We start from the raw sequence: 72,089 nt of genomic DNA, 5'->3' as shown, positions 1-72,089 counted from the left end.
CCCCTATGATTATTGCAATAATGCCTTTTTTCTTCAAGTCTTTTCTATCTCCTGATTTTTTGCCTTCTCCGCATCCCTGACTACTGCTAAGAGGCCTGTGTACAACCCCCATCTGGGTCTTCTTTCCTTTGCAGTTCCTCAACTCCACCCACTGAGATTCCATGTCTTCTGACACTATATGACTTCTGAGCTTCATAGATTCATACAATGTAGCCCTTCGGCTCATTGAATCTGCACCAACACAACTACCACTAAAGGCACGAATCCCAATTTCCTCACTTGTCCCATATCCTTGGATGTTGCGATATTTGAAGCACTCATCCAAATGTCTATTAAAGGTTGTAAGTTTTCTAGCCTCCACTCCCTTCCCAGGTAGTGCGTTCCAGATTTCCACCACTCTCTGTGTGAAAAAGTTTTTGTTTCCCCCAATCTCCTCTGAGTTTCCTGCCACTTCCCCTAAATCTTTACCCTTTTTGTGATTGATCCCTCAAGAAAGGAGAACTGCTGCTCTCTATTCACCCAGTCCATAGCTCTCATCATCTTATGGACCTCAGTCATGTCCCACCTTAGTCTTCTCTGTTCTAAAGAAAACAATCCAAGCTTATCTAATCTCTCCTTATGGTTCAAATTTCTCCCTCCCAGTCAACATCCTGGTGAAGCTCCTCTGTACACCCTCTAGTACTATCACATCCTTCCTGTAGTGAGGTGACCAGAACTGCACACAGCACTCTAGCTGTGGCCTGACTAATGCTCTAAACAATCCCAACACTATCTCCTTGCTCTTATACTCTGTGCCACATCTGATGAAAGTAGTTGTCCCATATGCCTTCTTAACTAACTAATCTGCCCACTTCAGGGATCTGTGAATGATTACCCCAAGATCCCTCTGTTCCTCTGAGCTACCCTGTGTCCTGCCATTTATTAAATATTCCCTCATCTTGTTTCTTCTTCCACAGTGTATCACCTCGCACTGACCAGTGTTAAATATCATCTGCCACTGGTCAGCCTATCTGGCCAACTCATCTATATCTTCCTGTAACCTACAACCATCTTCTTTACTCTTAACCACTGTACCCATCTTGATGTCATATGCAAATTTGTTAAACATTGACCCCATATTTGTATCGATAACATTTATGTATATAACCAACAATAAGGGTCCAAGTATTGATCCTTGTAATACACCGGCCTCCAGTCACTAGAACAGCCCTATACCACCACCCTTTGTGCCCTATTACTCAGGCAGTTTCTGATCCACCAAATGTCCCACAATTCCATGTGCTTTAACCTTCTCAATCAGTCTTCCATGTGGGACCTTGTCAAAAGCTTCGCTAAAATCCATAGAAATTACATCAACTGAACATCCCTCATCCACACAATTGAGCACATTTTCAAAACATTCTTAACTGATCAAAGTCGGAAAAACATTTTGGGGAGTTCTAACTTTCATATAGTTGCAAGCCTTTCTCTTTGTTCATTATATTACTTTGCTTAAATAAATTTATTATAGCAATATACAATACCCTAGTATCATGCTGATTAAATCATATTTTCTTTGCTAATTATGGAAGTATGAAAAAGAAATTCCAACTTTAACTCAACAAACTTTACTGCTATTATTGTAAACTTGCTGGATATTGCTGTGAGTAATGGCGTATTCATTAATTGTTCTAAATATAATTAAAGACAGATATAGTAAGTTGATTAATTAGAAATAACACAATTCCTTCCACTCAGAAAAGCAATAACTTCAATGCTGTAAGACTTATATTACTAGCTGTCACTTGTTGTTCTTCATGTGATTGAAGAGGACAATTCTCGAACCACACATATCTTTAGACACGTGGTGAATGTCCCACAAGACAGTAGAATTTAAACCAGAGGAGTTGATTGTTTTTAAAAAATTCTTAACTTAGGGAATCCAATAGCATAGAATATAATGAAGGTTTATATAATTAATACACATTTAGATAAAAATATTGCAGAATGATTGAAGTATTTCAGCTTGCAAACATAAACGCACTATCAGTCCAAGTCACTCTACTCCTCCTTGTAAAGCTCAATAATAAGGATCCCACAGTTCGACTTGGGGAACAGGGGCATGTATTACCAGTTTCTTGGTTAACATTCTTCCCTCTACCACAAAGTAATTCACACTAATCGGCTCTGCATCCACTTTAAGCCTGATCTATTCCCTTGAGCTTTAGAGCAAAATTTTAGAATGTCATTGCAAACATTTTGCCTAATTGACTTCTTCTGAACAGGTGGGACATGAACTCAGGCCTTCTGGATTTGAAAGTAGGGAAGCTTTCGTTGTGTTACCAGAACCTTGGAGTCATTTCTGCATCAATGGAGGTCAAGTATATCCAGATAAAGCGTTGCAGTTGGATTGAGCCTTAATGGCAGGCCAATTTCTGTGGCTGTTGGGCACCAGACAGCTGGAGAGCAATCAAACTGGAATTGTAAATTTTGTTTTGTCGCATTTTCTTGAAGGGTTAACTTCCCTTAAATTAATTAAGAATCACATGATACCAGGTTATCGACAACAGGTGAAGTCACCTCACGAAGCAGCGGGGCTCCGAAAGCTTGTGATTTCAAATCAACCTGTTGGACTATAACCTGGTGTCATGTGCCTTCTGACTTTGTCCACCACAGTCCAACATTGGCACCTCTGCATCTTAATAAGTTTAGGTTTAGTTTAACATTATGGGTTTTAATAAAGCAGAAAGTGAGTTAAGTATTGCATACAGTTGAAAGTTAAGGCAGTTCTTGGACTGACACTCTGCCTGTTATTTTTGCCACTCTACAAGTCCATGCACCATTATAGATTGTTTGTGTTTGGTTAATATCTTTTTGAACTATTTGAGGGAGCTGCTATGTAATTTTTTTCACAATGCAACTTTAAGAGATTGTTAACTGGCTAATTGGTTATCTTCTACCCCTCCCCACCCCAACCAGTGTGTAATGAAGGAGAGGACCTGGATTCCTGCATGTGTACGATCGTGAGGGAGTACATGGGTGCAGTTTACCCAATGTTCTGGTGTCAGCAAACAATACCAAAACAAAATCTGGATCTTTAAAAAAAATGTGGTAGCCATCAAATAACCACTCTGAGTTGGTGCAAAAAATCAACTGTCCTCCAGGGAAGGAAATCCGCCTTCCTTACCTGGTCTGGCCTACAAGTGACTCCAGGCCCAAACCAATGTGGATGACTCTTAACTGCCTGCTGGGCAATTAGGGTTGGGCAAGAAATGAACCAGCCAGCAATGTCCCCATTCCATGAACAAATATGAAAATATCTATGCTACTGGAGTATTCTTTTAAGTCTAGACTCCCCTACAGTATGGAAACAGGCCATTCGGCCCAACAACCTTCCAAGGAGTAACCCACCCAGACCCATTTCCCTCTGACTAATGCAATTTAACACCTCTTTAGACTGTGAGAGGAAACCAGAGCACCTGCTGGAAACCCATGCAGACACAGGTAGAATGTGCTAGCTCCACACAGACAGTTGCCTGAGGCTAGAATCGAACCTGGGTCCCTGGCACTGTGAGGCAACTGTGCTAATCATTGAGTGACTGTGCCACCCCATTTATAGTTGGTTATGTAGACCACATTGGCAGGCTTGTAGTGTCCACTATGGCACTACTGCCTGTGGGTGAGGAAAGTTGTGATTTCAGGACCCACTTGAGAATCTAGAAGCTTCAATGCCTACCTTGCGGGATGCTGCAATGTCGGAGAGATTGACTTTCAAAAGTGAGATTAAACTGTGGCCCCACTATATTACATGTGATTAATAGCCATGGTTAGATTATATCATCAGTAATGTCAGACACTGCCATGGAACTGGGGCCTGGGTGAAGATAATTCAAGTGAAGTCCATACCTCATTTGTGGTATGAATAGTCAATAAATGCTCGTCGCTTTGCAGCAGTGTGGTGCGTATTCTCATCTGTCAAAAATGTTCAGAACCCAGTTGTGATATTAGTGCCCCCATCCACTCTGCAAGGTAGATGCAGAAAATTCCACGACATTATTTTTAAAAATGGCAGAGGAATTATCATTGCTGATATATTCCCTGAACCATATTAAAACTGCTCACCTGGACAGTATTATGCTGCTCTGTGTGGGACCTCTTTGTGTACAGATTGGCTGCTAAGCTACTCACTTCTTTTAATAGTGATTACACTTCAAATAATATGCATTGATTCAGCATGGTTGGGGCATTCTGATCTTGTGAACGCAACTTTATACATGACAGTTTTACTATTTTCCTTTTAATCTGTAAAGTGATATTGTTTATGTGTGAGAGACAAGATAAGTCTCAGAGTAAATGTATGTCTTTGGCCACGAATTTGGAACATCACTTTGTAATCTCTCGGATGAACAAAAGGAATAATATCTGTTGGACAAGACAATGTGTTTCAATGATTTTCATTCCGCTGAATAAGGCAGGGCACAAAATTCATTAATCCCAGGCGAATTAACCTTGTAACAATTAATTTATTAAATGGGGCACTGCTGCGTGATTGCATAATTGTAACATCTGTCATGGTGCATCTCTCTCTCTCTCCTGGAGCTTAATGTTTTCTTTCTATATGTGGAACACGACATAGAAAATGAAGCTTTCAATCAGCCAGTTATTCAATCCTTATTACTAAAGCAAGAGGCACAAAAGTAAGTGTGGGCTATAATTAAAGTGAACTTCATGAGGGAACAATATCTTATAATAGCAGCTATATAAACAGTTAGTTGGCCTCCCTTTTAAATAGCTGCAATTTTTATTCTGACTGCCTGGATATTAATGTGGCCTCTCTCTCTATTCTGCCTCATGGCCCCCCCACACACCCCCCGACCCCCTCCACTTCAAATTGGGTTGAAGATTAGGCTAGTCCGATCCCTCGCACCAGACCACGGTTTAGACAGTGAAAGTGAAACTTAACCTCTCTCTTTTCCCTCGACAATCAGTCCTGCCCAACCTCATTCCAATTCTTCAAAGGCAACATATAAAAGACATTGGATGGGTACATGAATAGGAAGGGTTTAGAGGATACATGCCAAATGCTGGCCAGATGAAACTAGACCAAGTTATGATAGCTGGTCGGCATGGACAAGTTGGTCAGAAAGGTTTGTTTCTGTGCTGTACAATTCCAATACCCTATGACTCTAAGGTGTTGAGTTTAGATCAGAGTGGTGCTGGACAAGCACAGCAGGTCAGGCAGCATCTGAGGAGCAGGAATATTCACATTTCAGGCAAAAGCCCTTAATCAGGAATGCTCTATTCCTGATGAAGGGCTTTTACCCGAAACGTTGATTTTCCTGTTCCTCGGATGCTGCTTGACCTGCTGTGCTTTTCTAGCCCCACTCTGATCTAAACTCTGGTTTCCAGCATCTGCAGTTCTCACTTTTGCCTCTAAGGTGTTGAGTTAAGTCTTCTTGTTCAAATTGGTGTAAACCTCCACACCACAACAAAACTACATGGTCATTCACCGCATTCTGTTTTGGACAGCTTGCTATGTGTAACTTAGATGCCATGATTCCTTATATCATGGTGTTTACACGAGAGGTTTAAGGAGCTCCAAAATTGCAAGTTCACTTTTTCCCTTAAAACCTTTGGTTCCTTCTCTGAAGCTACCTCGATTGGTGATTACCTTGAGTTGGAATTTGAAAAACACCAAAACAAGACCCAAAACATTTTGGGTCACCAATCTGGTATGGGGGACAGTAGCACCATGGTAATGTCACTGCTGTAATTTCAGGAAATGAGTTCAACTCCCAACATATTACTGGGCTGTTCAAACATTCAGTTGAATAAAATGCTAATCTCAATAACGAGGACCGAAGCCAAGACCGATCTGGTTAAAGGAGTTACATCTTCTGGTTTATCCTGGATGTGACTCTAAATCCATAGCAATGTGGTTTATACTGAACTGCCCTCTGAAATTGCCAATCATTTGTATTGTTTTTTTTAACAGGATAGCAATCAAGCCATCCGGTGTTGAGCTGGGAAAAAGAAAAATATACCCAGTTAACATTGCAAAGTCTTCCTGACTGATATACAGGTACTAGAGTCAAAGTCGGGCAGCAGTCCTGCAAACAAGGCAAGAAAACACCAGAAATGGTTATCATCACCATTGATGAATCATACCTATACAAGCATTATCCTTGACTCCTCTGTCATCAGCCCTTGATACATTCCATTGGCTGCACAAAGCCAGTAGAGGTGGTGGGATGGTCTTGACCTGGGAGTCCCCAACATTAACTCTGTACAATAGGAAGACCCATGGCATCAGGTCAAACAGGAAACTGCCTTCTGATAGTCACATACCACTGCTGTCAGGTGTTGGTATTGCAGAAACAGTAAAGATGGCAATGGCACAGATGTTAGTCTGGGTGAGAGGATTCTATCTCGACCACCAAGAGTAACTTGGTAGGACCATTACTAACCTATGCGATGACAAGGTAGAAAGAAATCACTACCAAGGTATATAGAAATCACTATTTCCTTTGGAAATAAAGTCCCATCTTCGCAACATGTGAACTGGGAGCAGGGAGAGGCAATTTATTGATTAGTACAATCACAGAGGATCTCATCTCGGCCCCACCTCCACCTTCTGCCTGATCTCCATAACCTTTCAGCTTATTGCTAATTAAATATCTGTCTATCCTCTCCTTAAAATTCTTCAATGTCCCAGCATCCATTGCACTCTGGTTTGGTCTTCCACAGATTCACAACACTTTGAGAGAAGTAATTTCTCTTCTTCTCTACGTTAATTCTGTTCCCCATTACCTTAAACTATGACCTCTCAACAGCAATAATATCTTCCACTGTGTTGTGTGGCAATGTCACTGGACTAGATGAGATAAATCTGACTATCGAAATAATATTATGGGCTATCAACAGCAGTAGAAATGTATTCAACTGCAATCTATATAACCTTGTGGCCTAGAATGCCTCCTCGCTCTGCTTCACTATTATCATTAAAACAGGTGATTAACCCTCGTTCAATGATGAAAGTAGGAGCTAGGAACAGCAAGAGGAAAATCAAATAATAAAGCACCAACATGGAAAAACATATTACAAAGGCCTATGGGAAGAGGGAAGCAAAGCGCTGGTGGTCTAGCAATCAGAACCCAAAGCTTCTTAGGATGTAGGTTCAAATCAGGCCATGGCAGGAGATGAAAATTGAATTCAATAAAAAAGCTAGTCTAATGGTGACCGTGTAACACTATCAATTTTTGTAAAAAAATCAATCAGATTCACAAATCTCCTTTAAGGAAGGAAACTGCTTTCTTTTCACCTGGTCTGACCTACATATGACTGCAGACCCACAGCAATGGAGTTGATTCCTAACTACTCTCTCGGCAATAAAAGTGATGAAGAGGCCATGTGAATGAGTTTTTAAAGCTGTCAAGCAGCAGAAGCAATATGCTAAGGCACAGCTAATTTTTATTTTAATTCATTCATGAGAGATGGGCTTTGCTAACTGGGGAAGCATGATTGCCTGTCCCTAGTTGTCCTTGAGAAGGTGGTGATGAGCTGCCTTCTTGAACTGCTGCAGTTCACCTGCTGTAGTTGACCCACAATGCCTCCAGGGAACCAATTCTAGAATTTTGTCCCGTTGACACCGAAAGAAGATGATACAGTTCCAAGTCAGGCTACGGAGTGCATACCACATTATTAATGAGGTAAAAACAATGACTGCAGATGCTGGAAACCAGATTCTGGATTAGTGGTGCTGGAAGAGCACAGCAGTTCAGGCAGCATCTAAGGAACAGCGAAATCGACGTTTCGGGCAAAAACCCTTCATCAGGAATGATCACAGTTGTGATCTGTAATGAGTTGATCTCAGTGGTTGAAAGGATAGATACGGATCAGTTATATTATCCTGTGGGGAAAACAAAGTGAATTTTGTAATCTTTGTATCTTTGATTCAAGGCTTACCAAACAGGCATGAAATCATGAAGCATTTCTTTCCACATAAGGGTAGTAGACACCTAACGTTTTCTTCTCAAAAGGTTGTGGATGCTAGAATAGAAACATAGAAAATAAGTGAAGGGAAAAACCATTCAGCCCTACGAACCTGCAATTCAATAGGATCATGGCCGATCTTCTAACTCAGTACCTTGTTCTCACTTTCTTCCCATACCCTTTGACCCTCTTTCACCATATGAACTACTTCTAACTCCTTCTTGAAAACATTCAACATGATGGCCTCTACTTATTTCTGTGACAGAGAGTTCCACAGGCTCACCACTCTGGGCAAAGAAAGGAATAATTGGAACTTTTAGGACAGACATGGATTGATCTTTGCAATGTCACGTTTTCACAGACTGTTGCAGTAAAGCCGTGAAGTTACATTAAGATGTCAATCAGCCATAATTTAATAGAATCGCATTACAACCCAAAGGAGTGAATGGCCAAACTCCTGCTCCTATATTCCAGTGGTGTTCAATTGCTTTCATAAGCAAGAGATATTCTATCAGTTTGGGTGTTCCAATTATCAGTGAAGAAAAGACCATCATTACCATCCCAACTAGTGCTGTCAACCCTCCAGGATTTCCCTAACATTTCAAGGAATTAAATACTTAGCTCTGAAAAATCACAGTGATATTAAATTAATTGTCTTTTTCCATTTTCTTCAAACTTTTGATTATTAGTTATAAAACTATTGGACTTAGGGACAAAAGGACATTTGATTGACAATGAAGAATCATCTAACTAGATCGAGAAAAGTGTTTATTTTTGGATTGAATGTGGGAAGTTTGCGCATTGCAAAGGTGGCTGTGTCAACTGAACAATAGTTGAGCATAGAGGTCTTGACTCTTAATCCTGACAATATGGTCAACCACGCTTTTGTCCCAGTGACACTGAAGGAACTGTTATATATTTTCAAGTCAGGTTGATGAGTGATTTGGAGGGAAACTTGCAGATAGGTATGTTCTTACGTATATGATGCCTTTGACCTTGAAGATGAAAGTGGCCATAGCTTTGGAAGGTGCTGTCTTTGGAGCCATGGTGATTTTCTTCAGTGCATCTTGTAGTAGTGTTCACTGCTGCTACTGAGTCGCTGGGGGAGGGAGTGAATGCTTGCGGATGTGGTGTTAGTCAAGTGGGCTGCTTCATTCTGGATGGCATCAATTTTCTTGAATGTTGCTAGAGCTGCACCCATCCAAGCAAGTGGGGAATATTATGTCACACCCCTAACTTGTGCCTTGTAGACTGGGGACGCGCTTTGAACAAAGAGAACAAAGAACAAAGAAAATTTACAGCCCAGGAACAGGCCCTCCAGGGCTGAACTGATCCAAATCTACTGTCTAAACCTGTCACCCAATTCCTAGGCATCTGTATCCCTCTGCTCCCCACCTACTCATGCATCTGTCCAGACGCATCTTAAAACTTAATCAGGTCCCCCCTCAATCTCCTTTTTTCTAATGAAAACAATCCTAACCTACTCACCCTCTCTTCATAGCTAGCACCTTCCATACCAGGCAACATCCTCATAAACCTTCTCTGCACCCTTTCCAAAGCATCCACATCCTTTTGGTAATGTGGCGACCAGAGCTGTACACAGTATTCTAAATGCGGCCGAACCAATGTCATGTACAATTTTAGCATGACTTGCCAGCTCTTATACTCAATACCCTGACTAATGAAGGCAAGCATACCATATGCCTTCTTGACCACTCTATCCACCTGGACAGCAACCTTCAGGGTACAATGGACCTACACTCCCAGATCTCCCTGCTCATCAACTTTTCCCAAGGCTCTCCCATTCATTGTATAATTCGCTCAAGAATTAGACTTGTCTAAATTCTTCACCTCACATTTGTCTGGACTGAACTCCATCTGCCACTTTTTCCCCCAACTCTCCAGTCTATCTATGTTTTCTTATATTCTTTAATAGTCCCTTATGCTTTCTGCTACTCCACCAATCTGCGTGTCATCTGCAAACTTGCTGATCATGCCCTCTCCCAGATCATTTGTGTAAATCACAACTAATAGCGACCCAGGCACTGATCCCTGTGGAACACCACTGGTCATCTTTCTCCATTTTGAGAAATTCCCTTCAACTACTACTCTCTGTCTCCTGTTGCTCAACCAGTTCTTTATCCACCTAGCGAGAACACCCTGCACACCATGTCACTTCACTTTAGAACATAGAACATAGAACAATACAGTGCAAAACAGGCCCTTTGGCCCTCGAAGTTGTGCCGACCTGTGAACTATTCTCAGCTCGTCCCCCTACGTGATCCCAAAATCATCCATGTGCTTATCTAAGGATTGTTTAAATCTCCCTAATGTGGCTGAGTTGACTACATTGGCAGGTAGGGCCTTCCATGCCCTTACCACTCTCTGAGTAAAGAACTTGCCTCTGACATCTATCTTAAACCTATCACCCCTCAATTTGTAGTTATGCCCCCTTATAAAAGTTGGCATCATCATCCTAGCAACAAGACTTTCAGTGTCTGCCATATCCAATCCCTGATCATCTTGTATGTCTCTTTCAAATCCCCACTTAGCCTTCTTCTTTCCAATGACAACATGCCCAAATCTCTCAGCCTTTCCTCATAAGACCTTCCCTACAGACCAGGCAACATTCTGGTAAATCTCCTCTGCACCTTTTCCAATGTTCCACATCCTTCCTGAAATATGGGGACCAGAACTGTGCATAATATTCTAAGTGTGGCCGCACCAGCAATTTGTATAGTTGCAGTATGATATTGCGGCTCTGGAACTCAATCCCTCTACGAATGAAACCTAACATGCCTTCTTAACAGCACTATCCATCCTTTCTCTATTAGTTTACCAAACTGAACCTTATCGAACACCTTATTAAAGTCCATGTATATGACGTCAACAGCCCTTCTTTCATCTATCGACTTGGTCACTTCCTCAAAGAACTCTATTACATTGGTAAGGCACGATCTCCCCCGCACAAAACCATGTTGCCCATCACTGATAATCTCATTCTTTTTTAAATATAAATAGATCCTATCTTTCAGTACCCTCTCCGGCAACTTCCCCAAAGCCAGTCAGGCTCACAGGTCTGTAGTTACCCGGAATATCCCTACTACCCTTCTTGTACAGGGGGATAACATGAGCAACTTTCCAATCCTCCGATACCTCACCTGTATTTAAGGATGCCACAAGCCAGCTATTTCCTCTCTTGCCTCTCTTGCCTCCCTCAACAACCTGGGCCAGATCCCATCCGGTCCTGGGGATTTGTCCACCTTAATAACCTCTAGCATACCTAACACATCTTCCCTACTTATGCCAACGTGATCCAGACAAGTCAAACGTCTATTTCTAATCTCAACATTCATCATGTTCCTCTCCTCAGTGAACACTGATGCAAAGTATTCATTCAGAATCTCACCCATTCTCTCAGGTTCGGCACTCAGCCTTCCTTCATTATCCTTTAGTGGACCAATCCTTTCTCTAGTTACCTATTTGCTTCTTATCTAAGAGTAAAATTCTTTGTGATTCTCCTTAATTCTACTTGCTAAAGCTATTTTATGACCCCTTTTAGCCAGCTTGGTTCCTCGTTTAAGACTGGTCCTACTTTTTCGATATTCCTCCAGTGCCCGTTCTGTTCTTCGCTGCTTGGACCTTATGTACGCTTCCCTTTTCCTCTTGGCTAATCGTACAATTTCTCCTGTCATCCACGGTTCATGAATCTTGCCCTTCCTATCCTTTGCTTTCAATGGGACATGCCTATCCTTTAACCTATCTTTGAAAGCCTCCCACATATCAAATGTGGACTTACACATTTCCGAGCTCCTGCCTAATTTTGATATGATTGGCCTTGGCCCAGTTTAGTACACTTCCCTTAGGACCACTCTCATCTTTGTCTATGAGTATTCTAAAACTTACTGAATCGTGATCACTGTTCCCAAAGAAGTCCCCCACCACAACTTCTACCATTGGTCTGGCTCATTCCCCAATACTAGGTCCAATATGGCCCCTTCCCTTGTCAGACTATTGACATACTGCTCTAGAAAACTCTCCCGGATCCTTCTTACAAATTCTACCCCATCCAGACCTCCGATGCTAAGTGTATCCCAGTCAATGTTGGGAAAATTAAAATCTCCCATCACCACTACCCTATTGCCTCTTCCTCTTTCCATAACCTGTTTACCTATTTTGGGGAGTTAGGGTTGAGTTACTTGCTTTAGGAAACTTAGTGTCATCAGTTCTTACAGCCATTGTATAATGTCCATTATCTGATCAACAATAACTCCCAGAATGTGGATACTGGGGAATTCAGTGAAGATAATGCCACTGAAACATCTATAGGTGAGACAGGATTTCTGGATTTCTGGTCGAGTGACATAATCCACAAGCCAGTGACATATCCCCAGACTGCAGGATAAAAAGTAAGAGAGCTATTGGAATGTGGAAATAATGTTAGTGCGAAAGCCTCAAGGTACAACTAAAAGATTGATATTCACTTAAATAAGTAAAGTGTTGCTCAGTTTTCTTATTCTCTTTGGCATGAACTATTTTCTTTTGCAACTAATCCTTCAAATTTTAGTCTCTGCTGATCCCAAGAATTCCAGAATAACAACTCTGTTTTGAGCAAGTGTAGAGCTGCCATATGCCTTTGAGATGAAAGATGCAATGCCTCAGGGACGAGAAGATTTCTTTTCCCTCTCTCATTATTTGCACTCAGTGTTGTCAAGCATTGCCAGGTCAATTGTAACATGAAGCTGAGGTTGAAAGCCTCTCTGTTTTTGTGGTGATCTGTTAAGAATTGATCTGGTACACTTCATTATAAGTTCCGCTCATGATTATTTACTCTGGGCATTTCTAATAAAATTATAAAGACCTGTTTTAGGTTCTGGAAAACCAGTCAAAGTGTAAGTACGGGTGAAATCCCTTGATATTGGCTCTGCCAAAGTCCACACTGTCAAGGATTGGCTCCTAATTTAAGATGAGCAGGCAGACAATGGCTTGTCAAGAACAGCACCATGAATTCCAGCTTAATAAAGGAGATCCGGAATTCAGGAATAAAGAGATTGTTTCAACAGTATGTGGTGAATGTGACCAGAAATGTGAACAGATTGAGGCTTTCAGACACCTCTAACTACCTCAGAAGATGGTAAGGCATAGTTTTATTGGGCAACATCCGGCATTTTGTTTTGGCTAATTCTGACTTGTGTCTGGTTTCTAGGAGAGCAAATTGTCTCACCATATCTTATTAAATTTGTCTCATAAATTAGCTACGCCAGCCTATGCCATCTCTCATGCCTGATTCCAGCTCCATCTTAGCAGATGCTACTCTGATAGCAACTTGTCACTCAGCAGATACATGCCAACAGACTGGCATCACTTGCACCCACTCCATTTTTGAATGCCCGCTATGCACTCAGTTTTGCCACTCCAGCCACAAAATCACCCTGCCTACAACATGGAGCTGACTGGCTGACACCCCCTCACATTCTCTCAACATCTTCACAGTTTAACCACCACACCACACACTTACCTCTCCTTAGCTACGTTCTGTCTGAACACCCCTTGCTAAGGCAACATTAGACTAAGTCATCGCTACTGACTGTAGGCCAGAGCTGTCCTTGTCCACTAGGGGAACATCAAATGCAGTCAAGCAAATTGGACAAATCCAAGCAAGAGCTTTTCTATACCGAAAGCAAAAGGGAACATGAGCAAAATCAATAGGAGCTAAAGTTTAGCCCATCATTGCAAACCAGAATTCAGCATCATGACCAATGAATATTTTACAAACCTTGCGTGTCTGCTGCAGCCTGATTTCCTCTGCTGGAGCCAGGTGTCAACGAGGTTCTGCAGCAGCTAACACAACTAGGTTCTATCATTGACAATGACAGCTTCTTCCTCAATCTCCTTCCTTGGAAAACTGCTCCTGTTCCCCCAGTTCTTGATCATCTTTCAGCATCTGTCATTACTTGCTCCAATTGTGCCAAGCACAGCATGCCAGGATGACATGGCACATCTGTCAGGACATATCCTGGAGGGCACCTCTCCCTGGGCCAATCTAAGCAATGGAACCTCACTCTCAGTGGCTCCTAACACTGCCCCACCAAGGCCTTCGGGCAGCATTGTCTCGTCAGTCAGGGGATTGTGCAATGGTCCATGAGTCACGGTCACAGTGGACACAACCTCTAGTTACCCACCTTGTAAAGACCCTGGCTCCTCAAACATCATAGGGACTTGAGAATGCTGTGAGATGTAGGGGTTGCGGCATCTGCCAGGGTAGCAGGCATTCACCTCCAGGACATGTAACAGTGAACATTGATCAAATGGAATCCCTTGTATTGATGAACTCCGCAACGTTGTGATACGACCTTCTCAGTGCCACGTGTGTACAGTCAATGGCACCCCCTCCGTACCTAGAGTGACCCAGCCACATGCCCAGGTCCTACTGCCCGGGCGGCAGCACTGACCTGGTCATGGAGAAACAAAATGACCCAGTGTGATTGTTCACGAGCAGCAATAAGCACTGCCCTGATGCATTGGTGGGGACACAAAGGAGGGATCCCACACTAGCCACTCTGTTATTCCCTGGAAGGAATCTGTCATAGAGGTGTTTAGCACCGCAGTGACCTTCACAATCTCTGGGAGAGGATAAAGCCCGAAGGTCACATTCTGGTATCCAGCACACCTCTCTCACTGTGTCCTGAGACATATACAGCCTGTGCTGACACTGCGCTTCACTCACACCCAGGGAAAGGACTAGAAAACTCTGAGTGTCCTGCGCACCCTACACATCCCGAGGGGCCCTGCTGCTGTGAGGGTCCCTGAGCTGGGTGTTCCTCAATCTCCATTGGGCTCCTGGGTTACCATCATCCCTGCTCCCCACCCACCCCTGGATTCACCTCCATCTCCTTCTGAAAGCAACCACAGCAGCCAATATCCCCCAGGGACATGACACAGGGTTCTTGGTAGAATATGATTGAAATTGGACACAAAGGGAGCCAAAGAGGGTCTTCAATCTTCAGAACAGTCATCGGTGATCTATCCTGTGGATGAGGGCTTAGTGTACCTCACTAGACAATGAGACACGTTGAGTCATCCTGATGGTAGGTCCATCATCCATCCACATCCAGGCTCAGGCCTATGCAGCGACTTGGTGACAGACCCTCCAATGTCAGTGAGGAAGGGGTACTTGCAGTGCTCCTACACCTTTCATACCGCAGAGCTTCATTCAACACTGAACGTCTCACTGCTCTCAGTACAGACCATCCGTATACATGACAGATGATGATGATGCGATGTTACATGGATTGCAGAATATCCTTGTAAATTGGATGAATAATTGTTTCCTTCAGCAAGCACTGGCCTTTTGTAACATTACTGCTCATGAATTTACCGTTCTAGGGTCTATTTGCAAGCACCAGTGGCACATTGCTAATCACCTTTGATCGGTAGCTCACCTCTGAGCTTTTTCATTGCAAATGGGCATTGAATCCACCAGGTCTCTGCAAACAGTTGCTTCATGTGTTTGCTGCTACATTGTCACAGAGTCCAGCAAGCATGGATCCTGCACTGTCACCCATCAAACAGGCACTGACTGCACCCTACCCTGGGTGCAACTGCAGCTACTTCCCAGTACTTCTCGTCTAGAGACTGGTAAGTGATGGAATGGAGAACAGATCACAGTGGACGCCATAAAAACCAGGCTCCCTCTTGTTGTCAACTACCCTCTCTCTAACACCTCCTCCACCACAAGCCTCCATGCCCTTTTATAGCTTGCATTGCCCCAACAGCCATACTCCTCAAATGGAGACACATCATATCAAACCTTTCCTCCAATTGTCCTCTCTGTCCTTTGAACCCTGCCATTACACATTGAGGATCGTAACCCTTATTCATGAGGCTCTCTGTGTCACTGTCACTAACCATAGGCTACCATGCTCTCCAATTTGGTTCCCCAGTCACCTTGAACTTTCCCTGTCACTGTTCTTATCCTGCCCACTATCTCCAATTCATCTTTCTCTGAGTTTAGAACATGTCTAATTAAAAGGGTAGAGGATAGACTACTGATGAGTCCAAAGGGAAGAAGCACTTGCCTCATGTGACAAAGGTAGTCATTGCATGATATCAATGGGCACAGTCTACATTTACTTGCTAGGCATAATTACAAAGAACTCTCAGGACAGATGCAGAATAGTAGTGCATAAGATGTAGAATAAGGTGTTAATTGTGAACTACATCACCTCTGGCGGTGCTTATGCTTACTCATACTCATGGGTACTCACATGAATATTAACCTCCACATAACCATGAACTTATACAACATCTGCCTCAAAGAATTTTCCTCCATGATTTATTGCAATATCTCTCAACATTATCCTTGTCTTTTAGTTGATTGTTCTCTTTCAGATGACCTTGAACATAACCGCCAGAACAAGACATATCATATATAAGACTGAACACATGTATCACCAGTCCTGTGTAGTCTGTAGGTCCTTTCCCATTGACAGGATGGAACATTTCGTTTTTGGTCCACATCATGCTAATAATCTCACTATACTATTCTTTTTGCATTATGACATTCAGTTTAAAAAGGGTAATTAATTCCTCAACCAGCTGCTCCATGACTAGTTAGTCAATGATGGTTCATTTCTGAACTAGTTGTTCTCTTGAGTCTAGTTGAGCATTTGTTACAAATATGTTGAAGTCAAGAAATGGCTATGATCTCAAAAGTGAGGAGTGATAAATGTGAACAATATATTCATTTCCAATTCTCATATGCTGCTTGTTTTGCAGTGTTACGTGTAGCGTGTGTGATACATCTGAGGAGTTGCTCCACCTAGACCAGATGATTTATTCTTTGCAGACTGTAACCTCAGTTTCTTCAAGCATGGTACCTGTCCTGACATGATTGTGACAACCATTTCTATATCAAGCTTAAAATTAACACTCTGTCCACAAATATAAATAAGCTGTGTGAAAGTCAAATCAATTGCATCCCTTCCGTAGTACAGGAATTGAGGGTTACTGGAAAAAGGCACATTTTGTTCAAGCTTTTCATTGTCTATTCATCAAGTCAAATCATAAGAAACACCACAGTAAAGGTTTCCATGATATGAGAGGAGATTGCTGATTGGTTGCAAAGTGGAATCTGATGAGCAGTAGTGTTGGTATGAGGGTTGGCAGCAGATAATGCTGATTGACAGTTAACTCTCATGCTTTGTTTAAAACAGTCAGATTGACCTGGATTGGTCAAGGCATTGCCTTGAGAAATGAACCAGAAAATGTTTGTCACCTGCTTTGTTGAACTCAAATGGTTGCTGTGCTCTTTTCCATGTTCTGTCTATCTGCAAAGGACAGTGCCCTGAGTAAACTTGCACCCACATTCTCTCTGCATTAGAGCTGCTGCCCTCTTCCAGTTTTCAGTCAGCTTAATCACATGACTTTGACATCATTAATTTCTGCAAACCTGAGAACCAGTTTAAAAACTCAATTCAAAATTTACTTCCTTTGCCTGCAGGAATTCTGTCAAAGTTATAAAATCATCTCAATTTTAAGCATGCCTTTGCTGATTAGCAGAGAATATTCTTGGTACAGAACGACAGTGAGAGATTCATGATTTTTCTTCCTTTCTACTTCACTGTGAGTTTTCCTTTTACTTTCAGCCTTGGATGACTCTCTGAGTGAAGTTGGCACGCTCACCCTGTGTTGACGTGGGTGTCTTCTGGTTTGGTCCCACAGTCCAAAGATGTGTAGGTTAGGTGAATTGGCCATGGCCAATGTAGGGTTTTATGGTAGGTCCGGGTGGGATGGTCTTTGGATGGGATGGGCCAAATGACTTCTGTCTGCACTGTAAGGATTGTGATTTTATAACTCTTTGGGGTAATGGTTAGAAGTGGGATGGTAAAATGCTACCGATTTTGCTGTCTGTTTCATGCATCTTACTGGCCATATCCACTTATCATTTTAGACCCTTTCTGTACTCCTGATTTTTACTCAGGGTAGGTAGGGCTGCTCTGGGTGACCATTGTTGATAACTGCTGATCAGACAGTGTAGGGTTAGACTGTGACAGCTAATGTATTGCCATATCCATGTTAGCACTCTGTATAGATGTTATCTATGGGCTCACAAATGCATCTGCTGAACTGAGTTTGTGTCTTTTCAAAACAAAGTTGGATCAGCTTTGATGTTGCTCATGATTATCCTGAGCTGGGCTTCCATTTGCAGTGGGATCCTGTAGCTGAATATTTTACCAGCCGACACACTCCTCAATATTGATTTGTGGTTTGTTTTGCAGCAAAGTATAAGAATCCTCTTAGAGTAACCAGCTGAGACTGAATGGAGAGAAGTTACTGAAGAAAATTGAAGTAAATTGCCCATAGTGTCCAGGGATGTGTGGGCTAGGTGGATTAGCCAAGAGAAATGCAGGGTTACAGGGATAGGGTGGGTGAGCGGGGGGGTGAGCCTGGGTGGGATGTTCTTCAGAGGGTCAGGGTGAACTTGTTGGGCTGAATGGCCATTTCCACACTTTAGGGATTCTATTGAACAGCTTGGGAGGCCTTGGGTGTTTTTTAATATGGCCTGAATGTGTGTGACAGGTTTCACAGATCAAGGTTTCTGAGCACCAACACAAGTTATTGGGATCCCAACAGTGTTGGAAGCTTTAGTGAATGTCTCCTGGTTGCTCCTGTCTCTGCATTTTCTATTGATGTTTTTTCCTCCACGATTGGAGAACTGCATGTGAGAATCTATGTCTGAATTTGTCCTTTTTGCCAAGGGGTATGTTTGTGGGATGTTACTGTGCTGGACCAGTTCATTAGTAATTGTTACCATATCTATTATTCTGTCAGGTTTTCCAGTCAAGTTAAGTTGTTCTAAATTCCTCTTTCTTCGGTTGTATTTTTAACTGCAATGTTTGAAAAATAAATGTTCTTTGCTTCACGTTACATTGTTTGACCAGTCACATTATATCTGGTACAACAGGTTTATTCAGAAGCACTAGCTTTCAGAGCACCGCTTTCATCACGTGGTTGCAGAGGTTAAGATAACCTGATGAAGGAACAATGCTCTGAAAGCTAGACTGTCGGAATCTAACCTGGTGTTGGGTGTTTTTTATCTTTGTCCATCCCAATCCAACACCAGCATCTCCACATCATACATCAGGTTCAGACACCTCACATTTGCCTTGAAAAATAAAAGTTAAAGTCTAGGCTACCTTCTTAAAATACTTTGAGGGGATTTGGTGTGGTCCAAAACAACCTGGGGGCTCGTCCATGATCAATAACACTAATTCCAGGTTGGGTTAGGATTGTTGGACTCAAAGTTGGTGAGTGGTAGGTGTTTGTGTCCTTTCTTTTGGGTGTTGAATTCAGTTGATTTAGACAGGGTGCACTTTGTGAAGTATTATCTCTTTCAGTCTCTGAGAGTTGTCTGGGGGTAGAAGTGGTCACTGCAGAATTTTACAGAAAGTGAGCAAACCAAAATTGTTGGAATTGGCAGACCAGATGGAGTTGGAGTTGCCTTTGGCTGTACGATAAAAGGGAGTGTGGGTACAATGTTTTCCTCCTATTAGATCTGGCAGAGTTTAAATATTTTTTCCTTTTGCCCCACATTGTCAGTGTTCTAAACAAGCGTGTTATTTTACACTGACCCATTGGGGATTCAATGGCCTTGTGGCCACATTAGGAAGATTTAAAGAATCCTTAGACAAGCATATGGATGATTTTGGTATAGTGAAGGGGGATGAACTGAGAATAGTTCACAGGTCGGCGCAACATCAAGGGCTGATTGGTCTGTTCTGCGCTGTATTGTTCTATGTTCTATGTTCTATTATCCAGAGACCTAGGCAACATTCTGGGGACCTGGGTTCAAATCTCACCATGGCAGATGGTGGAATTTGAGTTCAATAAATGTCTGGCGTTAAGAGTTTAATGATGACCATGGCACCATTCTCAATTGTTAGGAGGAAAAGCCATCTGTTTCACTAATGCCCTTCAGGGAAATAAAACTGTCCTCCTTATCTGGTGTGGCGCACGTGTGACTCCATACGTACAACAATAGGTTTGACTTGCAACTTCTCTCTGGGCAATAAATGTTGGCCTTGCCAGTAATGCCCTCATCCTATCAATGACTTTTTAAAAAAAAATTCACGAAGGTGTGCACTTTAGGTGGATTGGCCATGGGGAATCCAGGGTTACAGGATATGGTTGAAGAATGTGGTTCTGGAAAAGCACAGCTGGTCAGGCAGCATCCAAGAGCAGGGGAGTTGAATTTTCGGGCATAAGTCCTTCATCAGGAATGGAGCTTATGGGCTAAGAGTATTGAGGGATAAATAAGATGGCCATGGGGCTGAGGGAAATAGGATATGATTGGGTTATGAGTCTGGGTGGGATGCTCTTTGAAGGATTGGTGGATCCGATGGGCTGAATGGTCTGTTTCCATCCCGTGGGGATCCTAGTATTCTACAACTACAGTGGCTTTGTGTGGCAAAGTGAATTGTCTCACTCGCCTTCCATGGTGCATCATTTTCCACTTGAATGGACACCCTATTCTACTTTCGAAACGTCCTTCCCCAACCAATCTGCATTGTTTTTCTCTAGCAGTTAAATCCTTTCTGGTTTGTGGAAAGTCTCATCTGATATAAAAAAAATGGCTGAGTCACAAAATTAGTTCTGCCTTTCTCTGTGCAATTTACTGTCAGCCGTTAAATGCAGTTTATGAATAAATCCAAGCTCTCGCTTGGTCTCTGTTTTCTTCTACTAAATTTTGCCCATGCCATAATTAAACTTCTCTGAACATTGAAATCACCATCAAAGACCCACAATGAATCATTCTTATTGATGCCCTGACTTGCTAATAAATCAAGTCTTTCCCCTCTCCCCTTAAACTGATACTCTTTAGTTTTGTGCTCCCCCGACCCAGGGAAAAGACTGTAGTCTTTCACTTCTCTATGCCCCATCCGTCAAATGGAGGAGTAGGTTTGAGGGACTGAATGGCCTACTCCTGTTCCTAAATTTGGTGCTGGTATGAAGATTAAATATACCAGCCTTGATACCAAGTAGCCTCCAATCAATTCACTTCACCCTGTTTTGCAAGTGAGGGTTTTAACTATGTTTGATGTAACATCCAGAATCTCAAGCGCATTCCCCGCTCCCACAAGATATGGGATGAGGGGCCATATATTCAGCTGGTCCCCTGCCTTAGTATCTGTTTGTGGACTCAGTGCCAAATGTTTCTGATTATCAACTCCTCTGAAAGGTCTTGGGGTACTCTTCAAAGCAAGATGTAGTTGGATGTGGAGGTTGACAGGGATCATTTCAATGCTGCACTGCCACAGAACAGAAACCTTTCCCTGTATCTGCAGTGTCGCTCCAAGGACGTTTTTTTCCGAAGCCCCTTTGTGAAGCCCCATGAATAAACACTGAATTGCCTTTAGCTGTAAGCTGATGCTGAATTCTGTCTGAATAGCTTAGCTTACGGCAGCTTGAAGCTCTTGCATCTGGTGCTCCTGATTCCTTCCCTTACATTGTTCTTCCTTAACTGCAATTTTTATGCACAGAGGGACTTAGTAAAAAGTTCTGTGTATATAAGGCCATAAATAAATTGATCATTTTGAGGCCCATAAACAGCCCTGCACTGCATTGTTTATTGCAGTGCTTGGGTCACTTTCAAGTTTGTGCCCATCTTGCCTTCTAATCGCAGCCCCTCCCCTCAAACAACAGTTGTTTGTTATATCCGGATTACCCTCTGGTGACTGAAAGGTAATTACAATGAATTATACCTCCTGTCATTTGGAAGTGCTTATTTTGCTCCTCATGTATATTTTATGACAGATTGACGAGGCAGACTTTGCATGTTAACATGCCAGTGTATCACACTCACTGAAAGCACCATTACACATGGGTGGTCCTCAGCAAATGAAGCACCAGTTTCAGGAGAGTGACAGTCTTGCAAATCTTGAGTTACACCACGGTCACTTCATGCCATTCAGAAAAAAGAGGGCCTAATCATCTTAAATCTGAGGTGATGGATGTTAATACTGACAACGTCTTAAAACATTGTTCAAAGATTGCAATTATGTGAGAGAAAAGAAAGATTGAGGGAGCATGAGAGTTCCCAATGCGGATGGTATTTATACTCTAGATAGGTGATATCTAAACATTGTATCAATGTACCAGATATCCAAACATTGTATCAATGAACAAAGGCCGCATACAGTTTGTGTAGCTGTCACATTTGGGGGCTGTGGGATCTCAGTCTGTGCTATTTTTATTTTTATTCACTCATGGTGTGTGGGTATCTCTGGCTGACCCAGCATTTATTGCCCATCCCTTGAGAAGGTCATGGTGAGATGTCTTCTTGCCTGCAGTCCATGTGCTGTAGGAAGCTCTTACAGAAGACATTCTAGGATCCTGATCTAGTGACACTGAGTCGAGAGTGTGTTGCTGGAAAAGCACAGCAGATCAGGCAACATCCGAGGAGCAGGAGAATCGACATTTTGGGCATGATCCTCAAGCCTGAAACGTCAATTCTCCTGTTCCTCAGATGCTGCCTGACCCGCTGTGCTTTCCCAGCTACACACTCTTGACTCTGATCTCCGGCATCTGCACTCCTCACTTTCTCTCAGTGACACTGAAGGAACGACAATATATTTCCAAATCAGGATGATGAGAGATTTGGAGGGTAACTTGCAGGTAGCAGTGATCCCATGATTCTGCTGTCCTATACCTTTTATAAGGAAGTGGTCATGGGTTTGGAAGGTGCTGTCTTAGGAGCTTTTGGTAAATTTCTGCAGTGCATTTGTACATGGCACACACTGCTGATGTTGATTGTTGGTGGAGGGTGTGGATGCTTGTGGATACTGTGCCAATCATGTGTGCTGCTTTATCCTGGATGGTCTTAAGCTTCTTGAATGTTATTGGTGCTGCACTCTTCCAAAAAAGTGGGGAGTCTTCCGGCACATTCCTGACTTGTGCCTTGTAGATGGTGGACAGGCTTTGGGGAGATAGGTGATAGGCTACTTGCCATAGTATTCATAGCCTCTGATCTGCTCTTGAAGTCACTGCATTTAAGTGGTGAGTCCAACTGACTTTCTGGTCAATGATAACCCCCAGGATATTAGTAGTGGTGGATTCAGTAATGGTAACATCATCGAATGTCAAGGTGATGATAATGGTCATTTGTGTGGCATGATCGTTACTTGCCACTTGTCACACCAAGCTTAGACACCAGGCCTTGCTGCATTTGGACATGGACTGCTTCCACATCTGAGGTGGCAGGAATGGTGCTAACACTGTGCTATCATCAACGAGCATCTGCACTTCTGACATTATGGAGGAAGGAAGGTCATTGATGAAGCAATTGAAGATATTTGGATCTAAGACATTACCCTGAAGAACTCCTGCAGAGGTACCCTGGAGCATAGATGACTGACTTCCAACAACCAGAATCATCTTCCTATGTGTCAGATGTGACTCTAACCCCAGTGAAGAGTTTCCCCTGATTCCTATTGATTCTGGGGTACTATGTTAAATAATATCTTACATCTGACTTTACCAAGAACAGAGATGCTACACAAGGTATGGTGACAGAGGAGGAAACCCTCATTTTGTAGAAGGGTTCAAAATTAATAATGAACAGGTCTTGGATAGACTTGGAGAGTTGGTAATTAAAGTTGACAAGGTCCTGAGACCAGATGAGATGCATCCAAGGATTTTGATGGAATTAAGGGCAGAAATTGCAGGGTCACTGGCCATAGGTTTTTGATCTTCTCTGGACTCAGGGGAAGTGCCTAAAGACTGGGGAATTGCAAACATTGAGTCATCTTCAAGGAAGTTTGTAAGGATATCCAAGCAATTACAGGCCAGTTGGTTTAACTTTCCAAAGGGGAAACTACTAGAAACAATTAATTAGGATATAATTAGTCATCACATTGTAAAAGGTGGGCTTATCAGGAAGAATCAGCACAAATTTCTAAATGGGGAATTTATGTTTAATTAACTTGCTTGAGAGTTTTTAAAAGAGGCAACAGAAAGACATGCATTTCCAGAAGACTTTTGATAAAGTGCCATACAACAGATTTTTGCAATATGTTATAGGTCATGATATAAACAGGACAGTAAAAATGTGTATAAAAATTGGTTGAGGGATAGGAAGCAGAGAGTATTGTACAATGAATTTTTTTCAGGCTGGACGAAGGTTTGTAGTGTAGTTCCCAATGACCTGGACCTTGATTTACAGGGGACAGTTTCAAAGTTTGCAGATGACCTGATAATTGGAAGTATTGTAAGCAATGAGGAGGACAGTGTACAGTTCTAAAAGGATATTGACAAGTTAGTGGAGTGTATGAATAGGTGGTAGATGAGATTTAATGCAGAGAAGTGTGAGTTGATACATTTTACTCAAAAGAACAATGAAAGACAATATAAGATAGGGGTACAAATCTAAAGTAAGTGCAGAACAGAGGGATCTGGATGTATATGTGCACAGATTATTGAAGTTGACAGGAGAGGAGAAGTGAGCAGTTAATGAAACATACATTATTATCAGTGTTATTAATAGAAACACAGAGTACAAGAGCAGGGAGGTGATTTTGAACTTGTACAAGACACTTGGTTGACCTCAGCTGGTCAGTATTGTATATTGTGTACAGTTGTGGACACCACATTAGAGAAAAGATGTGAATACATTTGAGAGAGTGCAGAAGCAGTTTATAACTGCTCCAGGAATGAGAAATTTCAGTGATGAGGATAGTTTGAAGAAGTTGGGACTGTTCTCCTTGGAGAGACACATGCCGAGAGGAGATTTATATCGAGGTTTCCAAAATTGTGAGCAGGTTGGACAGAGTAACTATGGAGATGCTATTCATGCTTCCCTCTCCAGTTAACTCCAAAACATCCTGAGCTAAGAAACTGTCCTTAAGATAACGTAACACAACAACATTCATCTCGGCTACTTTTCCTAATCTGAATTTTCCAGTTGATTTGTAGATTAAAATATTCCGTAACTGTTAGCCAACCTCATTGACAATCTCTCATTGTTTATTCCTTCCACTGATTACTGTTGGGGCACTATATAACACTGCCACAAGTGACTTCCTGCCTTTATTATATTTCTCACTTATACTCAAACTGTTTCAACATCTTTCCTTCTTAGCCTTCTCTATTGTGCCAATGCCATCATTATCGAACAGACCCAGCTCTCTACCTTGGCCTAAATGCCCTGTGCATTTCGGGACTGTAGTCCCACATCATCCTGTCGGCAGATTCTGCTTTTAAATTTGGCACCCCGCTCCTTACATTGACTGGGCAGAACCTCCTTCATTGTCCCGATTATGTCAATGGCACTTATCTGAATCAGAAAGACTGGGTCCTTCCCTTATTATTGCAAGTTCCTCACCAGCCCTGTATTGATTTCCCAAGCATTGCCACTGGGCAGACAGCCCATCTCACACTCTTTGTTGCAAAGAGTAGCGTCAATCCCTTCACTTCACTGTCTTCACCAACTGAGACTTCTTTTCAATCTGCCACCCTACATGTCGAGATTTTCCTATTTCAGCACCCGGACAGCTCCCACATTGAGTGTATATTTTTCTGTTCTCTTTGGTCACACCCTGATAAAGATATCTTTTTTTTACATTTCACCAAGCGCCCCACTTGGTTGCCAATGCCCCAAAGGAATGGGTTCCTGAATGGAGTGAGAACAAATCACTGAAAACAACTACTGGCTGACTTGTAAAGTCAGACAAGACCTTTGTAAATATGAAGCACCCAGCATCAAACTGCACAAAAGAAAATGTACTCTTCTAAAAGCAGGTTGACCAAGGACAGTGTAAGATGGTGACTAAACTGTTAGGAGATTTTGTAAAATCCATGCCAAGTAGTTCACCGCACATTCATTGACTTTCTGATCTCTCTGCAGCCCAAAGTTGCCATGGTAATGAGCTCATCTTTTTGAATCACCAGGATCAGATGCAATGTTTTGAATTCTTAAAAGGTTTCTGTGGAGCTCCTGCGCTGAAACCTACTTTCTGTTTTCTCTAAAAAGCTTTTTGTATATAGATTCAGAACAAATATTGGTAAAGAAAAGGAACTACCAGCTAGCTCACAGATTTCGAACAAAAGACCTTTTGACTTCTTAATCCTAAATTCTATTTAAAATCACAAGGCTACAAATTGCTGATTGGGCTTTTGTGGTACAATTGTAGTGTCCCTATGTTTGGGTCACCATTAGGTTCAAGTCCCATTGCCAATGGAGGTGCATCAGAATGCACTTCTACAGGCTGATTAAAAAATACTTAACAATTGCTGGCAAGCATAAAAAGACAAAATGCGCAATTAATGATACCCAAGAGCAAACACATATTATGTTTCATGCTCATTTTATGTTCAAATCCTGCCTTGATCTGACTCCTCCGTAGCTCCACAACCTTGTCCAGTGCTATAACCCACCCAGATCTCTGTACTCATTCAATCCTGGATGCTCAAGCACCCTCACATTTTAATTGTCCTACTTGCAGTCATGCCTTCTACATCATAAACAGCTCTGTTTACCTCTGTACTTTCCTCTCTTCATTTAATACGCTACTTAAAATTGATTGCTTTTCCAAAGTGGTGGAATCATAGAAACATAACATGATACAACCCAGAAGCTGTCCTTTGTTCCATCAAGTCTGCACCACCTTATATAAATCAGTCCCACCTTTCAGCACTTGGCTGATAACCTTGACCTTTATGGTATTTCAAGTGTTCATTCACACTTTTTTTAGTTGTGAAGCTTCTGACTCAACTACTTTTGCAGGGAGTGTATTCCCAATTCCCAACACTCTCTGGGTGAAAATAATGAAAACACTGGAGTTTTACTCTACTCAAAACATCAAAGATATCACTTTCACATACAATACTATATTTGCATGCATTTGAGGCACTAAGAGGATCCAATAACTGAATAGGCCCTCTTTTAACTTCAGCAGAAAGACCTCAGACAGTAGTCTTTCCCCACTGTGTCTTGGAGGTAGCTGTCCCAATATTTAGTGGATCCCTCAAGCATGTAGCCCTGATCCTTGGAATGTTCCAGTCTGCAATCCTACCACTTAACCAAGGTTGAAAACAAATCAGAGCTGGAAAATATTGGAAATACACTCAAGTTCTCTTCAGGATTTGTATACAGAAGAGTCAGGTTAATGTTTCTGGTAGGAAGCGCCTCATCAGGGGAGGATGAAAAAAACAGATGTATTGAGTTCTGGGACTTTTCAGAATTGGGCAACAAAAAAAAGTCTGTATTCGTATAGCTCCTTTCATGACATCAGCACTTTACAGACAATGAAGCATCATAGAAATGCGGTCACTGGTGTAGTGTAAGGTACAGCAGTTATAAGTTTTTTACCAATAAAGAGGAGCATGTATCTGCCATCAAGAAAGCACCTGTGAATACATGTATAAAGTTAAAAATCACACAACACCAGGTTATAGTCCAACAGGTTTAATTGGAAGCACACTAGCTTTTGGAGTGTCGCTCCTTCATCAGGTGTGAATACATATAGTTCGTAACGTCTATGTTCAGTCCAGACAAGGGCAGATGGCTCAAAGGAAAGCTAAAATAATAGCCTAGAAATAGCTAGTGGTGAGGCAGCTTTCTAAAAACTTCACGGCAGAAATCTGGATGATTTTAATCTCCATATAGATTGGATGAATCAGATTGGCAAAGATAGTTTAGGAGGTGGTTTTGTAGATGATTTTTGGGCAGTTCTCAACTGCAAATTCTCAACTCAATCAGAGAACAAATTATTTGTAGTTTGAGAATGTTTCAACAAGATGCAATTTATGAATGATCTCAACGTAATCACATACAGGTAACAATGATTATAATATGATGGGATTTTGCTTTCCAGTTTGAGGGAGAAAAGGATGTGTCTAAGGCTAGTATTTGTAAATAGTGGTAATGATGAGGATATAGGGGAATCTGTTAAAATTAACAGGGAAATTAAGTTCAAGGGTCAATCAGTAGAGTTGAAGTGGCAGATATATAAGTAGCTGTGTCATAACACTTACCAACAATACATTCCAGTGAGAAAGAAAGACACCAAGTGAAAGATTAATTATCTATGGTTAAATAAAGAAGTTGATGATAATATCAAATTGAAATAAAAAATGTGCAATTCAATTAATATTAGAGAGAGGTTGGAGGTTCTAACAGCATGTAAGAAAGCTTAAAAGAATGACGAAAACTACTAATGAAGGAGAAATCAGTGTCTGAAGGAAGGCGAGCCAGAAAGATAAAACCAGATAGCATAAATTTCCACAGGTATTTAAAATGGTAAAAGTAAGTAAAGTAAGGATTAGTCATTTATTGAGCAAGTCTGGGGAATAGTAACGAGAATGAGAAAAATGACTGATAATTTAAGCAAGTACATTGAGTCAGTGGTCACTGCAGAGGATATTACGAACATCCTAGAACTAATTTTGAATTAAGAGGTGAAAGCAAGGGCAGAACATAAAGCAAATGTAAAATTCAGCTGAGCAAATTATTAGAACTGAAATCTGACAAGTTCCCTGGTCCTGATGGATTTCACCCTTACAAGAAGTAGCTGCTAAGAGATAGTGGTTACAGTATTCCTCATTTTCTGGAAAGGTCTTACGATATTGGAAAATAGTGAATGTAACTCCTCGCTTCAATAAAGAAGCAGGACAGAAAGCAGGAACCTACAAGCCAGTTCACTTAAGATTTGTCACCTAAAAAGCTGGCAGCTATAATTGAGGGGGTTATAACAGGATATTTAGGAAATCTCAATGCATTCAGGTAGTCATAATAGTTTGTTGAAGGACAATTATGTTTGACATATTATAAAGGTTACTTGAAGAAGTAAGAAACAATATGAACAATACAGAACCTGTAGGATTGGTGTACTAATACTTCTTTAAGGCATTTGACAAGGTGCCATATCACAGAATGGCAAGCTTGTTATTGTACAGAAGGAAGCCATTTGGTCCGTTGTGATTGCATAGGCGTTCTGAGCATTTTAATTTATTGTTTCTGTGCTGTATGGCTGTGTGAAAACGATATTTTGCACCTCGCATTTACCTCTTCTGTAATGTACTTTAAATCTGTGCCCTGTGGTTCTCAATCCCTTTGTGAGCAAGAATAGACTCTCCAATCTCGATCAAAATCTCCTCTTAGTCTCCTCCTCATTCAGGAAATCAGCCCCAGCTTTTCCAATTTTCCTCATAACCGAAGATTCTCATTCAAGGAACTATTCTTGTAAACCTCTTCTGCGCTCTGTCTCCAATACGTTTAAATCCTTTTTCCAGCCTGGCATTCAGAATTATGCACAGTACTCCAGGTGAGGTATAACAAGTGCCTTCTATAGTAACAGCATAACCTCCTTGCTGTTATACTCTATGCTCCTATTAATGAAATTCTAAAATATTGTTGCCATATTAACAGATCTCTCTGTCTGTTCTGCAATGTTTATTGACTTAGAGTCATAAAGTCATAGAGATGTACAGCATGGAAACTGACCCTTCGGTCCAACCCATCCATGTCAACCAGATATTCCCATCCCAGTCTAGTCCCACCTGCCAGCACCTGGCCCAAATTCCTCCAAACCCTTCCTATTCACATACCCATCCAAATGCCTCTTAAATGTTGCAATTGTACCAGCTTCCACCACTTCCTCTGGCAGTTCATTCCATGTACGTACCACCTTCTGTGTGAAAAAGTTGCCCTTTAGGTCTCTTTTCTATCTTTCCCCTCTCACCCTAAACATATGCCCTCTAGTTCTGGACTCCCCGACCAGAGGGGAAAAGACCTTGTCTATTTCCCCTATCCATGCCCCTCATAGTTTTGTAAACCTCTATGAAGTCACCCCTCAGCTTCCAACGCTCCAGGGAAAACAGCCCCAGCCTGTTCAGCCTCTCCCAATAGCTCAAATCCTCCAACGCTGGCAACATCCTTGTAACACTTTTCTGAACCATTTCAAGTTTCACAACATCTTTCCGATAGGAAGGCGACCAGAATTGCATGCAATATTCCAACAGTGGCCTAACCAATGTCCTGTACAGCCACAACATGACCTCCCAACTTCTGTACTCAATACTCTGACCAATAAAGGAAAGCATATCAAACACCTTCTTCACTATCCTTCTTTTTGCGACTCCACTTTCAAGGAGCTATGAACCTGCACTCCAAGGTCTCTTTGTTCAGCAACACTCCCTAGGACCTTACCATTAAGTGTATAAGTCCTGCTAAAATTTGCTTTCCCAAAATGCAGCACCTCACATTTATCTGAATTAAACTCCATCTACCATTTCTCAGCCCATTAGCCATCTGGTCCAGATCCTGTTGTAATCTGAGGTAACTCTTCTCGCTGCCCACTACAACTCCAATTTTGGTGTCATCTGCAAACTTACTAACTGTACCTCTTATTCTCGTATCCAAATAATTTATGTAAATGACAAAAAGTAGAGAGCCCAGCACTGATCCTTGTGGCACTCCACTGGTCACAGGCCTCCAGTCTGAAAAACAACCCTCCACCACCACCCTCTGTCCTCTACCTTTGAGCCACTTCTGTATCCAAATGGCTTGTTCTCCCTGCAGTCTGTGAGATCTAACTTTGCTAACCAGTCTCCCATGGGGAACCTTGTCGAATGCCTTACTGAAGTCCACATACAGTACATCTACCACTCTGCCCTCATTTAGATTAGATTAGATTTGATTACTTACAGTGTGGAAACAGGCCCTTCGGCCCAACAAGTCCACACTGACCCGCCGAAGCGCAACCCACCCATACCCCTACGTTTACCCCTTACCTAACACTACGGGCAATTTAACATGGCCAATTCACCTGACCTGCACATTTTTTACAACCACCAGGCTACTGTGTGCCCTTTAGAATTACCCTCTTTACACTGTCTGGCACTTGTTGTTCCAAAATACATCACTTCACACTTCTGACAATAATCAGAGTACACAGAAATAAGAATGCATGATGGAGAGGTGCCACCTTAGCATGACTAGTGGATTGCTTTGTTAATGGGAAAAAAAGGTTTGGGGAATTTTCAGTAGTGGAAGGTAGAATAAATAGAGTGCCACAGATAGCAACTGTTTGCAAACTCTCTTACAGAAAAATTGATCATCTGACCTGAGTATTTCCAGCACATCCTACTTTTATTTTGGATCTCTACAGTATTTTAGGTTTTTCCATTAAAAGTCCCATGCAAACAAGTTTTGGAAGATCAAGACTGGTTTCCTGAACCAAATTTCTGTAGAACATTTTTATGTTAGACAAGGATAATGAAACCTTTTCTATTCATGCTCAGTCAGAAAAGGCATGGTAGCTCAGTGTTACCTCACAATGCTGGGGTCCCAGATTTGATTCCACTCTCTGGTGACTGTGTGGAGTTTGTGCACTCTCCCTGCATCGATGCAGGTTTCCTCTGGGTGCTCCGGTTTCCTCCCGCAGTCCAAGGATGTGCAGGTCAGGTGGATCGGCCATGCTAAATTGCCCCACAGCATTCAGGAATGTGCAGGCTAAGTGGATTAGCCATGGGGAATGCGGGGATGGGTCTGGGTGGGATGCTCTTTGGAAGGTTGTTGTGGACCTGAAGGGCTGAATGGCATGTTTTCATGCTGTAGGGTTTCTATGATTATTAGTCACAGATAACAGCAAGTCTGGGTTAGCAAGTATGGAGCGAAGTGACAGAAAACTGCAAAAGTTAATGAGCTATCACAGATTCAGAGGTGGGGGGCAATCAAACTAATGGGGGCTTTTGCTCAACAAGACATGGTGAAGCTGTTTCTACTGACAGGAGATCCAGAGGGTGTAGAATTAAGATAATTAACTGAAGTATCAGAGGGAAGTTGAGTACTAATTTTACTCAGTGATCTAGAAAAACCAGGAAGGTACAGCCTCAAAGGGCAGATTCATTAATCTACTTTAAGAGAGCAAATACTTCAAAAGGAAAACCTATGAAGGTCTGTAAATAAAGAGCAGGGAACTGGAACTAATTGTTCTCTTTCAAAGAGTTTACTGTTTCATTCCTTCATTGGGTGCAGGTATTGCATGCTTGCTCATCTCAAACTGCCCAGAAGGAAGTCAGAGCAACATTACTGTGGGCCTGAAGTCAGATGTAGGCCAGACCAGGTAAGTACAACAGAAGTTTCTCCCTAAAGGAGATCAGGGATCCAGATGCTTTCTCTTTCCCCAACAATTGATAACATTTTCATGATCACCATTAAACTCTTAATTCCAGATTTTCTTCCCTTCCTTGAATTTAAATGTCACCTTGTGCCTTGGCAGGATTTAAACTGAGGCCCCAGAAGCAATGCCTGGATCTCCAAACTAACAGACTACATATCATACCAGCCAGCACCTCACTTAGTGCAGACTGTTGAATTATGTGGCCTCCTATGTGCGATATGATTCAATGCCCTTTGAGCAGGCTCAGCCCAGAGTCACACAAATCTAGGCTGACTGACTATGATATCATAGGAAACCAGCAGACTTGCAGCCTCTAGTCTGATCAGATGTCTGACACAAAGCACAAGTAAGAATGGGAAAGTGACATGTTTAAACTCCCTGAAATCATTCATTGATATTTGACATATTCCATACAGCGGTAGGTTTTGTTGGATAGCTGTTCATGTGGATTCACCTCATCTACCTTCTGCATGAAAGCAGACATTTTCCTCGCTATGGAAAAAGTGAGGACTGCAGATGCTGGAGATCAGAGTGGAAACGTGTGGTGCTGGAAAAGCACAGCCAGTCCGGCAGCATCCGAGGAGCAGGAGAATCAACATATCAGTCATAAGCCCTACGTCAGGTGTGTGGGTGGGGAGGAAGGGGTGTGAGCGATAAATCAGGAGATGGGGTGGGGGTGGGGTTGGGGGAAGGTAACTGGGAAGGTGGTAGATAGATGCAAATAGGGGCTGATTGTGATACGTGGGTGGGGAGGGTGGAGCAGATAGGTAGGAAGGAAGATCGTCAAGAGGGCAATACCGGGTTAGAGGGTTGTATCTGGGATGAGGTGGGGGAGGGGGGATTTGGAAGCTAGTGAAGTCGACGTTGAGGTCATGTGGTTGAAGGGTCCTAAGGCGGAAGATGAGGTGTTCTTCCAGTTGGCAGGTGGCTTGGATTTGGTGGTGGAGCCTCAGGGCTTGCATGTCCTTGTTGTGGAGGGCGGGGGAAGGAGGAAGGGTTGAAGTGGTCGGCCACAGGACGGTGAAGTTGTTGGGTGTGTGCAGCGCAGAAATGTTCCCTGAACTGCTCCGCAAGTTGGCACTCGGTCTCCCTGATGTAGAGGAGACCACATCCAGGGCAACAGATACAGTAAATGAGGTGTGAAGATGTGCAGGACAATTTCTGCTAGATTTGAAATGATCCCTTAGGGCCTTGGACGGAGATTTGGGATGAAGTGTGGGTGCAGGATTTGCACCTCATGCAGCAGCAAGGGAAGGTGCCAAGTATCAAGGGTGGGTTGGGATGGACCGTGTACTTAATGAGGGAGTCAGAGAGAAGTGTAGATAGGGGTGGGGAGGGAAATGTAGTTGTGGTAGTGGGGTCTGACTGTAAGTGGTGAAAATGGCAGAGGATAATGCGCTCTATCTGGAGATTTGTGGGGTAGAATGTGAGGACCAGGAGATTCTATGCTTTTGCATTTGGGGGATGTGGGGTTGAAGGGTAGAGGAATGGTAAGTGAAGGAGATGAGATGGAGGGCCTCATTGATCAGATGGAAGGGGAAATTGTGGTCCTTGAAATAGGAGGCTATCTGAGATGTCCTGGAGTTGGATTGCTCATCCTGGGAGCAGATGCAGCAGAGACAGAGGAATTGGGAGTAAGGGTGCAGCAGGTAGTGAAGAAAGCAAATGATATGGTGGCCTTCATAGTGAGAGGATTGAGTACAAGAGCAGAGATGTCTTGCTGCACTTGTACAGGTGAGATGACTCCCAGAATATTGTGTGCAGTTTTGGGCTATTTATCTGAGAAAGGTGTTCTGGATATGGACGGAGTGAAGCAAATGTTTATCAGAATGACTTCTGGGATGGTAGGACTTGTGAATGAAGGAAAACTGGATTGGTTAGGATTATATTCACTGGAGTACAGAAGAATGGGAAATAGAATCTCACAGGAGCATAAAATTCCAGCAGGACTAGATAGGATAAAAGCAGGAAGAATGTTCCTGATGACCAGGTCTCCAGAATCACGGGGTCACAATCGAAAGTTATGGGGAAGGCGCTTTGGGACTGAGATGACCAGAGAACGAGTGAGCCTGTGGAAATCTCTATCACAGAAAGTGGCTGAGGCCAAAACATTGAATTTCAAAATTTGGGAGAAGATTTGTAGCTTGGGTGCTCATTGTTGTGGTTCTGTTCGCTGAGCTGGGATTTTGTGTTGCAGATATTTTGTCCCCTGTCTAGGTGACATCCTCAGTGCTTGGGAGCCTCCTGTGAAGCATTTCTATGATCTTTCCTCTGGCATTTGTAGTGGTTTGAATCTGCCGCTTCTGGTTGTCAGTTCCAGCTGTCCGCTGCAGTGGTCGGTATATTGGGCCCAGGTCGATGTGCTTATCGACCTGGATCCAATATACCGACCACTGCAGCGGACAGCTAGAACTGACAATCGGAGGCGGCAGCTTCAAACCACTACAAATGCCGGAGGAAAGATCACAGAAGCGCTTTACAGGAGACTCCCAAGCACTGAGGATGTCACCTACACAGGGGATGAAATGTCTGCAACACAAATTCCCAGCTCGGCGAACAGAACCACAACAAAACATTGAATGTTTTCAAGGAGGAGTTAGACATAGTGCTTCGGGCTATGAAGTGGGGAGAAAGCAGGATGAGGGGATGGGATTGGATGATCAGCCATGATTCTATTGAATGTTGGAGCGGGCTGCGAGGGGCTGAAATGTCCACTCCTGCTCTGACTTACTAGGCTTGTCCATTGACCCATATTTTGGATGTTGCTTTTGTTGCATCCAAGGTGACGTTGCTGTTCAAAATAAAGTTACAGAAGTGTAAGTTCACAATGGTTTTGGAAATCCTACTAGAGGATTCTTCTGCCTGACACCCTAAATCCAGCCCTGCATCCGAACTTACCATTACTAAACCCTCCTGCTGTTCTTCAAGTCCCTCATATCATATCTATTCCTCACTCAAATTGCCAGACAAACTAATAACTGGCCATGAAGCTCTCAGCTATTTTGCCAACTAATCCTGGACCAGTATGCTTTCATCTTAATGGTTAATGGATATCAATGAGATTATTGACAGTTTTACTGAAATCTTGTGAGAGGAAAGATGATGGGGACATCAATTTTTCAATGTTAAGAATAAAGAGTTTTGCTCAACCTTCCTGAATCAATTGATACCATCTGACAGGAAACGTGCTTCAGTGAAAAATGGAGTGCTTCTGTCCTGTACTAGGGAATGAATCATAGTACAGAACAGGCCAAATACTGACATAGCTTACAGTAAAGAAAATAGGTCATAGGAGCAGAAGGCAAACATTCAGCTCCTCAAGTCTGTACCACCATTCAGTTAGATAATGACTGATCTACATTTTATCTATAGCCATCCTGACATTAATCATATTTTGCATTAATATCATTGCCCAGCAAAAAAAAACTTTCTATCACAATTTTTAAATGTTCACTTGACCTTCAGCAGCGATAGCATATTGGAGAGAGAGTTCATAGAACATAGAACATAGAATGTTACAGTGCAGGACAGGCCCTTCAGCCCTCAATGTTGTGCTGCCCTGTCATACTAATCTGAAGCCCATCCCACCTACACTATTCCATGTACATCCATTGCCTGTCCAATGACGATTTAAATGCATTTAAACTTGGCGAATCTACTACGGATGCAGACAAAGCATTCCATACCCTTACTTCTTTCTGTGACAAAAAACTTTCTGTATTTCATTTATTTTAAGGTTGAAACCAATTGTTCTTGATTCTTCTGTCAATGCAAATAATTTCTCATCTACCCCATCAAATATTTTAATTATCTTAAATACCTCCTTTGAATGACTGTTAACCTTCCAGATGCAAGAGATGACAAATCTAGTCCACGAGATCTATCTTCACAATTGAATCCTTGTAGCCCATGTCTTAATTTTGCAATAATGTGGAGGTGCCGGTGTTGGACTGGGGTGGACAAAGTTAAAAATCACGCAACACCAGGTTGTAGACCAACAGGTTTATTGGGAAGCACCTAGCTTTCGGAGTGCTGCTCCTCCATGAGGTAACAAATGGGGTAGGATGATAGGACACAGAATTTATAGTAAAAGATTCAATTGTTTGTTCAATATATTGCATCAGCTGCATGACACTTAGATCTTTTAATAAAATAATGTGTCCTATTATCCTGCCCCACTAGCTACCTGATGAAGGAGCAGCATTCCAGAAGTTTGTACTTCCAAATAAACTTATTGGACCATAACCTGGTGTGTATGATTTTAAACTTAGTCTTGCAAATATGTGAGACATTCTAAGGCCAATGTATCTTTCCATTGTCTCAATGTAATACTCTAAATATGGCTTAACCTGAGCCTTTTGGAGCCATAAATCAGCCAAGCCATATAAGCTTATCTTTCCAACATAGAGGTTTCAGAGCCCAGGATTGAGAGATTTGCAGAGGCTCCCTTCTCTTCTGGGGCTATTATTATCAGAAGTGAATTGAGTGCAGGGAATTGAAACGGACTCCTCAAAGGACATGAACCTAAACCGTCCAGCATTCTGGATTAATTGGAAAGGAGTTGAAAATCAATCATTGTCTGACAAGGCGCCCCTGGGTAATGTACAATGTGCCTGAGCCATCCCATATCTAACAGGAGTTTAGAGCAGACAGCAAGAGTGATGATGTATTGTCTTAACTCTTTTAGCAGAAAGCCCAGCTCAAAGTCTGGTAAGGCCATTAGAAAGGCAGAAATAAGGTCTATATAGCAACTTCCCATGTCTCATGGCTGTTCCTTGATCAGCTGTACCCACTACGTTGTACATTTGAACTATAAACTGTTAGAAAATACCAGTGCACACAGCAAACTCCCAGCAATAGCAATGAAATAATTACCAGAGAATCTGTTTTACTAAGTTCATTGGAGACAACGCTCCCATTCTTCTTGGAAATATGTCCATGGGATCAATCACATGGTCCAAGCAGCTTTGCTTTCTGAATTCATTGTGATCTTCAATACCACCTCCAGCACTTTCACTATGAAACCACCCTAGACGCGAATCAAATAGCTTCCATCCCATAATACTGATGAAACCTGGAGGAAACTTGAACCTGAAGATATACTTCCAATAAATGCTCTGGCCTAAATCTTAATGCTTAATTTTGGCTAAGAGATGAATGTAGCGTGATTCTCGCAGAGAGGCCAAGTGAGTTTCTGCACCAAACTTACCAAACTCATCATTTTAATTGGTGTTTCATTATGGGGAGGATCACAGTGTAATTCTATTCCATCTTCCCATGAACGCTGTCTCTGGAACAACTCACCACTCATCGCATAGGCCAAAACTGACTGGTATCCTTGATGCCGCCACCATTTTTAAAAGCATGAGGTGAATTGGGGAAAGCAGTATCAGTCCAGAGCTGCTGGACATGACTCCTGGTATTTACCTTGGACACGGCAGACTGGGGGGAATCAATGGCCCACTCCATGAGCAGGGCCCTTGACACTCTGTTGGATGAGGTGGTACAGAAGTGGGACCACTTTGGAGATCACTATGCCAGACTATGTCCAGCCTGGTTGAAGTGATATAAGCCATTTGGAGAAATGTCTATCAATGTAGGAAGAAGTTCAATGTCCCTCTCCACTCTGCCTGTGTAAGTGTCACATCCTCTCTCCGATATCTTACACTCATTTGTCTCAGCTACTAGACCCACCTTCCATCAAGGCTTATCAGCTACCGCTCTCACTCCTGCCTGCCATAGCTTCCCCACTCACCCTCATCCAATCCTATCCCTGACATCATTAACCCCTCAGCACTGCCTAGCAATCCTCTCAGGAAACTGCCCCATTTGCACCAACAGTATAGCTGTGCTATCTATTTTTATCTTCCATAATATCTGTCTCTCTCTTTCATTCCAGGAGGAAAACAGGAAGTGTGCTGTCCATCATTCAGCTCCTTATGAGAGGATCCTGACTGCCTCACGCAGGGTTTGGACAGGTATGAGACACTGCCCTTGACTTACTCTGCCAGGATCCCCTGAGCAAAGGGGATCTAACCTTGCCTTGACTTAAGCCTGCTGGCAGCCATGTCTTGGCTTTGTGTCTACGAGGCAAGGCAAGGCAATAGCAACATGAACCTTCCATTTCTGGCTACTAGAGTAACATACAAAGTAGAGCTTGGCAAGACAACGGAAGGGAAGGATAGTTTGAGCATCCAGATCAGTTCAGAATGGGTGAGTGCTATGAGATCAAGTGAACAGCTCAGAGATGCAGCTAATCCAGTCCATGAGCTGGGTGTGTGTGTGTGTGTCCCTGAGCACACAGTGTGCTTACTGTAGACTTTAATGACAATAGTTGGTTCAGCCCAAGGTGCTGGATTGAAATGCAGAAGAGTCCTGTGAGAGAATCAAGGAAGCTTGGATTCCTTACAGTGCAGAGGCAGGCCATTCTGCCCATCAAGTCCATACCACTCCTCCAAAGAGCATCCTAACCAGTCATGCTCCCACCTCCCTCACCCCCACCATGCATCCCTGGAATCCAGCATTTCCCGTACATAATTATCCTCGGCATCCCTGCACATTAGGGGCATAGAAGCATGGCCAATCTTACTCTGCACTTCTTTGGATTGCGGGAGGAAACTGGATGATGGGGAGAAAACTCACGCAGACACAGGGAGAATGTGCAAACTTCACACTGACTGTCACCTAAGCGTGGAATTGAGCCTAGAGCCCTGGTGCTGTGAGGCAGCAGCGTGAACCATAGAGCTAATGTGCCAATGTCTGTGGACATGGGGTACAGATTGTGAGTCTGGTGCCCACAGAGTGAGCCTGAGATGCTGTTGTCTGTTTCCCAACATGGATGATCTCTGGGGCAAGTGCAATTTTCGCCCACCATAAGCCTATGTCATGTTTTCCCAATGGTTAGCTTATATGGGGAGGTTGATAAGATTGCAACTCCTGGACTGTTTACAAAGCATTTAACATGTGTAAGAAATGTCAATTTTCCAAGGTGTCTGTGGCCTTCTTAATCTTCCTAACAAAATGACCCAGCTGAGCATCTTGAAGTTTTTTTGACAATTACATATCCATTCCACAATTGTGTTGATCTGTATTGATTCCCACCCCAAATTCTGCCCTATTCCCAAAATGTTTCCACTCTGATTCCTGAGTGCCATCTATTTCTCTAAATAGTGAACATCAATAGTCTCAGTACTTGTGGATTGTACCAGATGGTTAATATAAAAGCTGAAATTTAAATTTATTGGTTAGAAACAATATTTCCCTCATTTACAGTCTCTGTAGATCTTACAATGACACAAAGTTACAGGTTGCTAATGAAGAACAAGTCACATCATAAAATTGCTTTCTATAGTTCGTTGCTTGAAGTTACACTGCAGTAACTGCCTTGTCAGCCCTGATATTCATTTTGTCTTAGCCGAGACAACTAGAGCAAGTGTACACAAGATGAAAAGATTGTGCTATGTACTCTATCACGGCCATCATATTAGGAGATTTGTAGTTCCTCTCTTCCCCAGTATCTTATGAGATCCTTTTATGTAATTTGTGGTTTTAGTTCAACTGCAATTGACTCTTTGTGCCACACGTTACTTGCTGAGGAACCTATAATGTTTGCTTTTGTAATCTCATAATTGATTTTGATCTATTTTCCTAAGCTGATGTAGCTCTAGGAGGGGCAGGATTGGGAGTTGAAGATTCATGATTTTGGTTTATCAACCTATTTAAATTGCTTGCTTTTCTCTGACAGTGCAAATTAAATGTTCGGGAAACCGATGTGTGAGGCACACATCTAATGTTAACCTTGTAACCAGTAGTGAGAGATGAAAGGGCAATGATGATTAATTTCCACGTTGGTTAACCAGAAAATAACTTGCACTTCCATGGTTTAAAGACCATGTCTTTCCATGTTTCTATGGTTTTGATTGGGAACTAAAATAGAAACAGGCTGTTTTGAAAGCAAGAACTACATTGCTATACCTTCTAAAACATGTTACTGGAAGTCATCATGAGTTATAATTTGGAGATGCCGATGTTGGACTGGGGTGTACAAAGTTAAAAATCACAACACCAGATTATAGTCCAACAGGTTTAATTGGAAGCACACTAGCTTTCGGAGCGATGCTCCTTCATCAGGTGATAGTAGAGGGCTCAATCATAACACAGAATTTATAGCAAAAATTTACAGTGTGATGTAACTGAAATCATGGCATAGACAGAGAACACAGGGGGCCAACTCCTTCAACATATTGTCTAGCTATCACCATTGTTAACAGCTAACCCGAGAATGCAACTTTTAAAAAAAGGTTTTGTGATTTAGACATGAAGGAAGTGAAACTATCACTGTATTCTAACAGATGAAAGGCTTAACAGACAATCAGTTTTTCAATGTATAATTTCAGTTACATCACACTGTAAATTTTTGCTATAAATTCTGTGTTACGATCGAGCCCTCCACTATCACCTGATGAAGGAGCGTCGCTCCGAAAGCTAGTGTGCTTCCAATTAAACCTGTTGGACTATAACCTGGTGTTGTGTGATTTTTAACATCATGAGTTATGTTTAACTTGTTGCTTTGCCAGCATGGGGGAGGTGAGATATGATTGCACAGCATAAGGTGAGTAAACAGAGTGATGTTTGGCCAGCGACAAGTTACTGATTGGTTTGTGCAGTTGTGAGCTAATTGCAGATGCCAGAAGACATAAGCCTGATGATAGCTCTCTGTTTGGTTCCTAAGAAAGTGAACAGCTTGTGTGCTCACAATATAGGGTGAAAATCTTCCAAACTGTTGGACATACATAATCTGTGTCTCTATCACTCTGCAAGTACATAAAGCCTTAAAGAAGCCAATTGTTTTCTTCCATCGATTTCTATAGGCTGTTTCCTTTAATCAGTAATTAAAAGACTTTGTAATTAGAGTACCAATTGCCCTGTGGCCACTGCAAAGAAGTGAAAGAATCTGAAAAAAAAGATTGAAAATTCAAAGGTCATGGAAACCAAAAAGAACATTATATTGAAACCCTGTGAACTATTGGACTGTGTTTCCCCAGTGGTTAGCACTGCTGCCTCACAGCGCCAGAGACCCGGGTTCAATTCCCGACTCAGGCGACTGACTGTGTGGAGTTTGCACGTTCTCCCTGTGTCTGTGTGGGTTTCCTCCGGGTGCTCCGGTTTCCTCCCACAGTCCAAAAAAACGTGCAGGTCAGGTGAATTGGTCATACTAAATTGCCCGTAGTGTTAGGTAAGGGGTAAATGTAGGGGAATGGGTGGGTTGCACTTTGGCGGGTCGGTGTGGACTTGTTGGGCCGAAGGGCCTGTTTCCACACTGTCAGTAATCTAATCTAATCTTTTTCTTCCCTCCATTTATAACTCCAATGTTTTCTTGTTTAACTGCGTCCATCTGTGTATACGCATAGAGATTTAAAAGGGAGTTAGATCTCCTATAAGTACTTATATATTGATTGTTCATAGAGGCATCTATCACTGGCGTGAACATATTTATTTGCAATGGACAGTATTTCTTATTATGTGCAGCAACCCACATCTACAAACATGGGCATCTGCTCTGTTGCCAGTAGTTCTAACTACATGCAGAACTTTCTGTTAACTTTCTGTTACTTTCTGATTCTGTCAGAAATGTGAATTCTGGACTTTGTCCATTTTGATTAAATCATTAACTTAGGGAGGCATGGGTCTTGGGAATCAGTGCATTTTCTCACGTGGGTCTTAACAATGTGGAAACCTTCAGGATGTGCTCAAGCACTTAACAGCCAGTTGTACTTTGTAACTGTTCCAACGTGAAAATCACAACACCAGTTTACATACACCAAATTCCCAGAGAAAACAAAATGATAATGGCCAGATAAGATTATTTGGTTTTGTGTTGTTAGTTGATTGGCAGGTCATGGGCCAGCATCTTAATGTTCAGAGATAAACAGTCCATTCCTGTCTGTGAGAGCAGACAGGGCCCCAGTCAAAAGATGTCAAAAGGTATTGCATTTCTTCAACACTCCATGAGAATATGTGCTTAAGTCTCAGCATTGTGATAATACCTTGACTCAAAAGAAAGAGTGCATTGTTATTCTTACATCGGATGTAGGCATTATGGACAGTTGCCCAATCTTAATTGGCCAGGTAAAGGCAGTGGGGAAGCTGCCTTTTTGAACTAAACCCATAGATTGTCATTACACCAATAGCCCCATTAGAGAGACAATTCCACAGTATTAACCCAACAACTGTGAAGGAACACCTATACACTTCCAAGTCAAGATGGTGTACAGGATTTCCAAGCAGTGTTATGCGCATGCACCTGCTGCCATTGATGTCCTGAGACAGAGAGGTTAAGTTCAGAAGATGCTGGCCTGTTGAGTTCTTGCAGTGCATCTTGTAGATTCAACACATTGTTTCATTGTGCTAGCGACAGAGGGAGTGAATGTTCAAATCAGTACATACCAATGAAGGTGGCAGTTTTGTCTGAGCTGATGCCAAGTTTCTCGTGTGTTGTTGAAGCTGGGCAGGCAAGTAGAGAATATTCTGACACACTCCTGATTTGTACTTTGTAACAAACAAACATGGGCAAATCATAAGATGAGTTACTCACCTCTGAAATTCCAGCCTCTGACCTCTTCTTGTTGCCACAGTATTGAAATGGCTGGTCTAGTTCAGTTTGGTTTAATGGTGATCCCTATGATATAGGTATTGGGGGTTTCAGTAATGGTAATGCCATTGAATGTCAAGGGCAGATAGTTAAATTCTCTTTTATTGAATTGAATTGAATTGAATTGAATTGAATTTATTGTCACGTGTACTGAGGCACAGTGAAAAGCTTTGTCTTGCAAGCAATTCAGGCACATCACAGAGTTAAGTAACATAGATAAGTAAATAATAGGTAAACAGCGGCAAAAACAAAAACACAGGTACAGGGGAATGTTAAGAGTTTGTGAGTCCATTCAGTTTTCCAACAACAGTAGGGTAGAAACTGTTTCTAACCCAGCTGGTGCGTGTGTTCAGGCTTCTGTACCTTCTCCCTGATGATAGAGGTTGTAGAAAAACATTGCCAGGGTGGGATGGATCTTTGAGAATGCTGGCGGCCTTTCTTTGACAGGGGCCTTGTAAATGGATTCTATAGATGGGAGGTTGGCCTTTGTGATTGTCTGGGCCGGGTTCACCACTCTCTCTAACCATCTCTAATCTTGAATGGTGCAGTTGCCATATCAGGTAGTGATACATCTAGGCAGAATTTTACCAACTATAAAGGTTGGCAAGGGTATTCGGGGTCATGCTAAATTTCCTCAGCTGCCTGAGGAAGAAGAGATGTTGTTAGGCCTTTCTAACCAGCGTGTCCCCATGAAGAGTCCAAGAGCTGTTGTGGATGACCACTTCCAGGAACTGGACACTCTCCACTCATTCTACCTCTATGCTGTTAATGTATAGGGGAGCATGAGCAACATCCGCCGAAAGTCAATAACGAGTTCCTTAGTTTTGCCAGCACTGAGAGCTGGGTTGTTCTCAGTGCACCATTTTTCAAGGTCAATAGCTGGTGATCACTGCTTGGCATCTATGTGGCATGAATGTTACTTTCCACTTGTGACCCTTAGCCTGTCCAGGTGTGTAGACTGAAACAAAAAACAGAAATTTCCAGAAAAAACTCAGCAGGACTGGCAGCATCTGTTGAGAGAAAGAATTAACGTGTTGAGTCCAGTGATTCTTCCTTAGAACTGACATCTTCAGCGCAATAGACTGTGTCAAAATCCATGCGGTCTCTTGATTAGGAATCACAGCAAACATTTGTGTGCAGCCAGCTAGAAAACATAAATGAGATATATGGAAAGTTAGCCTTTTTTTGCTGTTAATTAAATATCACCCCAACCTTTCTTTGAGCAGTGCAGTAGAATCCCTGATGATGACCTGCAAAGGCCCAGTCTTTCAAATGAATCAAAGTTTATCTGCAATGAACTAGAATGTTAGACTAAAGCTACAATCTTATTAAATGGCAGAATAGCATTGAGAGGCCAAATGTTTATTCCTGCTCACAATTTTGTAAGTGAGGATGAGTAACATCTCAGCTCAGGGAACATTTTATAATCTACACCAGAATGCAAGAGGGAGCAAGCATTGTTTCCGATGGCTGAGTTGATCTAATGGGTCACATCTGGAATTTGTATTCACCTGCTGGGGGTAACTTGTGACCATTATACAAAGGTACTTGATGCTTCTTTTGCAGTCCAGCTATTAGTGAAGGATTCTAATTATATTATGATGCCTACTGAAGGCTGTGGTGGTGTTGTTTACTTTCAGATTATCAGAGCACAGGTTAAACTTTGATGTGCCTTGAAAGTTTAATGAGAGATTGTTTGGACTCATTAATAATAGATTTCTCCTAAATGATGAGCTAATGCTGCTGAATCACTGATAGCAGGAAGTTACTTGCTTAATGCAGTCCACTTGACTTACTGAGAGAGGGCAACACTCATATTGTGGCCTTTATCCTATCTCCTCTAAGGTGCTTTCACTGGCACTGCTATTTATGGTTCCTATGTGTCTGCTTTCTCATGGTCATATTAAACCGATCCAGAAAATTGCAGGTGGGAGAGAGGTTTGCATGATTGTACCCGAGTAATTTAGATGCATGGGACAGTAATACAGTGAAAGAGAGTTCAACTCTCACAATTCCAGATTTAAAATTGAAATTCAGATATTTAAAATATCTGAATCTCTTTTTTTTTAGAACGCTTGTGTCAGTATGAGGGATCAGGAAGTTGACAGAATTTTGAAAAAAAGGTACAATTGAGACCAGTTAGGAAAGTCATCTTGGCAAGACTGATGTATGAAGGGAGATTGGGTCAGTTAGCACTATATTCACTAGAGTTTAGAAGAATGAGGGAGATCTCGTAGAATTCTATTACAATTCTCACATGACCAGACAGGGTACATGACTGGAAGGATGTTACTGATGACAGGAAAGCCCAGGGTCATGCATCACAGTTCAAGAATATGGAGTGGGCCATTTAGGACTGAGGTGAGGAGAAATTTCTTCGCCAGAGAGTTGTGAGCCTGTGGGATTCTCTACCACAGAAAACAGTTGAGGTTTAAACACTGAATGTTTGCATGAGAAGTTGGATATAACCCCTCGAGCTAAAAGGGTAAGAATCTTAGAATTTCAACAGAGTGGAAACAGGACCTTCAGCTCAGCAAGTCCAAACCGACCCTCCGCAGAGTAACACCCCCCAGACCCGTTCCCTTATTTTTCCGGACTAATGCACCTAACACTACAGACAATTTAGCATAGCCAATCTACCTTTGGACTGTGGGAAGAAATCCACGAAGACACAGGGAGAGTGTGCAAATTTCACACAGGCAGTTGCCCGAGGCTGGAATTGAACCTGGGTCCCTGGCACTGCGAGGCAGCAGTGTTAACCACCGTCCTGCCCTAAGGATCTGAGGGTAAAAAGTGGGAACCGAGTAGTGAGTAGTGAGCCATGAAGGCTCAAGGGACCGAATGGCCTCCTTCTGCTCCAATTTTCTCTGCTTTTATGTAATCCTTAACCAATCTATATGAGACTTCAGTCCCATAACAACATAGCCCACCCGATATGGCCTAACAAACTATTGAGTCACAATTGGGGACAGACAGTCAACAACAGCCTGGCCAATGAATCCAACAACCTAAAAATGACTTTTAGCAACACTGTGCTCTCCTTGTAACAATACATTCCCAAGTCAGAGCCCAGGCCATTGCTCCATATATCATAGATAAAATGTCAGGAGGTAGTAACAGTTTTGCAGCCTACAAGGGGAGATGCTCCCAGAGGAAAATAAATAAATGGTGCTGGATAGATCAGGGTGATTGGGCTGACAACTGGCAGATGCTCTTTAATGGTTAATGGCAAGTTGAGAGAATCAGAGATGAATGGGACACAAAAGAGGAGGATCTGAGAGTTGTCATCTTACATAAGCAGCAATCCCTCAGCAGCTATCTGAATGATGAGTCCATCCTGGAGAGTCTTGAACCCACCATCATAAATATAAACTTGATCAGTCATAGGTTTTAAAGACATCATGTAAAAAAGAGCCCACTTTTGACAGTACAGCACTTCCTCAGTAGTGACATCTTCCTCTGTCATGTGCTCGTCTCTGATGCAGAGCTTGAATCATGATCTTCTGAGTCAAACACAACAGCATGACCAAGTAATGGTAGACAACTTGGGTAAACTGCTGTTCAGCGTGAAACCAGGTTTTTAGAGCATTGCACCTAGCCATTATCCCATCAAAGGTGCTCAGATCTGTGAGTCACTGAAGGAAATTAAATTCATTGGTGCACTTCATAATTATTAAGTCATTATAGTCATTAAATTAATAAAATTATGGAACCATAGGTCAAAGAAGGCCATTTGGCCTATTACGTCTGTGCTAGGTGTCATGAAACGAAAGCTTAAATATTTCCTTTTCTCTTCAAATTCCTTTTAGAATGCCATAATTAAATCCAAACTACTCACTGCATAAAGCAAAAACATCTTCTCAAGAATTAGTGCATGGAACTTTTCTGATTACAACCTACATTAATTATCCAAATGTGAGAACTGATCGCACTATTTCCAAGTTTGGAGATAACCCAAAACTAGAAACAAGACCCAAAGATATTTCAGTTCCTCAGGGACGTGTCCTGGGCCCCACTAAATTCAGCTTCTTCAACAATGACCTTCCCTCCATCATGAGTGCCAAAGTGGAACATTCAATGATGACCATTCAATGTTCAGAATCATTTGTGTCCCCTCAGACAATGAAGCAGTCTGTATTCGTATATTGCTAGGCCTAGACAACATCCAGCCTTAGGCTGATAAATGATAAATAACATTCACACCACAAGTAATGAGCAAGGAGGTTATCCACTTTGATAAGACAGATGGAGAAGGATAGCATTACCTAAAAGATGGGATATTGGAAAGTGTTGTTGTCTGAAGAGACTTGAGTATTCTTGTTCATAAGTTACAGAAAACTCACATGGTCAGCAAGTAATTCAGAAGGTAAACAGTGTGTTGGTCTCCATCAAGAGAGGATTTGAGTACAGGAGAAAAAATACCTTGCTTCAGTTGTGTAGAACTTGTGGGGTATGAAGGTGGAATATAGAGTGCAGTTTTGGTCCACTCACCTAAGGAAGAATATATTTGTCATTGACTGAGTGAGGGAGAAGCTCATTAGACTGATTTGCAGAATGGCTGAACTGTCCTGTAAAGGGGCACTGAGAAAATAGATCAAATATTCTCCAGAAAGGGAGATTGTCTCATTGAAACAATCAATATTCATAAAGCATTAGAAAAGGCAGATGACGAAGTGATGATGAAGATGGAGAAGTCTGGAATCAGTGACACACCAAAAAAAAAGTTAATGTACTGAAGACAGAGATAAACAGGAATTTATTCACTCAGAAGGTGGTGAATTTTCAGATTCCTCAGGATTGTAGGAGCGCATTCATTAAGTACGTTCAAGATAGAGACTGATACATTTCTAGTTTCTAATAATATCAAGAAATATGAAGATAGTATGGGAATATGCATACTAACATACGAATCAGGGACAAAAATAAACCATTTGGACCCTCAAACTGCCTCAGCCATTCGTTAAGATCATTGCCGATTTTTTTTGTGAACTTATTTGAATTCCACATTCTCACACAGCCCCAATAACCTTTAATTCCTCCACCTAATAAGATACTCAGTCCAGTTGCCAATCTTGTCAGCCTCCACCGAATAGATTCAACTGCATTTCGCTCCTCCTTAAAGGAAGGGACCAAAACTGCACACAGAATCCCTACTGAGTGGAAGGAGGCAATTCAGCCCATCAAGTCTACACCGCCCCTGCAAACAGCATTCCACCCAATCCTTACTTTTCCAATGGCTAATCCACACAGCCTATACATCCCTAGGCGTTACGGGATAATTTAGCATGGTTAATCCACCTAACCTGCACATCTTTGGACTGTGGGAGGAAACCCACGCAAAAACAGAGAGAATGTGCAAACTCCACAGAGGTAGTCGCCTGAGGGTGGAATCGAACCAGTGTCCTTGACACTGTGAGGCAGCAGTACTAACCAATTGTCTATTGTTTGCCAGTCCTATTCAAAACAGGTGGTGACTACAGGCTATTAGCCTAACATCTAGTGTTGGAAAGGTATTGGAATCAATTTTTAAGGAAGTAATAGCAGAATATTTGGAAAATCATAACCTTAACAAGTGAAGATAGCTTCAGAAAAAAGAAATCATGTTTGACTAATTTATCACATTTTTTTCAGGAAGTTTCAGACAGAAATAAAGGGGAAGCGATAGATATGTGTTATTCAGACTTCCAGAAGGCATTCAACAAGGTACCTCACCAAAGGTTAAGTCTTAAGGTAAGAGCTCACAGTGTCAGATGTAGTAAGTTAGCAGGGATAGAGAATTGGCTAGTGGGGAGGAAACATCAAATGGGGATAAGGGGCTATTGCTCAGGTTGTTGACCCATGCCCAGTGGGGTTCACAGGGATTGTTGCAGGGACTGCAACGGTTTACAATGTATATTCATGGCTAGGAGGAAGGAAGTGAAGACATTGCAGCCAAATTTGCAGATGATATGAAGGTAAGTGGAAAAGCAGGTTGCAAAATGGCTACAGATAGTTTACAGAGAAATACTGATAGGTTACAAAGCTGAAAATGTGTTGCTGGTCAAAGCACAGCAGGTTAGGCAGCATCCAAGGAACAGGAAATTCGACGTTTCGGGCATGAGCCCTTCATCAGGAATGAGGAGAGGGTGCCAGGCAGGCTAAGATAAAAGGTAGGGAGGAGGGACTTGGGGGAGGGGCGATGGAGATGTGATAGGTGGAAGGAGGTCAAGGTGAGGGTGATAGGCCAGAGTGGGGTGGGGGCGGAGAGGTCAGGAAGAGGATTGCAGGTTAGGAGGGCGGTGCTGAGTTCAAGGGAATCGACTGAGACAAGGTGGGGGGAGGGGAAATGAGGAAACTGGAGAAATCTGAGTTCATCTCTTGTGGCTGGAGGGTTCCCAGGCGGAAGATGAGGCGCTCTTCCTCCAACCGTCGTGTTGTTACGTTCTGGCGATGGAGGAGTTACCACGTCTAACCCCACCCCTACGTCGATCTCTGCCCCCGCCCCTAAGCCTGCCCCCACTCCCAGCTCCAGTCCCACACCAGGTCCTAGCTCCCAACCTTGCCGGATCTTCACCATCCCTCCAGACCTCCCCCTCTCTGAGGATGAAAGATCAGTCCTCAGCAGAGGCCTCACCTTCATTCCCCTATGCCCTCAGATTAATGAGTTCAACACACGGCGAGATATTGAACAATTCTTCCGCCGCCTTCGCCTCCATGCCTACTTTTACAACCAAGACTCCCGCCCACCCTCTGACGACCCCTTCTCCTGCCTCCAACACACCCCATCCACCTGGACACCCCGTGCTGGCCTCTTACCCGCCCTCGATCTATTTATAGCCAACTGCCGCTGCGACATTAACCGACTCGACCTGTCCACCCCTCTCACCCACTCCAACCTCTCACCCTCAGAACGTGCAGCCCTCCGCTCCCTCCACTCCAACCCCAACCTCACCATCAAACCGGCAGACAAGGGAGGCGCGGTAGTAGTTTGGCGCACCGACCTTTATACCGCTGAGGCCAAACGCCAGCTCGCAGACGCCTCCTCCTATTGCACCCTTGACTATGACCCCACCTCCCACCACCAAACCATCATCTCCCAGACCATCCATAACCTCATCACCTCAGGGGATCTCCCATCTACCGACTCCAACCTCATAGTCCCACAACCCCGCACCGCCCGTTTCTACCTCCTGCCCAAAATCCACAAACCTGACTGCCCCGGCTGACCCATTGTCTCAGCCTGTTCCTGCCCCACCGAACTAATCTCCGCGTACCTCGACACGGTTCTGTCCCCTTTAGTCCAAGAACTCCCCACCTACATTCAGGACACCACCCACTCCCTCCATCTCCTCCATGATTTTCGCTTCCCTGGTCCCCAACGCCTTATCTTCACGATGGACATCCAGTCCCTGTACACCTCCATCCCCCATCACGAAGGACTCAAAGCCCTCCGCTTCTTCCTTTCCCGCCGCACCAACCAGTACCCTTCCACTGACACCCTCCTTCGACTGACTGAACTGGTCCTCACCCTGAATAACTTCTCTTTCCAATCCTCCCACTTCCTCCAAACTAAAGGAGTAGCCATGGGCACACGCATGGGCCCCAGCTATGCCTGTCTCTTTGTAGGATATGTGGAACAGTCCATCTTCCGCAACTACACTGGCACCATCCCCCACCTTTTCCTCCGCTACATCGATGACTGTATCGACGCTGCCTCGTGCTCCCACGAGGAGATTGAACAGTTCATCAACTTTACCAACACCTTCCACCCCGACCTCAAATTCACCTGGACTGTCTCAGACTCCTCCCTCCCCTTCCTAGACCTTTCCATTTCTATCTCGGGCGACCGACTCAACACAGACATCTACTATAAACCGACTGACTCCCACAGCTACCTGGACTACACCTCCTCCCACCCTGCCCCCTGTAAAATCTCCATCCCATATTCCCAATTCCTTTGTCTCTGCCGCATCTGCTCCCAGGAGGACCAGTTCCAAAACTGTACAGCCCAGATGGCCTCCTTCTTCAAGGACCGCAGACTCCCCCCAGACATGTCCGACGACGCCCTCCACCGCATCTCCTCCACTTTTCGCTCCTCGGCCCTTGAGCCCCGCCCCTCCAACCGCCACCAGGACAGAACCCCACTGGTTCTCACCTACCACCCCACCAACTTCTGTATACAGCGTATCATCCGTCGTCATTTCCGCCAACTCCAAACGGACCACACCACCAGGGATATATTTCCCTCCCCTCCCCTATCAGCGTTCCGCAAAGACCACTCCCTCCGTGACTCCCTCGTCAGGTCCACACCCCCACCAACCCAACCTCCACTCCCAGCACCTTCCCCTGCAACCGCAGGAAATGCAAAACTTGCGCCCACACCTCCTCCCTTACTTCTCTCCAAGGCCCCAAGGGATCCCTCCATATCCACCACAAATTCACCTGCACCTCCATGCACATCATCTATTGCATCCGTTGCACCCGATGTGGCCTCCTCTATATTGGGGAGACAGGCCGCCTGCTTGCAGAACACTTCAGGGAACACCTCTGGGACACCCGGACCAACCAACCCAACCACCCCGTGGCTCAACACTTTAACTCTCCCTCCCACTCCACCGAAGACATGCAGGTCCTTGGACTCCTCCATCGCCAGAACATAACACGACGGTTGGAGGAAGAGCGCCTCATCTTCCGCCTGGGAACCCTCCAGCCACAAGGGATGAACTGAGATATCTCCAGTTTCCTCATTTCCCCTCCCCCCACCTTGTCTCAGTCGATTCCCTTGAACTCAGCACTGCCCTCCTAACCTGCAATCCTCTTCCTGACCTCTCCGCCCCCACCCCACTCCGGCCTATCACCCTCACCTTGACCTCCTTCCACCTATCACATTTCCATCGCCCCTCCCCCAAGTCCCTCCTCCCTACCTTTTATCTTAGCCTGCCTGGCACCCTCTCCTCATTCCTGATGAAGGGCTCATGCCCGAAACGTCAAATTTCCTGTTCCTTGGATGCTGCCTAACCTGCTGTGCTTTAACCAGCAACACATTTTCAGCTCTGATCTCCAACATCTGCAGACCTCACTTTTTACCGATAGGTTACAAAAGTGAGCAAAATGTTGGCAAACTGGGTATAATGTGGGAAAATGTGAAGTTGTTTATTTTGGAATGGAGTACAAAAGAACAGAGTATTATTAAATGGAGAAAGCTACAGCACGAAGGGACTTTGAGGTATTTTTACAGGAAACACAGAAAGCTAGTACACAGTTGCAACATGCAATCAAGAATGGAATATTGGCCTTTATTTAGAGGTTGTTGGAGTATAAGAGTAGGGACATTTAATACAATTGTACAAAGTGTTGGTGAGACCACATCTGGAGCACTGGGAGCAGTTTTGGTCTCCTTATTTAAAGAACAATACCATTTCATTGGTAAAGGTGAGGATTGCTGATGCTGGAGATCAGAGTCAAAAGGTGTGGCACTGAAAAAGCACAGTTGGTCAGATGGCATCCAAGGAGCAGGAGAGTCAACGTTTCAGCTATAAGCCCTTCATCAGGAATGTGGGGGGAGGGGGAAGCAAGGGGTCTGAGAGATAATTAACAGGGTAACAGGGAGGTAGCTAGGAAAACGAGCAGGTGGGGTGTGATGGTGATAGGTCAGAGGGAAGGGTAGAGCAGACAGGTGGGAAGGAAGATTGACATGTAGGACAATTCAAGAGGGCAGTGCTGAGTTGGGGAGTGAGTCTGGGAAAAAGTGGGGGTAGGGGGGAGATGAGGAACCTGGTGAAGTGGACGTTGATGCCGTGTGGTTGGAGGGTCCCAAGGCAGAAGATGAGGGTCTTCCTCCAAATGGGTGGCTTGGATTTAGCAGTACAGGAAGCCCAGGACTTGCATGCTCTTGGCAGAATGGGAGGGCGAGTTGAAGTGGTCACAGTTCCGAGAAGGTTCAGTGGAATGATCCCTGTTATGGAGCGATTGTCTTATGAGCAAAGACTAAACACATTGTGACTCTGCTATGAGAGTTTAGAAGAATGAGAGGTGATCTTATTGAAACATACAGCATTCTTGAGGCACTTGTTTCTCCTCATGGGAGAGTTTAGGACCAGCGGGCATAATCGCAGAATAACATGGTGCCAATATCTGACTGAGATGAGGAGGAATTTCTTCTCCTCAAGAGGGTTGTGATTCTTTGGACCTTCTTGCCGCAGAGAGCTGTGGGAGCAGAGTGCGTTGTATAGTTAAGGCTGGGATAGATAGAGTTTTGATAGTAGGGAAATCAAAGGTTACGGACAAATCTTAGGAAGTTGGATATGAGGAATCTATTGAATGGCCGAGCACGTTCGAGGAGTCAAATATCTACTCCTGTTGCTATTTCTTATGCTTTTGTGGTTTTATGCTGTTTGTGCCAGTCGTGCCCTCAACAAATAAAAGAAAGTAAAAGGCTTGAGAGTGCTGAATGGCCAATTCCTGCTCATACGTCCTCATGTCTACATGTCACATTTGCATTTCTGCTATTCTTCACAAATTTATTTCCTCTGCCTCTCAGCCTATTTGCCTATTTGCTCTGCCCAGAACTCAAATAAGTTTGAACACTTCAGTCAAATCTCTCGTCAATCTTCGCTTCTCTTCCAAGAACAGCCACAATCTTTCCAATCTATTCATTTCACTGAAGTCCACTATCCATTGATTATTTCACTTGCTGGTTCCTATACAGAGGTATTCAGCGATGGACTTTCATCACTTACTCGATTTACATGATACTCTCGCCATGTTCTATTTAACACTTTCATTTTTATTTACTTTAATTTGACAGTGGTTTGTGAATTGTGTGGGATCAGCTCTTATTTCATATACAGTAAAATTTTAAAAAATCCCTCACTTCTTGAATTCAAAAGGTTACAGTCATAAAGTCTTTTTTTAAGAAGGAGTAACATTTTAAAACAAAATAAAACTTGATAATGTTCTTTAAAAATGAACTGTGTATGTTAAAATTGCATGAAATTCTCAAAGACCACCCAGAATTATTGTTATGTACCTCAAATGGCATGGACATGAAAGAAATGGATTTAGGATCTTATTTCTATTGGATACTTTGTAAATTTGACTGCAAACGTGGAAGTAGACCACCATATGGCTGACTAATTTCATACAATTTTTTGAAGAAGTCTCAATGTCAGTGGATAGAGGGGAGCCAGTGGAAGTGTTTTATTTGGACTTCCAGAAAGTGTTCAACAAAATACCATGCGAAAGGTTAGGTCATAAGATAAGAGCCCATGGTGCTGTACGTAGAATATTGGCATTGATCGAGAGTTGACAAATGGATAGGAAACAGCAAGTGGGGTAAGGGTTTATTGTTCAGGTTGTCCACCTGTGGCCAAGAGGGTTCCACAGGGATCATTACTGGCACCACAACTGTTCATATTCATGACTTAGAGGAAGGAAGCGCACATATTGTAGCCAAATTTGCACAGGATACACAAATAAGTGAAAAAGCAAGTTGCAAGAGGGACATAGACAGTTTACTGAGAGATATTGACAGTTTAAGTAAATGGAGAAAGTGAGGACTGCAGGATGCTGGAGATCAGAGCTGAAAATGTGTTGCTGGAAAAGCGCAGTAGGTCAGGCAGCATCCAAGGAGCAGGAGAGTCGACGTTTCGAGCATGATCCTGAAGAAGGCTCATGCCCGAAACGTCGACTGTCCTGCTCCTTGGATGCTGCCTGACCTGCTGCACTTTTCTAGCAACACATTTTCAGTTTAAGTAAATGGGCAAAATGTTGGCAAATGGAGTATAATGTGGGAAAATGTAAGGTGTTTAATTTTGGAAGGGAGAACAGAAGAGTAGAATATTATTTAAATGGAGAAAAACTGCAGAAAGCTGCAACACAAAGGTACTTGGGTGCACTTGTAATACAGAAAGCTTACCATCATAAAAAACAGATACAGAGGTAGGCCATTCAGCCCATCGACATGCTTTGCCATTCTGGCTGATCTGATTGTGGCCTTAGCTCCACTTTCCTCTCAGTCCTGCATTGCCCTCAAGCCCATCATTGATCAAATATCTGTCTGAGTCAGCCTTGAATGAATTCATTAAGCTATATTCAATTATCCGCCATTAATATTTAAGGATTTGAGTTGGGGTTTGGGAGTCTGGAGAGGTGGATGAATGGGGACTGGGTCAGAGGATTGCCATTGCACATTTACAAGCTGTCTGACAGTGAGTACTCACCATATCAAAGATGGAATATATTAAGCTCCTCCAATACATTGGCAGTTACCTCTTCCAGAAGGCCACAGTGATGCAGAGATCCAACACCAGCTCACTGGTTTAGCTCTTTCTAAACTGCAGCAGAGACTGTGTGACAATAAAGTCGACTGCAAGTTAATATATGTCCTCTATCCAGGTCTTCCAGTCTGCAGATCATTAGAGACTGGACTTACCTAGTAAAATGCATGTCAGGACCTCCCAGATGTCTTAACCCACTAGCGATACAATAATTGCCCAGAAAATTTAAAGTTCCAATGCCCACAATGCTGAGGAGGAGTCAGAGCCTTTGGAGAATCTGAACGATGTGAACAGGGAACCAGGAAAGGTGATGGCAATTAAAACCTGCTCAGACTCCTAACTCACTGTGATCAATCACTTACACTCACTTCCCCACTGACCCTCATACCCCACAGACTCTTGACCCGCTTCACCCACTCATCAGTCAGCTGTACCCTCTTCGCTACCTGCCACACCTTCACCCACTTTCCACCCTTCCAGCTCATGCAGCTATCCACTTATTACCCTTTTGCTTCACCTATGTTCCAATCACTTCTCCCTCTTACCCACCTGGAACCCTGACCCCTTACCAATTCACCTGACCCCCTCCCCTACTTACCTTAAAAGATTTCATCAACCTGTTCAGAGACATTATGGCACGCTTCTGAAGTAAGGGAGACTTGAACCCAGGTCTCCTGGCTCAGAGGCAAGGGCACTACCACAGTGACACAAGAATCCCTTCACTTACCTGAGACACTCACTTTCTGTTTGTCACTGTCAAAGGGGCTGTGGGACATTTAAACACTTTACTTACTGGAATATAGCAGCTATTTCGGTCAAATGGGAGTGTGGTTTCTGCCGCACTACACTCCCACCTTCACTTTTGCACAACTGCTCATGTTGTGGTGGATCATGCTTTGGAAGCCTTGGAAGCCTGGGCAGGACAGTGATCATGATCTGCATCAGAGCAAATGATTGTCACCTCCATTGGGAGGTTGTGACCAACTTGGACAGCTCTGTTGCCATCACCATGCAGTGCAGAATTGAAAAAAGAGACCCAGAATTGTTAGCGATTGCTTCTTCTGATGTCCACCCAATTAACACTGAGGCACAGGGGAATGCACATGAATTGGGGAACAGTATGTTCCAAAGAGGTTGCATGGAATAGATGAAGTAGTCCCGTGAGTGTCAGAGCTGAATCAGGTCAGTGAGATTAAAAGCGATAAAGGCGTATAAATATTTCAACGAAGCAGGAAGATCTTACTCTGGAGAATCAAGAGGCAATGCATGTCAATCAATGTTCTTAAGACATTTATAACTTTACTCAGTGTCCTTTAAGATGTCTGCTAGTCAATAGTCTTGTTTTCCCAAAGAAAACGTTGCCAAATGCTTATCTACGTCAAAACTTTCTTAATTTTCGATATCACTATTTAATTCAACCTTCAACATCTCCAATCAAGTGTAATGTCATTAATCTTCCAACTCATAACTGTAAGCTTTTATTGATAATAATCTGACAAAACCTTGGTGCTGCTCTTTCCCTGATGTTCTGAATAATTAATAGAAGACAGAAAAGTATTTTTAAAAAATACTTTAGCTTCTGAACACTTTGGACCAAGTTAGTACAACTGAAATTCCCAATAGTGTGTTTAAAATGTCCACATACTTGAGGTACCATGAGTTCGGGTTTAGTATGTGCAATTTAGATATTTTTTGAGCATAGGAATGAGCATAGCAACATGATGAGGACATTATGTCCCTTGAATCTGTTTCACCATTCAATTAAATCAAGGCTGATCTCAACTGCCGTTGCCTTTGCTCCATATCCCTTCATTAAGAAGCAAGATGAGAAACTTTGGCAACATAGGTTGCGTCTCTCATCAAGCCTTAAATTCGTTAATAGTACCGATGTGGAATGTACTGCCCAGCAAGTGGCACGAGGTCCAGATAATGTAGAAAAGTGTCATTGGAATTGAGGCTGTACATGGTTGAGGGGCACTTATTACTGCAATCAGCCAAGGGTTCCTGGAGGCTTTTGTCACTATCCTGTCCTGTGTTAGACAATGGTGTAAACGTGCAAGAATGACTTCACTTTATAGGACAGAGTTTGAGACTTGATGAAAGACTGAACACATGTTGTCAAAACTTCACAGCTTGCATTCATGGTATCCATATAATGTGGAAGCAGGCCACTCAGCCCATTGAGTCCACACTGACCCTTCCAAAGAGCATTCTTAACTTATCCCTGTATTTCTTGTGGCCAAGCCACCTGACCTATACATTTTGGACTGTGGGAGGAAACCCACACAGGTACAAGGTGAATGTACAAACTCCATACAGACAGTCACCTGAAAGTAGAACTGAACCTGGGTCCCTGGTGCTGTGAGGCAGTAGTGCTAGCCACTGTGCCAAAGTGCCATCCTTTGCTTTGAGCTTCTTACACTCAGCTAAGAGGTTCAAGGGAGTGCCAAGAGGCAGGAACTGGGACAGGCAGAGGCTCGCCTCATGCATGGCTGCCAGTTCGATCGGGACAATTCACAATCAACGGAAACTTCAAATCATCCAAATGTGTGTGTGCGTGTGTGTGTGTGTGTGTGTGTGTGTGTGTGTGTGTGTGTGTGTGTGTGTGTGTGTGTGTGTGTGTGTGTGTGTACCATTCAGCAAAATGTTGATGACCTATTTTAGCTCCTGGTCATGCAATATCTCAAGTTTGACCGCATCTTGTCCTTTTTTTAAAATCAAATCCTTCCATGGCTTTGCCCTTCTCTGACACTGCAATCTCTTTGAACCTTGCAAACATCTGATATATTACACCCTCCTTATCCTGGACATTGGAGCATCTCTAATTTTAATTTCAAAAGCCTAGGGCCTCCATTCTGCAATACTCTCTTTAAACCTTTCTGCCTTCCTTCTTCTCATTCCTTCCTTGTAAAAATTGAACAAGACATTGACTGTTCAGACCAAGATATTGGCCAGCTATCTTAATGTGGCTCAGAGTCACATTATAGGTACTATGTAAATTAATTAAAGACAACCAAGACTCCCGCCCACCCTCTGACGACCCCTTCTCCTGCCTCCAACACACCCCATCCACCTGGACACCCCGTGCTGGCCTCTTACCCGCCCTCGATCTATTTATAGCCAACTGCCACCGCGACATTAACCAACTCGACCTGTCCACCCCTCTCACCCACTCCAACCTCTCACCCTCAGAACGTGCAGCCCTCCACTCCCTCCGCTCCAACCCCAACCTCACCATCAAACCGGCAGACAAGGGAGGCGCGGTAGTAGTTTGGCGCACCGACCTTTATACCGCTGAGGCCAAACGCCAGCTCGCGGACGCCTCCTCCTACTGCCCCCTTGACCATGACCCCACCTCCCACCACCAAACCATCATCTCCTAGACCATCCATAACCTCATTACCTCAGGGGATCTCCCATCCACTGCCTCCAACCTCATAGTCCCACAACCCCGCACCGCCCGTTTCTACCTCCTGCCCAAAATCCACAAACCTGACTGCCCCGGCCGACCCATTGTTTCAGCCTGCTCCCGCCCCACCGAACTCATCTCCGCGTACCTCGACACGGCCCTGTCCCCTTTAGTCCAAGAACTCCCCACCTAAGTTCGGGACACCACCCACGCCCGCCATCTCCTCCATGATTTTCGCTTCCCCGGTCCCCAACGCCTTATCTTCACGATGGACATCCAGTCCCTGTACACCTCCATCCCCCATCACGAAGGACTCAAAGCCCTCCGCTTCTTCCTTTCCTGCCGCACCAACCAGTACCCTTCCACTGACACCCTCCTTCGACTGACTGAACTGGTCCTCACCCTGAATAACTTCTCTTTCCAATCCCCCCACTTCCTCCAAACTAAAGGAGTTGCCATGGGCACCCGCATGGGCCCCAGCTATGCCTGTCTCTTTGTAGGATATGTGGAACAGTCCATCTTCCGTAACTACACTGGCACCACCCCCCACCTTTTCCTCCGCTACATCGATGACTGTATCGGTGCTGCCTCGTGCTCCCATGAGGAGGTTGAACAGTTCATCAACTTTACCAACACCTTCCATCCCGACCTCAAATTCACCTGGACTGTCTCAGACTCCTCCCTCCCCTTCCTAGACCTTTCCATTTCTATCTCGGGCGACCGACTCAACACAGACATCTACTATAAACCGACTGACTCCCACAGCTACCTGGACTACACCTCCTCCCACCCTGCCCCCTGTAAAAATTCCATCCCATATTCCCAATTCCTTCGTCTCCGCCGCATCTGCTCCCAGGAGGACCAGTTCCAATACAGTACAGCCCAGATGGCCTCCTTCTTCAAGGACCGCAGATTCCCCCCAGACGTGATCGACGATGCCCTCCACCGCATCTTCACCACTTCCCGCTCCTCGGCCCTTGAGCCCCGCCCCTCCAACCGCCACCAAGACAGAACCCCACTGGTTCTCACCTACCACCCCACCAACCTCCGTATACAGCGCATCATCCGCTGTCATTTCCGCCAACTCCAAACGGACCCCACCACCAGGGATATATTTCCCTCCCCTCCCCTACAGCGTTCCGCAAAGACCACTCCCTTCGTGACTCCCTCGTCAGATCCACACCCCCCACCAACCCAACCTCCACTCCCGGCACCTTCCCCTGCAACCGCAAGAAATGCAAAGCTTGCGCCCACACCTCCTCCCTTACTTCTCTCCAAGGCCCAAGGGATCCTTCCATATCCACCATAAATTCACCTGCACCTCCACTCACATCATCTATTGCATCCGCTGCACCCGATGTGGCCTCCTCTATATTGGGGAGACAGGCCACCTGCTTGCAGAACGCTTCAGAGAACACCTCTAGGACGCCCGAACCAACCAACCCAACCACCCCATGGCTCAACACTTTAACTCTCCCTCCCACTCCACCGAAGACATGCAGGTCCTTGGACTCCTCCATCGCCAGAACATAACAACACGACGAATGGAGGAAGAGCGCCTCATCTTCCGTCTGGGAACCCTCCAGCCACAAGGGATGAACTCGGATTTCTCCAGTTTCCTCATTTCCCCTCCCCCCACCTTGTCTCAGTCGGTTCCCTCAACTCAGCACCGCCCTCCTAACCTGCAATCCTCTTCCTGACCTCTCCGCCCCCACCCCACTCCGGCCTATCACCCTCACCTTGACCTCCTTCCACCTATCACATCTCCATCGCCCCTCCCCCAAGTCCCTCCTCCCTACCTTTTATCTTAGCCTGCCTGGCACCCTCTCCTCATTCCTGATGAAGGGCTCATGCCCGAAACGTCGAATTTCCTGTTCCTTGGATGCTGCCTAACCCGCTGTGCTTTAACCAGCAACACATTTTCAACTATGTAAATGTAGCAAACTTTGTTTCAATCAGCACCTTGTAAACCAGCGCCCTAACTAAACTGGCAAGAATTATCCATTTCAACAACCACAGCGTTTACGGTATTGTTTTATCCAATTATTAAAGTTTCTTAATTTATTTACCTCATGTAAATATATTTGTCATTTAATCGAATGGCCGCATGAAATATTAACAATTGACTCAATTTTGAGTCAACTTCTACTCAAATAGTGTGATATCTGAGTAGTCAGTTGAGCATGTGAGTAAATAGGCTCTCTGACAGAGTCATGGAGATGTACAGCACAGAAACAGACCCTTTGGTCCAACCTGTCCATGCTGACCAGATATCCCAACCTAATCTAGTCCCATATGCTAGAACTTGGCCCATACCCTTCTAAACCATTCCTATTCAAGTATCTATCCAGGTGCCTTTAAAATGCTGTAATTATACCAGCTTCCACTATTTCCTTTGGCAGCTCATTCCATGCACACACCTCCCTCTGCTTGAAAATGTTACCTCTTAGGCCCCTTTAAATCTGTCCCCTCTCATCATAAACTTACACCTACTAGTCTTGGACTTTCCTACCCTGGGAAATGATCTTGAGTATTCACCCTATACAAGCCCCTCATAATTTTATAAACCTCTATAAGGTCACTCCTCAGCCTCCTATGTCCCAGGGAATTTAGCCCCAGCCTATTCACCTTCTCCCTAGAGCTCAAAGCCTCCAAGACTTACAACAACCTTGTCAATCTTTTCTGAATGATTTCATAATTAACAACATCATTCCTGCAGCAGGGAGACCAGAATTGAATGCAGTATTCCAAAAGTGGCCTAATCAATGTCCTCTACAGCTGCAACATGACCTCACCACTCCTATACTCAATGCACTGACCAATAAAGTCAAGTGTATCAGATACCTTCTTCACTATCCTGTCTACCTGTGACTATATTTTCAAGGCACTATGAACCTGCACTTGAAGGTCTTTTTGTTCAGCAATATTTTTAGGGCCCAACCATTAACTGCATAAGTCCTGTCCTGATTTGTCTGACTAAAATGTAACACCTCGTATTTATCTAGATTAAAATCCATCTTAAACTCCTCGGCCCATCTGACCAAGGTCCCATTGTACACTGAAGTAACCTTTTTTGCTGACCACTCCAATTTTGTTGTCATCTGCAAACTTACTAATGATACCTCTTGTATTCACATTCAAATCATTTATGTAAATGACAAAAAGCAGTGGACCCAGCATCAACCCCTATGGGGCACCACCAATCACAGCTTCCAATCTGAAAAGCAACCTTCTACCACCATTGTCTGTCCTTTACCTTCTAGCCAATTTTGTACCCAAATGGCTACTTCTCCCTTTATTCCATGTGATCTAATCTTGTTAACCAGTCTACCATGCAGAACCTTGTCGAATGCCTTATTGAAGTCCGTGTCGACAACATCCACTGCTCTGCCCTCATCAATCCTCTTTGCCATTTCTTCAAAAAACTCAATCAAGTTTGTGAGACATGATTTCCCACACACACAGCCATGTTGATTATTCCTAATCAGCCCTTGCCTTTCCAAATACATGTACATCCTGTTCCTCAGGATTCCCTCCAACAACTTGTCCACCACCGACATCATGCTCACCGGTCTATAGTTCCCTGGCTTGTCTTTACCACCTTTCTTAAATATTGGCACCACATTAGCCAACCTCCAGTCATCTGGCACCTCACCTGTGACTATTGATGATCAGCAAGGGGCCCAGCAATCACTTCCCTAGCTTTCCATAAAGTTCTGACGTACTCCTGATCCAGTCCTGGGGATCTATCCATGTTTCTGCATTTTAGAACATCCAACACCTCCTCCTCTGTAATACGGACATTCTTCAAGGTATCACTATTTACGTTCCCACGTTCTCTAGCTTCCGGACCCTTCTCCACAGTAAATACTGATGCAAAATGTTTGTTTAGAATCTCTCCTTTCTCCTGCGGCTCTACACAAAGGCAGCCTTGTTGATATGTAAAGGACCCTATTCTCTCCCTGGTTACTCTTTTGTCCTCAATATATTTGTAGAAACTTTTCGGATTCTCCTTAACCCTTTTTGCCTGAACTATCATATGTCCCCTTTTTGCTCTACTGATTTCCATTTTAAATATACACCTTAAATATATGCCCTTATTCTGCTCTCGGGATACACTTGATTTCTGCTGTCTATACCCGACATATGTTTCTTTCTATTTCTTGACCATAGCCTCAATTTCTCCAGTCATCCAGCATTCCCTACATCTACCAGCCTTGCCCTTCCCCCGAACATACTGTCCCTCGACTCTTGTTATCACATATTTGAAGGCTTCTCACTTTCCAGCTGTCCCTTAATCTGTGAATATTTGCCCCCAATTAACTTTTGAAAGTTCTTTCCTAATACTGTCAAAATTGGCCTTCCTCCAGTTTAAAACTTTAACCTTGAGATCAAGTCTATCCTTTTCTGTGACTATTTTAAAGGTGATAGAATTTGCCTATTGACAACTCCGTCACCTGCCCTGCCTTATTTCCCAACAGAATGTCAAGTTTTGTACCTTCTCTTGTAGGTACGTCCACATACTGAATCAGTAATTTTTCTTGTACAGATTTATATATTCCTCAGCAGGGAGTGTGTTTGGTTGCAAATTCTATCGGATTGCATAGATCGGTTGGGGCAGCAGTTAGAGGCAGTGAGGAATTTACAGGAGCTAGGGGGTGTGATAGATGGCAGTTTCAGGAAGGTAGAAAAACCACAGATATAATCAGGTAGATGGATTACTTCTGGGAAAAGTAGGAGAGGGAGGCAGGCCGTGCAGGAGTCTCCTGTGGCTATCTTAAACAAGTGTGGTGTTTTGGAAAATGTAGGGTAGAATGGGCTCTCAGGGGAGTGTAGCCCTGACGGCCAAGTTTCTGGTACTGAGACTGGGTCTACTGTAACGAGGGGCATGTCGGGTTCCAAGCGATCAACTGTGATAGAGAACTCTGTAGTCAGAGACACAGGTGGATGTTGCTGTGGCCAGCGGCGAGGACTCAGAATTCCGTATTGCCTCCCGGATGTCAGAGAAGGCACAGAATATTCTCAAAGGGGAGAGGGTCTAGCAGGAGGTTGTTGTACATAGTGGAGTTAACAACATAGGAAAAGAAAAGGGTTCTGAGGAGACAATACGGGAAGTTAGATAGGAAGTTAATATCTACATTACTCCCGGTGCCATGAGCTTGTGACAGTGGGACAAGGAGGATAGACCGGATGAATTTGTGGATCAGGAGCTGGTGCTGGAGAGAAGATACACATTTTTAGATCATCGGAATCTCTTCTAGAATAAAAGTGACCTGTACAAGACGGACGGATTATACTTGAATTGGAAGGGGACTAAGATACTAGCAGGGAGATTTGCGAGAGCTGCTCGGGAGAATTTAAACTTGTTAGGGTGGGTGGGAGGGAGTGGGAATCTAGAGAAATAGTGAGAAAAGGGATGAGTCTGAGTCTGGTGCAGTTGTGAAAAGGAGCATGCTAAATAGTCAGGACAGGCAGGAACAAGGCAGAGAATGAGCTAGGACTGATAAATTAAACTGCATTTACTTCAATGCAAAAGGCCTGGCAGTAAGGCAGATGCATTCAAAGCGTGGATGGGAACATGGGACTGGGATACCATAGCATTTACAGAGACATGGCTCAGGGATGGACAGGACTGGCAGCTTAATGTTCCAGGGTATAGATGCTATGGGAAGGTCGGGGGGCAAGAAAGGAGAGGGAGTGAGCGGTTTTGATTAGGGGATAACATTAAGGCTGTCCTTAAGTAGGATATTCCAGGGAGTACGTCCAATGAAGTTATAGAGTCATAGAGTCATAGAGATGTACAGCATGGAAACAGACCCTTCGGTCCAACCCATCCATGTTGACCAGATATCCCAACCCAATCTAGTCCCACCTGCCAGCACCCGGCCCATATCCCTTCAAACACTTCCTATTCATATACCCACCCAAATGCCTTTTAAATGTTGCAATTGTACCAGCCTCCACCACTTCCTCTGGCAGCTCATTCCATACACATAACACCCACTCTGTGAAAAAATTGCCCCTTAGTTCTCTTTTCTATCTTTCCCCTTTCACCCTATGCCCTCTAGTTCTGGACTCCCCCACCCCAGGGAAAAGACTTTGTCTATTTATCCTATCCATGCCACTCATAATTTTGTAAACCTCTATAAGATCACCCCTCAGCCTCCGACGCTCCAGGGAAAACAGCCCCACCCTGTTCAGCCTCTCCCTATTGCTCAAATCCTCCAACCCTGGCAACATCCTTATAAGTCTTTTCTGAACCATTTCAAGTTTCACAACATCTTTCCGATAGGAAGGAGACCAGAATTGCAAGCAACATTCCAACAGTGGCCTAACCAATGACCTGTACAGCCACAATATGACCTCACAACTCCTGTACTCAATACTCTGACCAATAAAGGAAATCCTACCAAACACCTTCTTCACTATCCTTCTACCTGCGACTCCACTTTCAAGGAGCTATGAACCTGCACTCCAAGGTCTCTTTGTTCAGCAACACTCCCTTGGACCTTACCATTAAGTGTATAAGTCCTGCTAAGATTTGCTTTCCCAAAATGCAGCACCTCACATTTATCTGAATTAAACTCCATCTGCCACTTCTCAGCCCATTGGCCCATCTGATGAAGATCCTGTTGTAATCTGAGGTAACCCTCTTTGCTGTGCGCTACACCTCCAATTTTGGTGTTATCTGCAAACTTACTAACTATAGTTATTTGGGTTGAACCGAGAAATAAGAAAGGGATGGTTTTGCACTCTTATTGAGAACGTGTTACTGACCCCCTCAATAACAGGAAATTGAGAAGCAAATTTGTGAGGAGAACTCAATTATCTGTAAGAATAATTGTGTGGTATGGTAGGGGATTTTAACTTTCCAAACATAGACTGAGGTGACCATAGTGTTAAGGGATCAGATGGTGAGAAATTTGTTAAGTGTGCACAAGAAACTGACAGCAAGTTTTATTTAAGGCAAAATTGCATGATTATTTAAGTGATTGATGTTGTAAATAAAGTTTAACAGTAATGTGTATACTCCTTGCAATATGTTTCTATTAGTTAGTGTGCATTTTTACATTGATTATCCGGACCTCTTGATTATCCAGAATATTTGATGAACTGGTTCACTCCTGGTTCCATAGGTGCTGGTTAATAAAACATTTGCTGTATAAGTTGCTGTTGTGTTTATATGCACCAGTATATGTGCCTACATCTGCATGTGAGTGAGCTGTGCATGTACATATTCATGAGCACATTACTAGAATTTGGAGTAATATTCAGTTAGCCCTGAAATGCTCTCGCTCTCGATGGTTAAAATAATGACTTTCTACTCGATGTATGCGAGACTCGACGTGGGTCGGCGTCCAAGAAATACTGTAAAAGTGTAGCATTGCTTTTGCAATCTGGGTGGACGTATGATCTTTGAGACTTTGTATATGGGTGTGTATATGAGGTGGAATATTTTAGCTATAACAAGCTAGGATGGGAAAGTTGAACTTTAGAACTTAAGACGCATTCTCTCCCTTAATGAGCAGGATTAAAGGTTTAGGCATAAGCAGTTTGGCCAAAGTAAGATGAGATGAATAAAAACAGATGGCTATGGAGACATTACACCCTGGCAGCTGTTGTAAATACCAAACAGGAAAAATAATTGTGTTGCAAATCAATTACTGTGTTTAGAATTTTCTTTTTGACAAATCAATCCAATCGTACCCATATGGCCTCTGCTTGTTTGGGAATGTTTAGAGAAGCCATGGAGAAGTGAAGAATTCTGAACCCCTGAGGGAATAATGGGGAATTGATGGACGTTTTGTTTACACTGAAACCAGTGTGAACATAAACTGCCCGTTGCCTGCTGTTATAAGGGAAGATGTTGTACATCACCAATTGAACATTTGTCAACAGCTCATAACAGAAAACACTTGAGAAATAAAGGAGCTGAGCTTCTGTGTACCCGGAATGTAAATGTAAATATAATAACAGATCAAAATAGCTCTCTTGGCGTTTGATTAGATTTATATGCATAATGCAGCACGGGAACAGGCCATTCAAACATCTGGCCAATGCTTTGCACCAGTCTCCCCTCAAATCTCATCTAATTCTGTCCACGTAACTTATTATTCCTTTCACCCTTGTGTAGGTATGCAGCTTACCCTCAAACACATTAAAACCCACTTTCTTGTTTCAATGTTATTAAATCGAAAATGACAACTCAATTGGCCCAGCTGGTGTTGCTCCTGCCAACAAGTGGTAGGCAGGGGAAGACCAGGGATTTGTATCCATGGTACTGGGCTTCATGTGGTGGTGTGCACTGTGCATCAGGAACATCAGCATTGACATTCCACTTTGCAGGATTTTCTATTCAAACGTCCTTTCACCACATTGACAATTGCGCAAGGCTTACTGACCTCTGCCATTTGATGGCCAGACCCATTGCTTACTGCACACTCTTTAAATACACAAAAGATTAAGCTTGTCATTGGTTGCTGTCAACTAGCAGTCCACTCTTATGGTCTGCCTCATTTCCTTTCTCATTGTGTCCAGTTCAAAATGAAAGTCTGATTTATGCCCACCTCCTTCACTCTCCTTTCCAAGTTGGGTTTCACCACCCCAGTGAGAGCCAGCTAGTGCTCAGGAATTCTCAAGTCTCGACATTCCCGGGAAATGGTATGCAAGTGTTGCAACAGCCACTGACAGCTTGCAACAGTTTCTCAACCGCTGAAAGGCAGGGATATGAACTGTAGACTCCATCAATGGACTCCATCAGACTCTGTTCTGACGATGAGCATTAACGTGTGGATAAACATTGAAGTGAGGCAGTCAGTTACTCTTGAAAGGTATACCATACTCTTGTGACAAATAGTGGAATTTACATTAGTCCCTTTAAAAACAAAATAAGGCACATATACGTGAGGGATAAATCTATGCACAAGGCTTGCTTCAATTCTATTTCAGAGGAAGTGCACTTACCTTTGTTGCAGTAAATTAGAATTTTTATAGTGCAATTTTGAAAAGTTCTAATGGCCAATCTGTCTGTTAAAGAGATGCTGTTTAGTCAACTATTTGATCCTGACAGTTAATGAATGAAGAATCAGGAATATTTTAATGTAAATTTGTCAGTGGTAAATGTGTGTTTCATAATGTTTGCTGGTTTTAATTTCTGATTGATATTCATGAAGGCAACCAGGTGTTAGATTCCAAGCAGCCTGTGTGTTTATCTTGTCATTAGTAGTCAATGAGGTTGGCATCAACATATTGCATTCGTATATTTTGAAGGTCTGCATGTTGTATCTTTTGATTATAACCTGCCTGTTCCACCTTCAAAGGGGAAAGGCTGATATCCAAAAGACCCAGAATGCTCTTATGCAATTTGGGCAGGTCATAGAGAGAATCTTTTACAATATTTTCCTGTAAAGAAGTATGCTTAATTGTAGAAACATTACCAGATCATCACCTTGACCTCAGCAAATGTCTTTAGTGTGTGATTCCTTAGAGACATAGAGAGCTACATCAGAAAACCACCAATCAGCGCATCACATCCACATTGGTTAGAAACAATTCCATTTCTTGTCGTCTCTTTTTAACTACTTCATGTAGTTTTGTTGTGCTGTGCAGAATAATCTATTTATCAATCTCTCTTAGCATTTATTTCATCATAAAATCGATTCATTATTTTGGCGTTTACCTATCTATTCATGGTAGTAGACGAAGAACAGCATGGGGAGGACCGATCTGAATTCTGAATAGATGTAACTCATCTTGAAGCACACTGGTGACTGTGTAACTCTGCAGAATGACCCTATTGAGACTCAACACTGCGATGGGAAAAGGGAAAAGTTAATTTCCAGAACCAATCACTTCATTGTCAATCAATCAGTCCATTGTCTTGTAGGAAAATGAGGGCCATGCTCTTGTTTAGTCAGACCGAGCATTCTGAAGCACTTATGAGTGTGTACATCATTTGAGTAGAATTATCAAAAGGAACAGGTGGAGATAATGCTGATTAGTAATTATAGTTTTTTTTAGAAATTATAGGAGTTGGAAAGAATACCGTGACACACAAGCTAACAAGAACAATTTCAGGTAAAGGCAATGCGAATTCCCAGGTGTGGATTGTAAGGTATATCTCAATAGAACAAGATGTCACTGTGTGTTTGGATTTTGGATGCGAACCTCCTTATTGACCAGTCCCATAGGATATACTGATGCACTAGAGAGACATCTAACATTTAAACAAATGACAAATAGTTCACAGTGCTTCCATATGCCATCAGGTTAGCACCTCTCTTCTGTGCTGTGGCTAATGGTCAGGTATGAACCTTTGGTTAGGACATGCCATTGCAACTAACCCCCAGATGTCCATTGTGCTGTACATGGATAATCATAGAAACCTTCAGGAAGATTGTGGTCTGCAATCACTAACAACACATAAACCACTGGATGGCTTGACATATTTAAAACCAATAAGTTACTTGGTGAAGTTGTTTTTGAAAACTAGGAAACACCACAGTTAATATTATCACAGAAAACAACCACAACCAGCTACATTATAACAACCTTCTAATCTAATTCTGTGATGTTGATCGAGGGTTAAATATTGCAAACGAGAATACTCTGCTCTCCTACAAAATAACGTTATTGGATTTTTTACATCTACCTGGGCAGAATGATGTGATCTTGGTTTCATATTTCATTCAAAAGACAGCATAACACTACACTGGAATGGAAGCATTGATTTTTGTATTGAAACCCAGGCATAGAACTTGAACCCAGAATCTCTGACTTAGAGATGGGAGTTTACTAACTGAGTCAGAACTGATATTCATAATATCAGCCCTGATTTAAATTTCAATCCGTAATCACTCCCCATCTAAATAATTGCATATATAAACCATTTTGACACCTCTATTAAATTTAAATCTGTAGTCACTCCCAAGTATCCATTATTCAGGATGAAAATTGCTTCTATCTTCTATTAGATTGTAGTCTGCAATCACTCTCAGGTATCTATTAACTGTAATAACAGTAGTACATTGATTTTTGCTAGCTGACAATATGAATACTTTCAAATCATAGCCTTTGAAACCACCCTGACTTCTACTTTATGTTTTGTCAAGACAACCTTCTGCCAATATCTGTGAAAATCTGGATTATTGGAGAGTGAGTGTAGGACCCAAGATGTGCAACAGGACACACCCCTCCGCCAATGTGCTCCACTCCACCCCGCCCCTGCCTTGCTGATGTCTCCATGTGCTGACCTATGTGTGAATTTATTGGAAACTTTGAACTTTTGATGGTCAATTCCTTTGCTCACTAAAACCCTTTGCAAAGTAATGTCAGAATATCTGGACAATTCCAATGGATTTACCTGAACAATTACTCAGGAAATGTTAGGCAGAAGTAGGGATGTCTTATTGCTGTAAAAAATGAGGTCTGCAGATGCTGGAGATCACAGCTGCAAATGTGTTGCTGGTCAAAGCACAGCAGGTTAGGCAGCATCTCAGGAATAGAGAATTCGACGTTTCGAGCATAAGCCTTCATTCCTGATGAAGGGCTTATGCTCGAAACGTCGAATTCTCTATTCCTGAGATGCTGCCTAACCTGCTGTGCTTTGACCAGCAACACATGTCTTATTGCTGTCCTACAATGCCTTGGTGTGACCACATCTGTGGTATTGAGTGCTCCCAACCAAAGAAAAGATACACTTGTTAAATAGAGAGTGTATTGGAGATTCATTAGAAAGACACTGGGGGTGGCAGAACTGCCCTTTGAGGAGCAATTGGTTTGACTAAGCCTATATTCACTGTAGATTAGAAGGATGAGAGGAGATTTGATTGAAACATATAAAAATCCAACAGGGTTGGACAGACTAGATGCAGGGAAGTCTAGAGCTGGGGACACAGACTCAGGATACAGGTAGGCTGTTTCACACTATCAAAGGATAATGAACCTATTGAGTTATCTGCCATAGATGGCTGTGGAAGTCATGTCATTGAATATGTTCAGGAAAGAGATTGATACATTTCTAGCTTTTAAAGGCATCAATTCATCCATGCTGACCAGATATCCAAAATAAATCTAGTCCCATTTGCCAGCATTTGGTCCATATCTCTCTAAACCTTTCCTGTTCATATACCCATCCTGATGCCTTTTAAATGTTGTAATTGTACCAAACTCCACCACTTTCTCTGGCAGCTCATTCCATACACACATCACCCTTCGTGTGAAAAAAGTTGGCCCTTAGGTCCCTATTAAGTCTTTCCCCTCTCACCTTAAACCTATGCCCTCTAGTTTGGGAACTGTCCACCACAAGGAAAAGACTTTGGCTATTCACACAATCCATGCCCTTCACGATTTCATAAATCTCTATAAGGTCACCCTTCAGCGTCGACACTCCAGGGAAAGTAGCCCCTACCTATTCAGCTTCTCCCTATAGCTAATCCTGCTTTTGCTCCTAGTTTTCATCTTTCTACACCTAAGTTTCCAGCTGTCTTGACTAACCCCTGATCCTACATTCCCTGACATAACTACCAAGTCAATCACTTAAACTCCTCGTCCCGTCTACTCTCCCATCTGCTTAAAATCACCAAATGTTTGCCCATTTACTAACATTTACCATCAACATTTAAACTTACTAAAAAGGGTACTTCCTATTTTTCACCCAATACTTCAATAATACAAAGAAGATATTTGATTGAAGACTCTCTCTCCATTTCTGAACCAGGCTCAGAAGACTAGAAACACAGAGCAGTATTGGTGAGGATCGAGTAGATACAGGATGGCAATACAAGGACTGCTCCTCTGTTGAAGGTCTGATCTGCGAGGAGTGGGGAATGAGAGGTTAACTGCTACAAATGAAAGACATCATGATTTGGTGTCTTGTTTGCTTTTAAGTAAGATAAAATTCTGAAGGCTTAGTGATGCTGCTTGGCAGTTGAGCCAGATAAATAGAGATGGAGGGATGAAGCCAATATTCTCTAACAAAGCCAAATCCATTCTGTCAATGTTGATAATCATCCCAAAGTCAGCCTAGAAATGGGAATCTATCTGTGCCATTTCTTTGAAAGAATTACTTAACTGTTTTATGGTATGTCTCCCACTTTACACAGAGATTGGCTAACCATTCGTGAACACAAGGGAATAAGTAGGATTCTACACTGTGAACTTTGAGCAGTTTATAGTGAGTTTCTAGCAGGCAAGAAATCATTGCAAGAGACTGCCCTCAGATCCATGCGAGCTGGACGGTCTGCCAGGGAAAGAAAAGAACTTACACAAAAGCAGTCAGTGGATAATTTCCCCTGAATAAGGGAAAGTCCATTTGGATGAAATGGCTTCTGATTACTCTGTACTGCAATATCATAAATGTATTTTGGTGACTTTGTAAATCCACTCTTCTAACGCTTGTAAATGCCTGTCAATATTATTTTAATACATTATACTCACATTGCAAATGCACACTTGTAGGATTATAAATACATTCTAGTAACATTATAAATATATTCTATTATATATCTTTCAGTGACATTGTAAGTACGTTCTGTATAAATTGTAAATACATTCTGGCAACATTATAGATGCATTTTACTAACATTGTAAATTCTATCAGTATTGTAAATGTATTCTAATTA

The sequence above is a fragment of the Hemiscyllium ocellatum genome, chromosome 3, assembly GCF_020745735.1.
Source record: "Hemiscyllium ocellatum isolate sHemOce1 chromosome 3, sHemOce1.pat.X.cur, whole genome shotgun sequence".
In the NCBI taxonomy this organism is placed as follows: Eukaryota; Metazoa; Chordata; class Chondrichthyes; order Orectolobiformes; family Hemiscylliidae; genus Hemiscyllium; species Hemiscyllium ocellatum.
This window is presented reverse-complemented; position numbering follows the sequence as displayed.